A 68,536-nucleotide genomic window follows, 5' to 3' on the forward strand; every position below is an offset into this window, starting at 1 on the left:
TTAGAACATGATAAGATATGGGAAAGGTAGAATTTTACCTCTATGCTCTGAAGTTTTCTCAGTTGGTTGGGCCTAAGCTGGCATAAGGCAGAAGGCCAGGAGAAATGCATGCAAATTTATTTAATAAAAAATGTAGAGGCTGAGAAGGTGGCTCAGTGGTAGAGTGCTTGCCTCACATGCATGAGGTCCTGGGTTCGATTCCTCAGCACTACATAAGCAGAAAAAGCCAGAAGTGGCATTGTGGTTCAAGTGGTAGAATGTTAGCCTTGAGCTGAAGAGCTGAGGGTCAATGCCCAGGCCCAGAGTTCAAGCCCCACAACCAACAAAAATTAATAAATAGCTTGGAAAAGTGAAAACCTAAAGACACAGCTACATTCGGTACTTACATACTGAATGTAACAAAGAGTGGTAAAAAGTGTGACAATCTGAGAAATCAGAAGGAGCTGGACTGCAGTAGGTAGTTTATGCAGAGGACAAGCGTTAGTCTAACAAGGTTTGATTATACAACTTTCCTGTTCTCAACTTTCTATCCTTGATGATAACAATGATTCTTTCCTGCTAGTGTATCTTTCACATGAGAAGGCACCTTTCACATGAGAATTTCATCTCTGCTTTTAATAACGTAAGAAAGACCAGAGTCATCTTCTTGTGCCTGATGTTTTGAAGTAACTCAAAATAGTCATATCAGAGCAGCATATTTTTAACTTTAGAACAGAAGATAATTGTGTTACATAAATTTAGCATAGGACTTCTATCAAGAATCTATAAAGAACAACAAACTGATTATTTTGGAAAGCAGTCAATACCATAGAAAGTAAACAAAAGACTTGTGCCTTAAAAGAGGACACCTAGACAGCCAATAAGTACATGCAAAAGTGGGCAAAATCCTTATTAAAAAATTAATTAAAACTATCACAGGATATCACTACACCCCTAACGAAGGTAAAATTAAAAGGATTGATAATAACAAATACTAGCATGTATGAGATAATCAAAGTTCTTATGAATTGTTGGTAAAAAATATAATTTTAGACAACCACTAGTACCCACAATTCCACCTCTGATTTAGATCCCCAATAATAATGTAAAAATTCTTCATAGAAACCATATTCATGAACGGAAGACAATCCAACTTTTCATCAATAATATATAATATATATAATATAATTTAGGAAAAAAATATAATTTAGGGATATTCATTCAATAGAACATTACATAGTAATAAATAAAAACTAAGCTAGAGTCATAAACCACAATACAGATAAACATTCAGATATAATGATAAGGGAAAACAAACATAAAAGACTATATACAATATTGTTTTCAGAGTGAGTTTTAAATTGTCTTTTGTATGTTTTATATTTCAGGATCTTGTATTTGCTAGGCAGGTGCTCTACCACTTGAATTACATAGCCCAAACCCTTCTTTTATGTTTTTGTGTTTCAAATTGTCCACAATAAACTTGGGTAAGCTGTATAAAAATAAATAAATAAAATAAAATAAAAAGCATGATATGAAATAAACTGAAAACTAATTTTAAAAAAGACTATATAGAGCATGTTTCTATTTGTGTAAAATTTAAAAAGCAAACTAATTCTCCTACATAAGATAAAAGCATTTGGGAATCATTAGGGAAGTGTAAACAGTATTAGATACTGACAAAAAAATGTTCATGTGCTAATTTTTTACTGAAAATATGTCAATATTCTTAGGTGTGATAGTGATATTATCATTTATCTGAAACAATTGAGTATAGCAACACAATATATGCAAGTTATTTGTAAATACTTCTTGGAGCGTTTATGTGTTAGCCCTCCATCACTGCGATAAAAATGCCTGAGATCATCAACTGGAAAGATGTTTATTTGCATTCACAGTTTCAGAAGTTTCAATCCATGGTTGCTCAGCTCTGTGGTCTTTGGGCTGGTAACGAGGCAGAACATGGAAGTAGGGAGTCAATGGTGGAGGAAGTTCTCCTTCACAGTGCTGGGGAAGCAAAAGAAAGAAGAGACAGGACTAGTGTCCCAACATCCCCTTCTAGGGCCTACCGCCAATGGCCTAACTTCCACCCTGTGAGTCTCTCCTTCTAATGCCTTCACAGGCTGAGGAACAAGTCTCTAAGACATGAGCTCTTGGGAGACAGATCCAAACTAACATTCGATATTTTCATTTTCACAAAAAATAGGAATGGAATATGGTTTCATCATAAAAGACAGGATAAACGCTTCCTTTTGGAATATAGTTTTGATCAGAGCACCAAGGAAAACACTAATATTTTTGACTGTATTAAAATTAAGACTCCTTTATCAGGTCAGGTGCCAGTGGCTCATAGCTGTAATCTTAGCCACTAAGAAGGCTAACATAGTCCAGCTTTGAAGCCAACTTGGCCATACAAATCAGACAAACTCTTACCTCCAATAAGTTTTGGCTCAAATGCTAAAGAACCAACCTTGAGTGAAAAAAACTAAGGATCAGCAATAGGCACTAAGTTCAATCAAGTCCCAGTATAGACACACACACACACACACACACATCTTTCATCAAAAAAAAAAAAAGCAGTGAGAAATGATACAACCCAGAATGGGAGAAGATATTTACAATATTATGCATTTATGATAATTAATTGGTCTGTGCATTTATATGTTTTATGTATATCTCAGCATGTTTTTGTATTTTATAATAGTAAATTAAAAAGTCAAAGGATCAAATTGAGTCATAAAGACCAGGTGGATTTTACTCAGCCAGGAATGACTCTAAGGTTTTTATCATGCTTGTTAAATGGATCATTTAGCTGCAAGGAGGTATAACATTGTTGCCCATGGAAGCCATTTAAAAACAAACAAATATACAAACAATAAAACTAACAAGCAATCTTCTGCAAAATGATTGGGAAGAAGAGACAGACCCTGAGAAGAGGTAGGGGTGACAGCTGCTGAGCCCCTCCTGTTATGAAGCCAATTAATTTTCCTTGATTGGCATAAAAATTAATTTGCCAGGAATTATTCACGCTGGAGGGTTCTAATTATTCATCTTCATCACGATGCAAATAGAGTTTTAGCAGAGGGAAAGAGGGAGGGGGCAGAGGGAAAATGGTGGGGTGGGGTAGGCAGCTCTGCCAGGAAAGAGAAGCTGTGATGTGGAATGAAGATGCTGGAGAGGAAAACTCTGAGACCCAGCACTGGCAGGGAACCCTCAGGGCCTGCTTGCCTCCCCTGTGAACTGATTTCATCTGGGAAAAGATTGAGAGAGATGAGAAGCAACTCAGATGGCGTGATCATTGCATACCAGCTGTTTCCCAGAAAGCTCCTGAAGGTAGGGACAGAAAGGCATTCATAGCTGTGCACCCAGAGACTCTTGCTAGTGTTAATTCCAATGCTAGATAGCTGCTTAATGATTTGAAAGGATGTGCTCTACATGCCTGACATGCGTGTGCAAGACACATTTGATGCTTGGTTGCTGCAGTTGCCAAGTTTTGGTAATGCTAGTCACCTTCTATGAATAATAGAATCAATTAGCTATGCAACAATATTTGTTTCACAGCTACAGTGAGCCAAGCTTGTGTCAGGTGCCAGCAACACAGAGAGCAAAGCCAGCATGTATATCTCCTTGGAGCTTACTGTCTAGTGCTGAGACCACCACAGGCCATGAGAGTGGAAGATTTTCACAGAGACAAAAGAATCACAGCATTGTAGAGAGAAAGTGAAGATGCATGAAAATGCAAATAACCCACAGTAACCAGGGCACTCATCAGAAAAGAGAAAGGTGGCCGAGCACTTGTAGCTCAGGCCTATTATCATAGCTACTCAGGAGGCTGAGACCTGAAGGATTGTCTCCATTTTGAATTTTGCAAACTAGTTGGGGCTAGAGGTGGTACTCAAGTGGTAGGAAGCCAGCTCTGACTATATGAGGTTAATCCAAGTACAGGCTCACACACACAAAAAAAGATGAAAGGTGCTAGTGGCACTGGTGGCTCATGCCTGTGATCCTAGCTACTCAGGAGGCTGAGATCTGAGGATTGTGGTTCAAAGCCAGCTGGTTCAGGAAAGTCCAAGAGACTCTTATTGCCAATTCACCACAGAAAACCAGAAGTGGCACTGGGGCTTCAGTGGTTGACCACTTGCCTTGAGCTGAACAACTCAGGCACAGCACCCAGGCCCAGAGTTCAAGCCCCACCACTGACAAAAAAAAAAAGGGAAGGGTGGCAGATGAATAAAGGTGGGGGAGAGAATGAAGTCATACTATCCAACAAGTTAAGAAATATATCCTACAAGTTAAGAAAATTGAGGGGAAAGTAAGGGTTGGGAAAGATGGGAGAGAATGATGCAAGGGGTGATAGTGATTGAGAGGCATTGTACTCATAAACTAACATGTTGAATTCAAATTCCTTTGTACAACTACTTAAAAATAATAAAAAAATACATTTGAGTTAATAAAGATAAAACATTAAAGCAAAACTAAAGAGTTCAAAATGATTCTTTTGCATGTGAATATCCAGTTTGCTCAGGCCTGTGTGCTAAAGAGACTATGTTTCATCAAATGGTCTTAATACCTTGTCAAATATCATTTGACAGTGTATCTCTTTACATATTTTGCCTCTAGGATCTCTGTATGATTGCATTGCCAGATACATCGGCTTTAGTTCAGCACCATACTGCTTTAATGAGTGTAGTTATATAATACATTTTGAAACAAAGAACTGAGTTTTCTGATTCTGTCCTTCTTGTCAAGATTATTTAAGCTGTTTGGAATTCCCTTGAGAGCTCATTTCTTCAATATGAATTTTAAGATGGATTCCTTTTTTTTTTTCAAAAAGCCTTGGGATTTTGATAGGGACTGCATTGAATCTGTAGATCCCATTGATTTGTATTGAAATCTTTATACTATTAAGTCTTTCCATCCATACCTAGGCTTTTCCCCATTTATATATGTTCTTTAATTTCTTTCATTGGCATTTTCTAATTTTCAGTATACAAGTCTTTCCTCTTCTTGGTTAATTCCAATATTAATTAATTCCAAATTTAAGTTATGAAATATTTTCCTTAATTTCCTTTATTGATATTTCATTGTCAGTTTATAGAAATGCAGCTTTGCTACTTTGCTAACTTTGTCCATTATAATAGCTTTTGTGGAATCTTCAGCACTTTCTACATATAAAAATCTGTCAGTCCCTGAACAGGAAAGTCCATCTCCAATAAACCACCAGAAAACCACAAGTGGCACTGTGACTGAAGTGGTAGAGCGCTAGCCTTGAGATGAAAAGCTGAGGGACAGCACCCAGGCCCAGAGTTCAAGGCCCATGACTGACAAAAAAAAAAAAAAGAATCTGTTGGGTAATTTTACTTCTTCTCTTTCGATTTGGATGACTTTTATTTCTCTTTCTCACCTAATTAATCATTCTGGCTAGAACATAAAGAAGCACATTGAATAGAAGTGGCAAATGTGGGACATTTTTGCTTATTCATTATCTTAACTGAAAACTTTCAAACACTTACTGCAGAATATAATACTAGTTTTGGAGTTTTAAAATATTTATTCTGGTAAGACAGTTTCCTTCTACTTCTGGATTGTTATTTTTTCTTTTTTTTAATCATAAGAAGCTGGGGCTGGGAAAGTGGTTCAGTGGTAGAGCGCTTGCCTTGCATGCCTGAGGCCCTGGGTTCGATTCCTCAGTACCACATAAGCAAAAAGAAAAAAGCCAGAAGTGGCGCTGTGGCTCAAGTGGTAGAGTGCTAGCCTTGAGCTGAAGAGCTGAGGGACAGCGCCCAGGCCCAGCGTTCAGGCCCCACGACCGGACCACCCCCCCCCAAAAAAGAAAAAGAAATGTATCATAAGAAGCTGTTCAGTCATGTTAAGTGCTTTTTGTCTGCATTTTCCCTTCATGATGCTGACATGGTATATTATGTTGGTCAATTTTTATATATTGAACTACCCTTGTACTCCAGGCATAAATCCTACTTGGTCATGGTATATAATCCTTTTGATATGGTGCTGAGTTTAGTTTGCAAAAATGTTGTTAAGAACTTTTATATCAATGTTCCAAGGGTTAGTAGTGAGTAGTTTCCTTTGCTCAGAGTATCTTCATCTAGTTTTGAGATCTGGTCAATGTTAGCCTCATTAGTTAGAAAGTGTTCCTTCTTTTTCAATTTATTAGAGAAGTTTGAGAATGATTGACATTAGATCTTCATTAAATGTTGGATAAATTTCAGCAGTGGGACCATGAAGCCCACAGTCACAGCTTTTCTTAACCAGAATATTTTTTGTATTACTGATTCAATCTCCTTACTAATTGCAGGTTTTTTCAGGTTTTCTGTTTCTTTACAATTCAGCTGTGATATATTATTTACCATAGCCAAGATATGGAACCAACCCAGATGACCCTCAGTAGATGAATGGATCAAGAAAATGTGGTATTTTATATCTCCATCAGAAAGAATGACATTGCCCCGTTTGTTAGGAAATGGAAAGACTTGGAAAAAAATTATATTAAGTGAAGTAAGCCAGGCCCAAAGAAACATAGGTCCCATGATTTCCCTTATTTGCAATAAACTGGTATATGTCTGAGACAAGCATGATGTTAGGCTAAATGAACCCCAAGATAGGGACACAATTGGTTTTTTTCTTTCTTGCTATTGTTTCTAACACATTTATAAGATGATTTCTTTGTTGTTTTGTATGTCCCTCCCCCATGGTATAACCCCTGTTTTCACTAAATTTGATGTTGGTATAATTTGGAGAAAGGAAGGGAAAAAACAAATTGTTTAAATAGGGATACAGATTGACCCATTGCAACAATGAGATGTACAAGATGCTATTTCAAAAAACGAACTTTATAATTTAGGTGGGTTGGGCAGGGGAGTGTAGTTGTGGAGGTGGGAGGGAAGAGATGGTAGGGGAAAAACAAAGAAGGAGGAAACAATGCTTGATAAGAAATGTACTCGTTACCTTGCTCATGTAATTGTAACCCCTCTTTACAGTATCTTCACAATAAAAGCTTATTTAAAAATAAAAAAATTCAGCTGTGATGGGTTTTGTGTTTTCTGGAATCTGTACAATTATTCTATTATAATCTTGTCTATTTCTACATAATTAGTAACAAAGTCTCTACTTTCATTTCCCAACAGCAGATCCTAAAATCCTTGGACTCTGGAGTCACAAAATGTCTTTTGTAAGCTGACCAGCTTTTGGTTTCTGAGTAACTCGGGGATGGGGCTACTGATAAGAGTGATCCTGGCATGATTAGAGGATTAGAACTTTCAACTTCCAGGAAAGGGAGAAAAGTTTCTTTAATGGCCAATGATATAATCAGTCTTGTCTGTGTAAAGAAACCTTCATTAACAATTAAAAAAAAAAAGTTTGGTTGAGTTCCTAGATAGGGAAGTACCAGGAGATTCCTGGAGGGTAGCACACCAGGAAAAGGCCTAGAAGCTCTGCATCCCCTAAGCTCCCTCACCTCTGCTCATCTATTTCTTTTATAACATCCTCTGTAATAAACAAGTAAGTAAAATGGTTTGTGTTCACCTCTAGCAAGTACACAAGGAAAGGGTTATGGGATTCCCTGATCTGTACAAGTAAAATAACCTGGAGCTATAACTGGAGTCCTAGACCATAGGCCTGTCTCTAAGGGTTCCATATGTCAGGCCTCATACACCAAAAAATAAACCAAATAATGATAAAGGGTACAAAAAAAAAAGACCTTATCACTCCAGCATGCTAAGGGAAGAGGAAAAATAAGCACTTTAGCCCATCTTTGTATATAGACATGACATTTAGGATTTAATTCAATAAGAATTGGGCAGAGGTGGTAAAAATTACACATAAACATTTCTAGTCAAAACATGTCTTGATTGATCATTATCTCAGTTCTGGTTTTCTAAAGGGTGAAATGTTCTACAAAAGTTGTTATGAAGGGGAACAGTCAGATTCTCACTTCTGCTTCTGGGTGCAGCCTCATTATCATACATAATTGTGCTCATTCTGCAGATGGTCTGCCCTAGGAAGGTCTACTCACTCTTTCCTTGTGTACAGTTTTGGTCCCTTGTTGAAATGATGTTATTGCCATTAGAGTCTCATGCCTATAATCGTAGCTACTCAAGCAACTGAGATATGGGTATTACCTTTTGAAGCCAGCCCAGGCAGACAAAACCAAGAGACTCTTATCTCCAACCAACCAACAAAAAACCAGAAGTGTAGGTGTGGCTCAAGAGGTAAAGCACCAGCCTTGAGCATAAGAGGCCAAGTAAAAGCACAAGATCCCAAGCTTAAGCCTCAATATTGACACACAACATACATATATGTTTATGTAAATATTTATTGATCAGTTCTTTCTGGATTTCAAGGTGGTTACAAGGGAGACAAACTCAGAACAAAGAACATTTCACAATGGATGCAAGGAAGCCTAGCTTTTCTCTTGTTTTCAGTTAATTTGTGGACCCAAGTATGGAGTAGTGCTCTGTGGCAAAAGCAATTTCTAATTACCTATTTTAGGGTTGAAATAAGAGTAGATGTTTTGAAGGACTGAACCCTCAACCTGTGGGATCTGATCTGTCTCCATGAAGATAATATCAAATTTGAATTAAATTAGAGGATGTTCAGCTGACATCTGCTAAAGAAAATAGTATGTGAAAAAAATATACTCACCTGGTCACAAAAATATGCTATAGAGAAAAGTTTCTTTTCCTTCCAATTGCACATACAAAAAAAATTTTTTAGGACAGTCTTCTTAAATATCCCAGACTGACTTCAAATTCAAACTCTAATCCTATCATCTTTCAGAATACTGGCATGTCAGACATGCATCACCATGTTCATTCCTAGCCAATATTGTAGCATATCTCTCCTTTGCAGATGAGGCAAATGAGGGTTGGAAAGTTGTGATTCTTCCCAAAGTTATAGAACTACCAATGCAGTAGCGATGACTTGAAGACTGACTTACTATCAACCACTAACCTGTTCATAGAACACTTCAGGGTGCTACCAGCAACATGCAACTACTACCCAGGTTTAAGGTCAACTTCAAATCAAGATACTTTGAAAACAGGCCAAACTCTTATCAGAATCTGGGATCAAATTGCTCACTGATTTACCAAAAACCTAGGAAGCAGAAATTTGTGGAAGGAATTAAGTTTATTCATAGCCGATGGAAGAGTTTCTCATTCCAAACCTCTATTTTGTGGGGCCTTAAGGCACAGAGCTTTTATGGGAGGAAAGAGACAGTAGGGAGGAAGTTTATGTACTTGGGCAGGTTCTTCATCACCCAGAGGTGTCTTCTTTCCTGCTCTCTGCTGGGATCTTCACAATGGATTTGTCTTTGGCTTCAATGTAGTGGCTAACCAGACCTTGAGGAAGGGCTTCTCTTCCATTGAAGAAATATGGGGGAGGGGAGTTGCTGGAGACAACAAAGAAGTGATCGGATGCAAGGGACAATTTCAAATAATCCTATTTCAACACTGTCTCCCAGGTCAAACATCAATTTCAACCTAAGGCACCAATGGTACCAATGGCTCCTAGACTTTGCAAACCAGGGAAAGGTAAGAAACTGGCAGCTAGATGAGCCAATTTAGTTTTTTTGAAATCAAATGTTCCCATTGAGTTGGTCTCTTGTCTCCAAAGAGATAGATTTGTGACAATCAACAAGGAAAAATTATTTACCAGGGTGAGTATTCCAGTAGCCTGTTTAAGAGATATAGTTTTGAATTCCAACAACAAGACAGCTTTATAAAGAAGGGTCATATAAGGTGATCAAATGCTTGGAGACAACAGCAGAAGTTCAAATGGAACCAGAGATATAGCTGATCAGACCTAGTCTGTATTGGCTGAAGGATAGAAGAGGAAAAGAAGAGTCAAAATGATTGCTGAAATGATGCCCTTCACTGAGGGAAGGTTTTGGAGGGCCTCCAGCCATGCATTCCATTTTACATGTGGCACACTTGGGAGACTCCTGACAGAAGCCAGGTAGCAGCTATAAAGCTCAGGAAAAGGTCTGGGCTGGAGACAAAGAGAAATGCTTCTACCCACCCCCCATTGCCCCCCCCCGTCCCCCACCTAAGCTAGCTGCTCCTTAAGTTTAGATAGGGTGGGAGTGGGCGGGGTGGAAGGTCAATGTTCTAATAAACTCAACTTCAGCTGAAATTATCCTAAGAGGAAAATGAATTGAATACACCTAACCTTCCAAACATCACAGTGATATAAGTTAATAGTAAAAGCAAGCAGTCAGGTCCTTGGCAGAAAACAGGATTTCCACCCCTGTAGAATATGGGTTGTTTACCCTGATCACAAGGCTGACTGAGAGCTGTGGCTTGTTGCTGCTGCCCATTGTCTCTAGTGATCATACTTCAGTGTCACTAGCTAGAAAACATGAAATGTACAACTCAGCTGGTGCAGGTGGCTCACATCTGTAATCTTAGCTACTCAGGAGGCTAAGATCTGAGGATCACAGTTCGAAAATAGCCCAGACAGGAAAGTCCATGAGACTTTTATCTTCAATTAAACACCAAAAACACTAGAAGTAGAGCTGTAGTTCAAGTGGTAGAGTGCTAGCCTTGAGCCAAAGAAGGTCAGAAATAGTGCCCAGACCCAGCACGCACACACACACACACACACACACACACACAAATACATGACACAGTTTACATTTTACTGAATGGCATTGCCTCTGCATCTTCATAAAGTCAGAAATTCTAAATAAAAATCACTGCACATGGTCATCCTATTTTATAATATCTCTTAGTTGCAGGTCTGCTTAAGGCTACAGCTTCTAGTAGACTTCAGGTAAAGGTAGAGTTTGGCTCATCTTTTAATGAAAATACAGCTGATCCAGGGAATAGTCTCAAAATAATATCATTAAATATTCCATTACTTTCTTTGGGCTCAGACCAATTATCCATATACTATATACCATATACCATACACCACCAGCTCCTCCAGCCAACCAGACTCCTGTGCCCCTCATTCATCTCTTCAAAATTCCTGCAGTAAGTTTGCATCTTCAAAGTCCCTATTGAACCTGGGGACAGAGCACACTTTGGAGCATACATACACAGCATCTCTGGGTCATGCAAACACCTCCATTAGGGGCCTCTCATACTAGCCAGCTATGAGGTGAGGGGCTGGTGTTTACAGCATCAACTCGCTCCTCCTCATCAGTTGACCACCATATCCCATTTGACAGAAGTGTGTCAAGGTAGAAGGGCCTTGAGGAACTGAGGGTTTGTTATGGAAACAGAGAAGCCAAGACTCCAGAAGCCCCTCACTGGCCCCTGGCCTCAGACAATGAGGTACGTTGGTGTTGAGGCCTTGGCCTCCTCTAGCTCCAGTGACTACAGTCAGATCTACAATGCCTCTGGGGCTGACAAGAGCCTAGGTAGGGTTCAGTTGGTGCTGACACCATCTGCACTGGCCCCATAAGCACCCAGCTGACTCAGAGTGGAAATTCCAGGCATCTTAGGTGCAGGGTCAGCTGCTTTCCTGCCCTCTGGGCTACCTACCATGCCTCCTCCAACAAGGCCACAGTCTTATTCTCGTCCTCCTCCTCCTCCTGTCACTACAACATGGCATCAAAGTCTACATGCACTTGATGCTGGTTCAGGTCCTTCAGGTCCTGAAGAATCCCCAGCACCTCCATCTTCAATTCCTTTATGTGGTCCTCCTGCACCTTCATTCAGTTCTTCATCTTCCTTCTCCTTCTGAACATGCTACTCTTCTTCTTCCAGCTTATAATCATTAATTGATGCATCTACCCTCTAGTGACTCCCATTTTTATCAAGCAGTAGTCTCCATTGGAAGTTCTAAGTGCTTGGTGTCTCCAACAAAGAATTGGATGAAACTGGGGGTTTATGTGATGTTAGCAGATTTATAAAAGTGAAAGTTCACTTCACAGCATGGGAGCAGACCTGAGCAAGAGAGCTCCAATGCTGCTCTCATTTCAAAGAGAATTTTTCAGAATTTTTACTTGTACAGGCCATGAACCCTATAGAGTAGTCCTTGTTATCCAAAAGCATTGGCAAAAAAGAAAACTAAATCCCTATGAAAACAGATCTTAAAGCAGGAACTCAAATTCACACAAGAGAATGATGAGGAAAGCATCTACTTAGACTTCATTTTGAGAAATCTAAGTAAAAAGTTTTAATGTGTTATTTCATAATCCATCAAATAAAAGTTTGTTTGTTATAATAACCCCCTCAGGGTTTTATTTTGTTTTTCAGACTCTGCATTATGAAAACCCTCAGGCAGAACAGCAAAAAGAATATTAGCGTTAACTTCCAAAAAGCATCCAGAGTTGAAGTCTTTTTTTATCTTCTTTTAGCCTAAACTATGAAGCTTTTGAAAAACATTTATCTACATAAACACTATGCCATTTCACACCTAAGGACATTAACAGAAATTCCCTAATATCATCTAATACCTGGACCACATTTAAATTTCCCTCAATTATCACCAAAAATGACTTACTGTTTGTTCAAAGTGCCAATCAAGAACCACTTCTTGCATCTGTAGTGCAAGACACACATACCCAGTCATTTTAGTTTAGATATTGTACTACTGAAATGGTGAACTCTGGCTACATGTGGCCAGTGAAATTTATTTAGCCATTGAAGTTATTCAAAGTTTTATACTAAGAGCCTATTCAAAAGTTATCCTAAGAGTCAATAACTACTCAGGAGTTCAAAATTGGTTTGAGGGCAGCTTGAGCAAAGTTCAAAAGATTTTACTCAGTCATTTTTTAAGCTAGATGTGATATTACATAGTTGCCATCCTAGCTATAAGGAAATATAAACAGAAGGACCACAGCCCAGGCTTGCCTGAACACAAATGTGAAATTCTATTTGAAAAATAACAAAGCAAAAAGAAGATATGATTCAAGCAAGTATTTGCCCTGGATCAAAACCTCAGTGCCACAAACAAAACACAACATTCTTGGCAAAATAGTAATAGATAATACCACAAATATAGTTCTTTGGTCACGTTAACCATACCTGGTGCTTAATCATCTCACATATATGCTAGAACATTTTCAGCAATGCAAAAAATTCTAGGTACCCTCAGTCTAGCTTCTTGTTGTTTGTTTCTTCACTTGAGACACGGTTTTGCCCTGTAGTCTAAGGTGGCCTCTAACTCCAAATCCTATCTCCTCAGTACTGAGATTACACATATGAATGACCATGCTTAGGTCTGGCCTTTTAAAAAATATAACATGGTCTTGTTGTATATAGATGTTATGTAGAATGGCTCTGCCTCCTGGATTTGTCTAATTTTTACTTCATAGTATAGTTTAATTTATTCCTCTAGATCTTTACTTAGGAAGTTTTGACCTGTGTCAAAGAGCCCTAGTTTTTTCCTTATCCCTTCCTGTAATATTTTCAGGTTATCTGGCCTTACATTGAGGTCTTTGATCTATTTGGAACGGATTCTGATGCAGGATGATATATAAGAATCTAGCTTCAGTTTTCTGCATATGTGTAGACAATTCTACCAGCACCATTTGTTGAAGAGGCTGTCTTAGCGCCATCTTGTGTTTTTGGCTACCTTATCAAAGATTAGGTGGCTATAGGCCTGTGGGTTCATTTCTGGGTCTTCAATTCTATTCCATTTGTCCTTAGGCCTGTTCATGTGCCAGTACCAAGCTGGTTTTATAGCTACAGCTTTGTAACCAAGTTTGAAGATTGCTATCGATATTCCTCCAGCACTGTTAAGATATGGAATCAACCTGGATGCCCCTCAGTAGATGAATGGATCAAGAAAATATGGTCTATATATGACTGACGACATAAACTGCTTCAGCCACACAGGAAATACAATGCAACTATATGAAAAGAATTCTTACATACTGATATGAAGAAGAAATAAACAAGTGAAAAAGCAAGCAAACAAAGTACTGTTTACTATTTAGTACCTTTTACATAAGAAAGAGGGAGAAGCTGGACGCTGGTAGCTCATGTCTGTAATCCTAACTACTTAGGAGGCTGAGATCTGAGGACCACAGTTCAAAGCTAGCCAGGACAGGAAAGTCCTTAAGATTCTTATCTCCAATAAACCACTAGAAAACTGGAAGTGGCGCTGTGGCTCAAGCTGTAGAGCGCTCGCGCCTTGAGCTGAAGACCTCAGGGACAACGCCCAGGACCAGAGTTCAAACCCTAGGACCAACAAGTGAGAGAAAGAGAGAGAGAGAGATAAATATATGCTAGATAATCAATAGGAAAAGGCAGATAGTTCATCAGCTCTGTTATAACAAAATACCACAAACAGTAATTTAAACAATAGAAATTTGTTTCTCATATTAATGGGGGCTAGAGGTTCAAAATCCAAGAGTCAACCAATTCAGTTCCCTGATGAAAACTCAGTTTCCCTGGTATCTCTTCCTACAGCACAAATTCTTTCATGAGGGCCCCACTCTCAAGACATAATCTAAACTTAATACTCTCTCTAAAGCCTCATCTACAATACTATCCTGGGGAAGGTGATTTATAGTTTCTACATATAAATTTAGAGCCTGGATATACAATTCAATTCACAGCAGACAGAGAGATATTTGTGTGTATTATCTAAAGAAACAATGGAGGGATAAGCCAAAACCCAATTTCTTTTTTTATGGTTATCTATTGGGAGTAAAAAAAAAGAAAAAGGTTAAGGAGAACCTATGGATGCAAGACTTCTGTGGATAAAACTCGATAGACAGTATTCTGTGGGAGAATAATAAATGTTCCATGTTATTTAAAAACCCTAAGTCGCAAAAATTTGAAAGTAAACCAAGACAAATGAGCCTAACTGCAATATAACATGCGTAGCGTAACCACATAAAGAAAACAATTACATGAAGTGGATTTAAAATATAGCACTTGACTATGCCTCCCAAATGAGAGATACTCTGTGGAAAATAAAAAAGGAAAGAAAGCATAAACTGCACTCAGTAGTCACATTATTAGTATTGATATTTTTATTAAATGATTGTTTCCATCATTAGGACCCATAATTTTCAGCATAAAAATGACATAGTAGAAAATCAAAGTGTTTAAGTAAGAATCCTATAATCTTAAAAGTGAATTGCAAATACTGTGAATTCATTGAATTTTTCTCCTTAAATGATACCTGTGTCCAGCTAGGCACCAGTGGCTTATATCTGTAATCTTTGCTACTCAGGAGGCTTGGGTCTGAGGATTGCAGTTCGAAGCCATCCCAGGCAGGAAAATCTGTGAAGCTTTTATCTTCCAATTAACCAACAAAAAACTGGAAGTGAAGTTGTGGCTCAAGTGGAAGAACACTAGCTTTAAGGAAAAAAAAAAAGGCTCAAGGACAGTGCCTAAGCCCTGAGTGCAAGCCCCAGGACCAGCACCAACAAACAAAAACCCAAACCTGTATCCAGGCAGATGCTCCAGGCTCACACCTATCATCCTTGTACCATAAAAGGCTGAAATCTGAGAATCAAGGTTCAAAGCCAACCAGTGAGATTCTATCACCAATTAACCAGCAAAACAGCTAGAATGAAGATATTGTGATAAAGCACCAGCCATAAGCAAGTAAGCAGAATGTGAGGCCCTGAGTTCAAGCCCTGGTACTGGCATAAATATCAATATATGCATTCATACATATAATATGTGTGTACCAGCTCTGTCAATTGAAAAGACCTAGTAATCATGCCAGCAGAAGAAAGATGAGCAAGACTCTGCCGAAGCTGTGCTCTGAATATCATTTAGCCAGGAAACTGGAAGATCCAAACTTTAGGGCTAAAATGTACCAAATGAAATCAGATCCTGTTATTGCACCAGAAAGCAAAGGAGTGACAATGGCTGTGTCAGAAAATGATAGGGAAGACCACGGGGTTCCTCCTCTGTAGATGCTGCTTATAAGAAAATAATACTGGGTTGAGGAGAGGCAAGGTGATGCCTGGCCACTGTGGGTGAGCACAGGTGGGCAGAACCTGGTACTCAGGGAACAGAACCCAGCCAGCATGAAGGAACTGAATACCTCTTGACCCTCACCATCTCACCATCAAAGCCTCCCATGTTAGGAAGCAGCAGCAGAAAGTCCATGCATCCACCACAAAGAACAGTAGGTGGAACAGGAGACTCACTGAGAAAAACAGGTACCAGCTGTGCAGGAGCAAGCATGAGGCCACATGACTTAGCCTAAGCAAGTCCCAAGTGCAAGTGTGGATCAAGATCCATGCAACAGGAGTTACCACCAATGTAGTCAGCAGCCAGGAAGCCGGGTACACACTTCACATAGTCACAGCCTCTGCAGCTTCCAGGCTCCCCAGAGTCTCAGAGTTCTGCAGTTTTCCTCCTTGAGAATCTTCCCAGCAGCAGGAGAGCCCACCACTTGTGGGCCCAAAGCCCTGCCCAAGGCATCGAATCACTGCGCTTGAGTTGCCGCAACCTGAGCCTGGACTGAGACATTCTTTGCCTCATCTAATGACCTTACAAGGTTCTCTCTCTGACGCTTCTTTCCCATAAAGCCAGGCCTCAAACAAGGCCAACCTTTGTGCCTTGCGGGATGGACTTTCACTGAAGCTGGAGTGGACTTTCTCTGTTCAGCCCACAGGAGCTGGAGGATTTAGAGTTTGTGGATGCTGGCACAACTTTCTACAGGGCTCAGCAGGCTGTCTTTTGAACTCTCTGAGAGTTCCTGCTGGTCAGCATTCTTACTGTGAGACTTTTTTAACTTCTGCTGATTTGCTGGCACTGTGATTTCCTTGTTGAATATTCATTTCCCCAAATGAACATTCGAGGGGATATTGACAATTCTTATTGATTGGGTATTAGAGCTTGTCATGTGAATGCTCTGTTCATGTTTGCCCATTGTTTGATTTATTTGAACGATTCCTATATTACTTATTGGCAATTACTATGTTGCAAATGTTTCCCTACCTTAAGATTCCCTCTTTCTTGAGTGTTTGATTTTTATACTATCTCTTTCTTAAATCTCCTGGGGCGATGTACCAGTTTTAAAAGTGAACTTATTTTTTATTTTGCTCAATGCCTAACAGATTTGTGTGAAATTATACAAAATTATTTTAAAATTTTAAGAACATTAACAATGTAAGTGCTACTTTCTTTTTTGTTTTGATTTTTAATTTTATTGTCAAGGTGATGTACAAGGGTTACAGTTATATAAGTAAGGTAGCGAGTACGTTTCTTATTGAACTTGTGACCCCCTCCTTCATTTTTCTCCCACTTTCCCTCCCCCCACAAGTGCTACTTTCTAAGTAACTAGATTTAACAGACATAAAATGTACTGTCAAGTTGATATTGGCATTTATAAATACTGACTTTCAATATATTTACTTGCCCAGACACAAAATAAAAGTTTATAGATGATATAGGTGTGAAGTCTTCCATCTACTCTGTATAACACATTAATAAAAACAATAAAATGATATTTTAAAAGAAATATTTCACTATCATAAGGTTATGAAGAAACACCTCTTTTTTCTTAAAATATAGTTTTACCTTCTCAGGCCTTTGTTATATCTAGAATTGGTTATAAATGGTTTGAGGTAGCATTCTGATTATTATCTATCTAATTTTATTTTCTTTTACTTCTAATTATCAATTTGTTCAGAAGGTTTTTTTTTTGTTTCTTATTTTTTTATTGGTCATGGGTTTTGAACTCTGGGCCTGGGTGCTGTCCCTCAGCTCTTCAGCTTAAGGCTAGCACTCTACCATCTAAGCCACAGTGCCACTTCTGTTTTTATGTTTATGTGGTGTTGAGGAATGGAACCCAGGGCAAGCATTCATGCAAGGCAAACACTCTACCACTGAGCCACCTTCCCAGCCCAGTTTTTATTTATTTTTCCATAAATTAAGAGTAGGTTAATATATGAGTCTCTTTGCGCCAATATTCTATTGGTCTGTCAAATAACATGCCCTCTTAATTTCTATAGCTTTTAAATATTCTTAATCTTTGGCGACTCAAGTCCTCCCACCTTTTTCTGTTTAAATAATGGCTTAGCTTGGCCACTTGTATGTCATTCAGGTTTGAATATATTTGCCAAGTTACACTAAGAACCCTGTTGGAATTTTAACTGGGGTTGCATTTGCTCTCAAAAGGCATTTGAGAAATAGGGTATATTACCTACCACTCATATGCTTTTCAATCTACAAACATGTTTATCTCTTCATTTGTGTCTCTTAAATGTATCTCCATAAAATGTTATATTAAAAAAAAAAGCATGGGAGCCAAGTTGAAAGAGATTCTATTGCCCTGAGATGAACCAAACATTTAAATGCCTGAAATGAAATTCATCACAACAAGTATGTTTTAAAAAATGAGTTCATAATATTTTTAATCCCTCAGGCATCACTGAAATTTGTTAGGTCATCAACTTATTACTCTGAAATTTATAAATAAAAGGACAAAAATCAAAGATTTACTCTGTCTTCTCCTTTTGAACTATACTTCAAAGGAACCAAAGAATTGATAGAGCAAAATTTTATTGAAAATTTTTATAATGGAGTTCCTCCATTTCTCTCTACCTGAATCTGCTGATTGATCTTGTCATCACTCAAAGTAGAACAAATATAATGAGCCTCCCTGATGGGCCCAATAGAAAGCCACAGCACCATCTACAAAGGGTTCTTCCCTTAAAAATTGAACTAGATTTAATCAAATAAGAAAATATAGAAGACAGAACAAATTTCAAAAGCCCTCAAGGCAGCAATGAGACAAATCCATAATATAGGACAAAAAAAAACTACCTCTATCAGTGAATCAGTGGAATTTAATAAGAAAATCTTAATAACAAAACAAAAAGAATATGAGACATTTAAGATGCTCCCAAAACACAACATGTGGACTTATTTTTATTCTGATTCAGGAAAATCACCCCTAAAACATATTTTGATCATAAACTAGCTGATATTAAGGAATATAGGTTTTAATTTTAATAGGTATGATAGTATCTGATGTTTATGTTTTTAATGCTTATATTGGTTGGAGATGTGATCATCAACTTTCCATCACTGTGATGAAACACTTAAGACAATCATTAAAAAGAGGAAAATGGAACTGGACACAGTGGTTCACACTTGTAATCCTATCTACTCAGGAAGCAGAAATCGACAGTATAATAGTTTGAGGCCAGTTGAGGCAAAAACCTCACAAAACCCGGTCACAGCTGAAGAAAAATTAGGCACAGTGGTATTCAGCTGTCATCCTAACTACTGGGGAAGTACAAATGGCAGAATTATTGCCAAACCAGCAGGAGTATAATTGCAAGCTTTATTATTTTTTTTAATACCAAGGAAAAAATGGCGGAGTGGGGCTTAAGTGGTAGAAGGCCTTCCTAGCAAGTTCAAGGACCTCTGCTTTGGGCCTAGGGCAAGGCAAAACCTTCATAAAGGAAGCACTAGGTGTAGGAAATGGTTCCTCTCGACTGGGAAGCAAAAAAGATGGAAAGGAAAGCACCAGGGTCCCAATGTCTCCTTTAGGTACATACTCTCAGTAACCTAGGATGTCTTTGAAGACATTCCAGATTCAAACTATAGCTAAAGTACATACTTAGAGGTAAAATGACCTGCTGTCTGGGATTTACTTTACAACATGCCCATTTTGCTTTGTTTTGTTTTGTTTTGCTTTTAAAACTGAGAGAATGTATAAGTCCAGCAAAGATGACAACATTTTGATACCCAAGTTGAAAGATTGAGTAGGAGAGATTCTTCATTACCTTATCTTCTTTTGTTCCTGTCTATAATTTTCCTCCTGTTTGGTTAGTGGATAAATAAGAGTAGTTGCTTTTATCTGGATTCTATCCTGTGACGGATGCACTTCCTGCATCTTTCTGTCAGGAAAACAACGTGGGACAAAGAATGAAGATGATAGCTACCTTGTCAATGGAATTCTGGCTGTTGGCAGTGGACTCTCAGGAAAAACTCTGATTTCTACAGGGGCATATGTCTTTTGCTGGGTAGCTGGCTATCTGGCAACTCTCTGTAGAGGTGGAAATGAACTTATAGAGGGTTGATGATGATGTAGACTCTTTTTGTGCATAACACAAAAGGCATCCATACTAATACAGGTGAGTTGAATATGTAAAAGCTTCCTTGTTAAATTCTGTAATAGCAGATTACAGCTAGGCAGTAGGGTACCTGTAAGTCTAGGTACTCAGAGGCTGAGAACTTCTCTTTCAAAACTTGTTCAAATCAGCCTGGGCAGGAAGTCTGTGTGACACTTATCTCCAGTTAACCACCAAAAAGACAGAAGTAGAGCTATGGCTCAAGTGGTAAAACATCAGCCTTGAGAGAAATAGCTGAGTTTAAGTCCTCGTACCAGTACAGAGAGAGAGAGAGAGAGCACTAATTGCAATCTTTAGCACGCATTTCTATTTACACAAGAATCATGAGTATACCTCGTTGGAAATTACTCTGTAAGCCAGGCAATGGTGGCTCCCAGCCACTCCAGAGGCTGAGATCTGAGGATTTGGGTTTGAAGTCAGCCCAGGTAGGAAAGTCATGAGACTCTTATCTACAATAAACCACTCAAAAACTGGAAGTGACACTGTGGCTCAAAGTGGTAGACTGCCAGCCTTGAGCAATAGAGCCCAGGACCTGAATTTAAGCCCCACAACAGACAAAAAAGAACCAAAAAAGGAAATTACTCTGTGGCAGTGTTAGAGAGCCAGTCTCACACAAATGCACACTGGGGTCAAATGCCAGAGGAGCTAAACAACATTGCTGCCAAAGGTACGGCATGGCTAGAGGCAACACAATTCTTTCCTTGGCTCTCAGGATAAGTTCCAAACAAGAACAAAACCTCAACTTCAGCTTCTCTATTTAATTTCTCCAGTCTTATTTTTTTGGGTCCGGTCGTGGGGCCTGAACTCTGGGCCTGGGCATTGTCCTTCAGCTCTTCAGCTCAAGGCTAGCACTCTACCACTTGAGCCACAGCGCCACTTCCGGCTTTTTTCTTTTTGCTTATGTGGTGCTGAGGAATCGAACCCAGGGTCTCAGGCATGTAAGGCAAGCGCTCTACCACTGAGCCACCTTCCCAGCCCCAATTTCTCCAGTCTTTACTGGCTTTGTGTTTGTATTTCATTTAGGACTCTGGTGTTTTTCTCCACTCTTATCGACTATGACTGGGAATGTGGCTTTATGGTCTAACCATTTGGTAATCTCTGCAGAGTGATATCAGGCATCTTGTCCCTCATGAGTGAAAAGCAATAGACAACACATGTTGTTTATTTTCTTTCTTGTTTATCCATTTTGCACACAGGTAGACCTAGAAGATAGTGCCTGTTGAGAAGAGAGATGGCTCTTTCAGACTGAGACTGGAAAGTTTGTATTTCTGTGTACTTTCAGTATGTTACTAAAATCTATGTGTCTGAGATCCATGTATCTGTGAGTTTATAATGAGAATGACCTTGACCGCACTGTTTGAGAGTAGGAAACACATTTATGAATTAGATTACTTTTTTTATTCTAAATCAAAGATGCTGTATTCTATTAGCTTATTTTTTAAAGGCACTTAATAATATTCCTAGCCTTCTAATACTTCCAATGTGGTAGGCTTTTAAGGAAAAATTTTCATACAGATTCAACTAGAAATATTTTACAAATCCAAGTTCACATGATTAAGTGAATGTCTAGCAAGACAGATTAAATAAATAAACTTAAGGATATAAAAAAAAATAAAGCAAAGAGCTAGGCACTGGCTGTAGTCCTAGCTACTCACGAGGCTGAGATCTGAAGATTACAGTTCGAAGCCAGCCTGGGCAAAAAGTCTGTAAGATTTTTATCTCCAATAAACTACCCAAAAGCTGGGAGTGTAGTTGTGGCTCAAGTGGCACTATCCTTGAGCAAAAGGAAGCCCCAGGATAGTTCCCAGGCCCTGTGTTCAAACCAGAAAAAAGGAGGAAAGAAGAAAAAGAAAGGAAGATAAAGGAAGGAAGGGAAGAAGGGAGGGAAAGAGGGAAGGAAAGAGAGAGAGAGGTAACAGTTGTATAGTTCAAAGGAAGAATACATATTTAGGAAGGCCTGGATTCATTCCCCTGCACCAACACACACACACCAACACACACACACACACACACACACACACACACACACAAAGAAAAACTAAGGTTAGAAATGATGGATATGCCAATTACTCTTATCTATTATCACTCATTGTTTACGTTTGGAAATGTCACACCATACACCCATATATAGCTACAATTATGTGTCAAAAGAAGAAAATAAGGTTAACTCATAAAACAAGTATATTTTCTTTATTAGGATTGTTAACAAAAAAAGTATTTAATTCGTCATGAAGAGAATAGTCTGAACTTCCTAAATAATTTACTGATCAAAAAACTAATGTTACTCCTACTGAAGTAAGGAAACTGGGTCTATGCTTCCTCTAGATAACTGGCCCTTGATTTCCCCTGATTGTTTCCCTAGATGGTTTGCTTTTATTGAAGATTTCTGTTAGGTTTAGGCGCCCTCATTTGTTTGTTTTGCTTGTGTATAACACTTCTGTTAGGTTTAATTCCTCACACCTTAGGTGGTTTTGATCTAGATAAGCTTTGTGCTAGCTGCATTCACTGCTGCTGGCCTTTGAAACAAGAATCCACCAGCTGTCCTCTAGCTCGCCAATAAAGACTCACAATTCAGCCTCTTAAGGGGTGGTTTCTCTGTTTCTTGTGACTGAGTTCCCTTACAACACTACATGATTTTATGACTACGCTAACTTTAAAATTGCATTATTTTGAACTGAGTCATTATTCAAACAATTTGCTTTGTAGTATATCAAATTAAAGGCATTCCCAAGATCTTTTGGTAACTTAAAACCTTGGACTGATACAAAATGGAGCTAATAAATGATTATTACATACCTAGGTAAATGTTTAAACAAAATAGAATACAGATTGCTAAGCATAAATTTAAGTTTGTGTGGATTTGATGCTTTTTATTTTGGCAACACTATGGTTTAGTCAGAGATTCATGTTTGTTAGGCAGGTGCTCTACCACCAGCCCTTTTCTGTACAAGTTATTTTCATGATAGTGTCTCACCTCTGCCAGGCACAAACTGGATCAAGATCCTCTTATATTTTCCTTCCCACAGTAGCTGAGATGACAGACATGCACTACTACGCCCCACTTCTTTGCTTGAGATGAAGTTTCACTGACTTTTTCTCCCCAGGCTGGTCTGGACCTATGATTCTCTATCCAAGTCTCCCATGGAACTAAGATGACAGGCACATGCCACCACCCCCAGTTATCGGCTGAGGTAAGCCTTCAAATCTTTCTTTCCCACAGTCCTTCTGAGCTCAGGCTCCCATGTAGCTAGGATTAGAGGCATGAGACGAACACCCAGGTTTGCTGCTTATTTTTATGCCCTGTTTTTTATCTTTGGGTCAAGTTGATGGACATATTTGCATGTTCAGCTTCAGGAGTAAAGAGAGGTGTATTCCTGCACTTTTCTGCTCTACAGAAATGCCTGCATGAGCCAGGTGTCCTGCTGCCCACTTCCCTGGGTTTTGCTGAGAGAGAGAAGTTCATTCCTTTAGATAGATAAGGAAATGTAACTCATGTGTGTGTGTGTGTGCACGCACATGTGTGAAGAGGCAAGAATGGATGACCTTCGATAACAGTCATAAAGATTATTCTTCAAATCCATTGCTAAGACAGCAGATTGTCTATGTCCCACCAGAAAAATGTCTGGGCTCTTAAAAATCATCTTGCCTTCTATGTTTACTTCAGTATTTGTTATTGCTGAAAGAATGAGCAAGAAATGTGGTATATATATATATATATATATATATATATATACATACATACATACGTAATGGAATTTTCTATGCCTCCATCAGAAAGAATGGCATCACCCCATTTGTTAGGAAACGGAAAGACTTGGAAAACATTATAGTAAGTGAAGTAAGCCAGACCCAAAGAAATGTAGGTCCCATGGTTTCCCTTATTTGCAATAACTAGTATATGTCTGGGACAAGCAGAAAAGGTCAAAAGCTATGTACATATGACCAGATGATATTAAGCAAATGAACCCCAAGGTAGGAACACAAGTGGATTTTTCTTTCTTGCTATTGTTTCTAATGTATTTATAATGTACCATGTGATTTTTTTGTTGCTTTGTGTGTCCCTCCCCCACAGTATAACCCGTTTTTGCTGTATTTGATGCCAGTATAATTTGGGGAGGGGAAGGGAAAAAACAAAATGTTTAAATAGGGATAGAGGTTGACCCATTGTAATAATGAGATGTACAAGACACTATGTTGAAAAATGAACTTTACAATTTAGGTGGTGGTGGGGAGGGAGTGTAGTTGTGGAGGTGGGAGGGAAGGGATAGTAGGGGAAAAAAAAGGAGGAGGCAACAAGGCTTGATAAGAAATGTACTCATTACCTTGTTCATGTAGCTGTAATCCCTCTGTACAGTATTTTTACAATAAAAAACTTATTTTTTAAAAAAGAGTTGTTTTAGAGTGCCCCTGATAACCCTCAAAACCAACTACTCACATCTTCTCTGAAAACTCTTAATTTTTCCTACTGGAAGTCAGATCTTGAATCTAGTGACCATAAAATAAAGGTTTTTTTAATCTTTAAAACGTTTTTAGAAAATTGCTAGAAGCCTCTAGAAATTCACAAAGATTTGTTTATTCCATTATGGAACAAGAGAAACAAAAGAGATGTTTGATGTAATTATATTATTCTTTAATCAGCACTGTCTGGGAAGAGTTGTCACATCTAAAAGATGCTCAGCCTTCCCTAGGTTAAGACTGAATAAAGTGACCATCCCATAAATATTTCAAACATCGCACGCTGAATGGAAGGCTCTGGAGATGTACCCCATGCTTGGCTGTCTGTAAAGTTTTACCCTTAAGGAAACACTGATCAAAACTTATGAAATAGTTGCTTCTTGATAAAGAATTGTCCTCTTCTGTATTTTTGTATTATTGCTTGCTGTCATGAATTAGCCACAGATCTTATTCCTTAAGTTAGTTTAGTTCAGTCTGGGAATCTGTAAGATTTATCCTAAGCTACAACTGCATACCATATCCTCAGAAGAAAGGAGCAGGCCAAGAGCTCCTGAGAGGGACTTTGTAAGCTGTAAATGGGGACAAAGACTTGAACTGACAAAGACTTGCTGCAGACAAGTAGTCTGACTTGAGACAGAGTAACAGGGAACTCAGATCTTAGCCTCTCAGATCAGAGCAGAGCTTCCCAAAAGCAGCTACTGGCTGGGGTCCGGAGCATGGAGACTGATCAAAAGGATTGAATGCAAGCAATGCAATTTTAGCCCTAGTGTGAAGCAAAGATGTCTAGGTGTCTTATTAAAGCTTTTGTTTATAGATCTTGAAGGAAGCCTTTTCTCTTTTTCAGCCTGCAGTGTAGCAGATTTCACTTGTGCTATTTGAAAAGAAATATATTTTAGTGGTTTGAACTTCACTGACTTCTTAGATTCTAAACTTAATCACCTTCCATTCTCATTAACATAAAGTTATTTTCATAGACTTAAAAGGGAAATGCCTTCTTTTTTGCCGGTGCAAACTATGCAGTAAGGGCATATCCAGGAGTCCTAGCTGGGAATGATTCTCAACTGATAGCATATGACAAGCCACTTTATCTATAAAATTCATGTCACAAGGTCCTGCAGGGAGAATACTCTGGGCTCCTGACTTCAAGTCTCAGCTTCATAGTTTCTTACAGTCCAGGAACATTACCCACGTTGAGAACTTTTTGAGAAGAAAATCATCCAGAAGTATAAGTATGCAGTGAAACCCTGGGCTCAGATTCCTAGCAAATATCCAGGCTGAGGTGCTGAGGGTATAGCTCAGGAGTAGAGCACTTGGCTAGCATGTCTGGATGCCCAGCACCCAAATCAAGAACAAACACCCAAGCTGGGCTTCTTCACACAAACAGAACCAACTACCCCAGGACCTGAGAAGTTGCTGCTGTTCTCCAGATTAGATGGCCAATATGAACATTCTTGCTGCACCCACATGAACAACCCAGCCAAACCTAAGTGAACTCAGTGTTTGGTGGTCAATAGTAAATTTTGGAGATCATGATGATCCAGAGACAAAGTAGGAAGTATTGTTCAGAACAATTTCAAGAGGCTTTAAAGGGAAAGGGTTATATGGTGGGTGTATCCCAGTGTGGAGTAATCATTCTCTTTCTTCTCCCTCAGTTTATCCCCTGCCTTGGGCTTAGTGAGTCAGTCCGCATTAGGACAAGGCTGAGAAAATTATGCCATGCATTTGGCAATGTGGAGAAAGCAGAGAAAAAGCTCCACTTAAAGGCCCCTCGCATTCAAGGTGCCAATGGGCACAAACACAGGTGGGCAGTGAGAGTAGCTCACTGTGTGGGCAACACTGCCCTGAAACCACAGATATGGGTCATCAACTTACAATGAAGGTTGACCTTCCAGAAACTTCTCAGCCCATTCCATGACACTTCTCTGTGAAAACCATATCCTCTTAGCATACCAATGTAGGAACACATGAGCAGGGCACATGGGAAACACTGGGTAAATGCCTGGGGGTGATGATGATGATGGGGAGAAAATGCAGCTCTCAGTCAAGCAGGGATACAAAGCAGGGCATTTCCTCCCCAATTAGCCTAACTTCAAGGACCAGAATCCTTTTGAGGGTTGAGGGTGAAGCTCAAAGCCACTATCTGATATAGTCTCAAGTCTTGCAGATTATTTTTCCTAGATAATGTTTCTAATGAGAGCATATTAAAAGTTGAGCATGGTTGGCCCATGCCTGCAATCCTAGCTACTCAGGTGATCGAAGGATTCAAATCCAGCCTAAGAAAGTTTGTGAGAATCTTATCTCACAAGTCACCACCAAAGAGTCAGAGGCAAAGGCATGAATCAAGTGATAAAGAGTGCTAGCTTTGGGCAAATAAGCTAAGGGACAATGCCCAAGCCATGAGTTCATGCCCCAGTACTGGCACACAAAAAAGAAAGAAAATGTGTTTTTTCCATGCTGAAGTAACACTGAAGACTCATATTGGTGCCCTGACTGCATAACCCTGAATGGCCTGGTGCACACATATCCTCTGTCCAGAAGGAACAGAGCTGACCAGATATGGGCTCCAGACCCAGCTTCCCCAAGGAAAGAAACAGGCAGAAGGAAAAGAAAAAGGGAGGGAAGAGTTGCAGCTCCCAAAGCAGGTGAACAGTTCTCCGCTGCTTTAACTCCTATTACAACAGAAGGTCTGGGTGGCAGGACCAGCACCATCGGCCACCCACAGAGTAAGGCACGGCCAATAACAGGGCCTAAGTCTTGCTGCCTAATGCAAGGTTTGGATCCTAATATTTGTCTGTCTTGCCTGCCTGATTGAGACAGAGAAAACCTCCATCTACCTGGAAATCCATGCTGGTTCCAGACCCCACACAATGCCCTCAGCTTCCAGAAAGCTCCAGCTGCTGCTGGTGTCCTGGTAGGTCCCTGATGGAACTGTAGACTGGGGGTGCAACCATAGGAACTATAAGAAGAGAGCAGAGTGGGCCCCGCAGGCCCAATGTCCTTCCCCAGACAGACTTGGGCCGCTGCTAGAGTCCGGGGCAAAGCACTAAGTCCACACCAGCCCACTACTCAGATCCCTGGACCTCCCCAGGCCTCTCCTACTGTATAATCAAGTCCTGGCTCCTGACCACACACCCTCCCCCCCCAAACCCCATGTGTATTAAACTCACTTGGGGCAAGCCCAGGGGCCTTCTGGACCCAGAGCTGGCCTTTCAGAGATTTATCACCCAAGCACATCACTGGGCTCTAAGTGACGAGCCAAGTGACCATCGGGGCACAGGCTCTGGGTCAAGGTGTGGAGTCCATGGCCAGTTCTGCAGCACTGCCTAGGCCAAGGGACCTCAGGGAACAGATGCTGAATATAAAGCGTGGGATAACCTGGTCCCTACCCACTCACACCCAAGATCCCCCGAGGCAAAATAAACACACGAGCATCTTTCTGGATGGTTCTGTCAGGTTTTTGTTTGTTTTTCTTGTTTTGTTCGGAACACTAGGGTTTATTTTCAAACAGCACACAGATGTTCTGCGGGGCAGGGCCAGACGGGGATGGTACCCGGCCCGTCCACAGCAGCTGCCAGGAGAAGAGGACCTTTGCCCAGGTGGCATGGCCAAAGCTTCAGGCAAGCACAGCGGTGGCTTGGGGTCCCCCAGCCCGCCCCGCGGCCGGGCACACATGCGGGTGTGGGCGGGGACACCAGAACTCAACTAGGGGACACAGCAGCTTCAGGAACACTGGCGAATTCCACCGGACTAGCCGGGGCTGGGTTCTTTGGAAAAACAACCTAGTCTTTGAGAGAATACCACTTGGCTGCAGGTCTCTCCTCTCTCCGTTTCCCTTTGCATTTCAAAAGTTTAAAAACAAAAACAGAAGAAGAAAAAAAAAAAAACAGGGGGAGGGAGAAAAACAAAAAGAAGGAAAAAGAAACACACATTTTCCGGGAAAGGCGCTCTTCACACGCCCAGGTGGCTGCAAGAGCTCCGCTGTCACTGCACACGTTCCGTGAAGTTCTCAGGAAAGACACCTCGGCATTTCTCCAGCTCCTTGTGCTGGTTCCAGTCACTCTCTTTCACACCCATGAGCCAGCCTTCATCCTGGGGCAAGGAGAGCACGGAAGTCACAGTGGGCTGGAGGACAATGGCACTGCGGGAGCTGCTAGGTCTTGGACAGTCTACTTCTGGCTTTTCTTTTCCCTCCAGTCCACCTCCTCTAGTCAGCGCTCCTCAAGTGCACCAAGACCCTCACCACCTTGCAGAAGCCAGCCTGCCCAATCAGTGGATTCAGCCCTCTACCTGTGCAGCCTGGCAGCCTGCCTTCTGCATTGGTCTGAACAGATCTCTCAATCCCAGGCCCAGTGACTTCTCTCAAGTGAGCACCAAGTCCCTGTGGCTTTGTGGCTCATCCCTCCCCAAATCCCCAAGCCCTAGCTCAGGAACCCCATTCAAGATGGCTTCATCCTAGACCCAACTAGACGCATGCCCACCCTTGGTCACTCTGACCGTTCATTCACAATGACCTTTGAAAGCAACTAGGCCTCCACTGAACCCCAGTGGGCATTCGGTGCCTGAACAAGGCGGAGGGGAACCCAAACATCCATGTGGGTAGCATCAACACCCCACAAAAGGTCATGGGCACTTAGAGTGAGAACTCTGTCGAGTACCCTCAACCACAAGGGCAAAAACAGCAGGCCCAAGCTTAGTGGGACCACACTGAATGCCAGCCCAGGCCCAGCCAGGGGCTACCCTTAGAAGTGAACTACATAAAAAGGCCAGCAGCCAATATAGTCTGGGTGTGTGTGTAGTAAGGCCAGGCTGGGGCCACAAGTGGGAAACCCACAGTTCTGTGTGGACAGAGCAGGGCCAGGTAGAAAATGGCAGCTGGGCTGATGTGAGCCCAGCAAGAAGCTAACACTCAGCATCTTCTCTGTCCCCTGAAGACGAGACACCTGGGCAAGAAGGGCCCCATCCTTGGAGGTAGGCATATCTTGGGGCATAGGCAAGGAAAGCAGAAGACCATGTAGGAAACTGACAGAGCCCAAAGAAAGGAGAAAGCACAAAGGACACCAGGGCTGTAACAGAGGCCTCTAGTGGGAAAGAGAAAAAGGAAGACAGAGAGAAGAGAGGCCAGGATGAGAGTGAAAGAAAAGAGGAAGGAAGGAAAAGCAATTGATGGGCCAAGACACCGAAGCCTATGGATGATGGTAGATCTCTGCTGCCACCTGCTGGTCATCTTTACGAGTGCAGCCCAGATGTTGAGACCACACCCTACTCACCTGCTCCTCAGGATTCTGGAAAGGGATCACCAGCACCACATCACCAGCCTTGAGCTGCAGCTCATCTGTGTCAGTGGCCGTGTAGTCATGCTGAGCCTGCACCTACAGAAGTTGTGGGGAGCACATCAGGGACCCTGTGCCCCACTCCAACCTGCACAGGGTAAGAGGTCTTACAGTATTTCCTGGTATAGCATGGCTATGAGGGCTCATGGCCAGATGGGAAACTGAAAGGGTAGAGTAGGAACAGCACTGGCAAATCACAGGGTCCCCAGGCTCAGAATCCTCACTGTAAACAGTGGTGACTTCAACCCCCAAAGTGCCTAGGCCAGCGGCTGTAGGGTGAGCTAGCCTGGACTCACCTTGAACATGAAGCCTGGAGGCATATCTAGGCGCCCGGCCCCGCTGCTGCCCTCCACAGTGCCATTCACAGTTGCCGGGAAGGTCTCCACCACCACAGCCGGAAGAGAGCTCTGAGGACAGGGCACAAGTCAACTGTACAGGTGGCAGTGAAGGGAGGGCCAAGGTCATAGGAGAGGAAGGGGAGTATCTGTGCCTGGTGCAGATGAGCCTGCCCCAATCTCCAGGAGGGAGCCACTGCACCGGCAAGGAGCACAAGGGAGCCATAGGCAGGTACTGGACAGACGGCAGGTGGACAGACAGACAGCAAGGAAGAAAAGACAGGGCTTGGTCCCTGCTGTCTTACAGAGGCTGCTTCATTTGCCGCCGCTGCCGTCTCCCCGGGTTCCTGGGCTCCAGCCGCAGGGTGAGTCCCACCCGCCACCTCGGATGCATCTGCTGGCTGCAACATAAATGCCAGTAAGGGGTCAAGAACAGGATAGGGATGCTCGGGCCATGACACAGGAAACGGGCCACAAGAGTGCCAGTGGGAAGGCCAGGGACGTCGGCTTGGCTGGCCTGGGGGTACAGAGTTGACAAGCACCTCACACAATCCAGGAGCAAAGCAGACAGTCCAGCATAGGCCGTAGCTGGAGAAAGGTTGCTGGCAGACATAGGCATGCCATATAATGTTCAGAGAAACCCTAAAGAGGTCCCTGAGATGTCACCTCCCCCACTCTGCCTCATACACCCTGCCCTCTAAACTCCAAGAATTCACCATCCCTCCTCCTGTCCATCCTTCCAGCCCCTCCAGGTTGGCTGGGGTTTGCATCAGACACCTGCTCTCGCCCTATACACTCAGGGTGGTTCTGCCTAGCCGGAGCTAATGTCTTCTCCCCCAGGGACCCTAAATCATAGCAGTTACCATGGTACCTTCGCAAGGGTCCACAGCTGGGCTAACCTAATCCCAGTCCCCATCTTACTAGTCTCTACAAGAGAGAAAGTCTCTAGCTACAAAGTTACACTGAAGACTAAATGAGAAAATTCTGGAAAATGCCTGGCACAAATCAGTGCATGCTTCGCTTAGCTCACTCAGGGAGCCTGCACTGGGGGAGGGGAGCAGGAGAGGATGGATGTGACTATCCCCTGGCTCACTTGCCCTGGGCACTTCTAGTAACATTTGTACTGTGGCCTCCTGACTCGGCATCCACACTCTTGGACCCACAGTTGCCTGCCCGCTTCCTGCACCCTTCCTCTGGCTCTTCATCCTTGTGACACAGCCAGAGATGGGGACAAATCCAGATGGAGAGGCAAAGGGCAGAGGCACTTACTTGGGCAGGCCCCGGCTCGGCTGTCTGACTGGGCCACGCCACAGCAAAGGTGCCCTCGGCAACACTGGGCTCCTTGGAAGGCAGGCTGCCAGCCGGACTCTCTGCGGGCTAGTGACAGGCCACCAGGAGAGAGCAAGGGAGGAGTGGGGCCGGGTGGAAGAGAGATTGGGCAAGACAAGAGAAGACTGGCATGAATGGCCAGTGTTGGCAGGGAATCTGGAGGCCTGAGGTATATTTGATGAGCAATCAGTGGGGTCACCTCCTTCCTGATCCCTCATTCCTTTCATCACCGAGGAGAGACAGGCAGCTGAGATACCAACAGGCACTCTGCACCAGCCGAAATCCACTCATCACCCATGGCCCTGTGAGCTCATGCCCGCCTTGCTTTCTCAGGCTGCCCAGAGTATATAGCTCTCATGGAAAGTCTTGAGCTCCGCCCCTTCCCCCCCTCCCTGCCACACCCAGGGCTTCACAGGCACCTGTCTGGCCCACCCCCTACACCCCAAGAGCCAGACCAGGAATTCCAGGTCCACCAGCACAAGTTGCTGAGTACCTTCCCAGAAGTCCCTGAGTCTCTCTCTCATCCTAAGATGTTGGGCGATGGTAGCCCCTGGACTGCATGGCTGAACTTATACCTCTGCTCTTAGAAGGCTGGATCCCACCCTGCCTCTCCTGCCACTCAGGCAACTCTCCCTCCACACACTGCCAGACTGCTCTGTAACACCATCTTGTGCATCCTCCCACCCAAATCTCTCCCTCAGAGGCCCTCCTGCCTCACAGGCCTCTCAACCCAACAGAGGACTCTCCATCAATCCCAGGTGACGGGCTGGCTACCATCTACAGTTAAATACCTTTAGGCCCTGCAAACTGGGCCTGTCAAGCAGGACCCTAGTCTTTTTATTCTATTTTTTTTTTAATTTTTGCCAGTACTGGGTCTTGGACTTTTTCAATCAAGGCTAGCATTTTACCACTTATGGCCTTTGGCTGATTAAACTGAAGATAAGAATGAAACTGAAGATAAAGATCCTCAGATGTCAGCCTCCTGGATAGTAGGATTATCAACACTCAGCTTAGAACCCTAGTCTTGACAGACACCATAAAAGCAGCAGATCAACAGGAAATGAGGGCCCATGTGTGAGGGTGCCATGTGAGTGGATCACCTAGGTGGGGAGAAGGGCTGGGCATGCAGAAGAACCACCCCACGGGGCAGAGTGGGGAACTGAGCAAGCAGCTTACCTCCCAGAGGTCCCATGGAATAGACTGGGCAGCAGGCAGGGGAGAAGGACAGAGGCAGCACATGGGTTAAGGTTAGACAGGGCACCAGCAGTCCCACCACCATCCCCCCACGCCAGCCCCAGCAGGCCCAGGGCAGTATAGCCCAGTTCAGCTATGAGGTTTGCACATGGCCCAGCCCCTCAGGGACCATCAACAGACACTGGATCACAGAGGCCCAGAGAGGCAAGATCTGAGGTGACCAGAAGGGACAGAACACACTCAGTTTACCCTCTCCTGAGGGTCACTGGCTGGTCTGGGCCTGCTGTATTCTCTACACCTGAAAGAGTGATGAGGGTCGACAAGCAGGATACCAGATGAAGGACCATGAGTGGAATTGGGCCTGGTTTTGGCCTACAGGGCCAAGAGCACAGGGCAAATACAAGTGCAGGTCCCAGTCTTGAGGCTGGTGGACTATGGGCAGTGCTGGGCACAACCAACCTGACCAGAGGGTGTGGGTGCCTTCACAGGGCTGGCCACAGGAGGAAGGGGGTCAAAGTCGAGGTCCAGCAGGCTGGCCTGCTCCGAGAAAGGCCCTGGGGCCTCAAACTTGTTGGCAGCAGCAGCAGAGGAAGAAAGCAGTTAGTGACTGCAGTTAGGCTAGTACATAGCTTCAATTCACACAGAGGACACACATGGATGCACACCCCAGGCTCTGGCACACATGTGCACACGCGCGCACACACACACACACACACAGGACTACACACACACACACACACACACACACACACACACACACAGGACTACCCATGGCCACATACCCTAACACAGACAAGCACGACACGGAGTTCATCACGAGGACAGTAGGACATCACTGGCAGCATGCCTGCTGGGGGCAGCCACCCCACAAGGACTGGGCCAGCCTCCAGCCTTCTCCCACCTTTGTCAGTGGCTGTGTGGCCTTCCCCAACACATAGCCCCTCACAAGCCCCACTATCCTTTCCCTTGAAATCTAAGAGCAGTACCAGGCCACAGTCTGAGTGGGACATGACCACATTGGTCCATCAACCAGAAGACCCCAGGATCTTTTCATTGGCCTTTCCTGGGCTCCTCAGCCAGGTCACCTTGTGCTGACACCCATCCACCAGTCAGGACCAGCTGAGAAGCAGCCTATATAGCCTCAGGGCCTAATCTTAAAAGTGGGGACCCAGTGTCTGAGGGCTTCAGCACCACTGGGAGTACTTGGGTCACAACTGCAGCACCACCACTGCCCAGTGCAGCTACCCCAGGACTCTTGAAGGCTTCAGTGATCATAACCCAGCAGTGTGCACCAAGTAGGCAGAGCCTCCCAGACAATCATGGGAAGCTCTGGAGGGGGCAGCAATGACTGACTCAATAGGCAGAAGCTGGAGGGAGGCAAGGAAGCTTCTGCCTTCAACGAGGTAATGGCTGGGCTCAAGCCTCCATCTTGTATGTACTTGCCTTTTTTAGGGCCAGGGAGGACTCTGCCCAGATCCCAAAGAGGGTGTGACTCAGACTGTCCCTTTACAGCTTAGTATGAGGTGCTGGGAGGCCCAGCACCTGTGGGCCCAGCTAACAGCTTCCCAATTCCACCTGCTCTGGATGGGTACCCAGCACTGAAGGGAAGAGGGTGCCCTAGGCTCGTGTCCACCCAATGGTCTCCATCAAGAAGTATCCAAGGCCTAGGAGTATGGCCAGCAGCTCCCCAGAGATGAGAACACTGGGGACCAAAGGACCCATAGCAACAGGCCTTCCATTAGAGCCCAGGTTAAGTGGACACATTTTCCCAGAACCAGGGGGCTAAAGATTAAGCACTCAGAACCCTTAGAAGCCAACCCACCACTAAGTTCTCTCACCCACTGAAGGTGAGCATCTCTCCACACTCTACCTTCACAAAACCCTCCCTCGCTTCTCTGAACTTAGCCAAACCCAATAGCAGCACTAAGCTGCTGTAAAGGGTGCTCATCAGCCAGAGCCCAGACCATCTTCTGAAGGCCTCACCCCAGGCAAGGACCCCTCACCATGTAAGAGTGAGACTCCTTCCTCACAAGGACCAAAGCTACTCACCACAACCCAGCACAGAAGACTGTTGGCACCTTCGTGGGCACGGAAGACAAGCCCATCCCTGCCCCATGCAGCACCACCCAACATAAATGGCGTTCCCACCCTAAACAGCTCGCTGAGAATAGGCACAAGAGCAAAGCAAGCATGTGGTGATGTGAGGGACAAGCACAGATGGAGCCTGGATGGAGCAGTCTGTAGTCACAGAACCTTCACTAGTTAAACGGGAGCAATGACTCTACCACAGGGTATTTGAAAGCCAAGCAAAGTGGAGCAAGTACATGGCTCATTATTTGCTGATCACCTGCCCAGGTGCCCCAGAGGCACAGGTGATCCTGGGCAAGCAAGGCTCCATCCCCACCCATACTGCTTTTCCTGCACACCTCTGTGTCGCCCTCCCCTCAGGACTGCTGAGAGCCCTCGGCTCCTCAAGCCATTTTGTGTTTAAAGTTCCTATTTCCAATCCAAAGTCCTTCCATGAGGACTAGAAGCCCACCCACCCACCCTCTCCAAGCCCACCCCCACACATGCCCTCAGAGACCTTTCCAGGTCTCCAAGAGCAGAAGCCTGCTGGAGGAAGAGGCCACAGACTCCTGGGCAGGGTATCCAGGCAGAGCCCAGCAACCCCAGGGCACCTAGCCAAGTCCTCCACAGTCTGGGCTGGCCACCTCCACAGGAGGAAAGCTCTCAATGGGTCCCAGGAAACCGTGTCATCCCTGAGCTGATCTGACAGCGTGTGTACTCACCCTGATGCTAACAAGTGTTTTACCCCAAATGCTGTTCCCTCTGCTTGGCTCTCCTCTTAGCCATCTGTGAGCACGCATGATTTGCCTCTCTAGGAGTTGATGAGCAGCAGCTCACTGTTATCACCTGACCCCTCTATTATCCTCCTGGCCTATCACTGCTCCCTCAGGCTAAAGCTACACAACATCAACAGGGTAAACGGTCCTGAGCTCTCCATGGCATGAATCACATCATAAAGCCATCTGAAATCTAACTGTCACCCCTGGGTGGTATGGGGGACACCTTTCATCTCTGTCCCTGAATGTGGCCACAGTGCATGCTCAGAGATGGATGAACAATGATGAGGAAAGATCAATGGAAAATGAGAAGGCTGGATGGGTCAAGGAAGGAGGCTCAGGACAATGTCTCTGGCCAGATTCTTGACTCTTGAGACAAAAGCACAGGCCATGGGATGGATGAAGGCCATGCATGCTCTTAGAGAGCAAGAAGTGGGAGAAGACGAGGCCGCGGTGGCTGCGGCTGACCTGGGAGGGGGTGGTCACGCTGATCTCAGGGACAAACGCGTCATCAAACAGGCTGAGGATCTGCTCCTGCTTGACCTCCTTGGACGGGGTATGTTTGGGAGGCGGAGGGACAGGTGGGCCTTTCCGGAGCTGTGGGTTGGCAGGGCAAGAGGGCAGGGGGGAATACCGGAAGCACAGGAGATCACGGGGGTAGGGAGACAGACAAAGCATGGTTAGTCACACCCCAAGTCATGGCTCTACCCAAGCCGCTAAAGAAGAGGAGACAAAGAGTCACTGCCCCAGACAGACACTGAAAGCCACCCCCAGGAAGGAGACTGAAACAGGAAGTCCAGAGATGCTGTGCAGAAAAAAGAGGAGAGGAGACAGAGGGAAAGAGAAGAGAAAAAAAGGAAAAGCAAGGATGTCTCAAGGGCACACTAGGGGAGAGTCTGGCCCCACCCACCTAGGAGGTAACTCCTGGCTGACAGGCAGCCAGGACACCCCTCCCCCTGCCAATCTCTGCCCTCCCACAGGACCTCCCTCCACCACTCTGGGCCAGACTATTGGCTCATGAAACCAGGCCCCTGCCAGACATGTGAGGCCCTCAGGCAGGTCTCGCCTGGGCTCCCTCCCATGTGGAATGCAATGCTAACAGTCTGGCTGTATGAGGTGGTTTAGGGAGTAGAAGGCATTGGCTGGCACAAGGTCCAGCCTCTAAAAAGCATCCAGGCACAAAACTGTGCCCTCTGCCCTTCGCACTGGCATCCTCAAGCTAAAGGCCATCTCCACCTGGCTGCCAGTTCATAGGGAGTCTACTAGAGCTAGATGAGGCAGGGCAGGGTAGAGACAGAACCATCTGGAGACCCAAACCTAGCGCCCCACTCCTCATTGAGCCTTTCCTCCTGCTGTGCCTTTCAAGGTCCTGCACAGCCACCAGATGAGGGTCCTCCCTCAGCCCTTTCCAAAGAGAAAAGGAAGGCACGGACAGACTGGATACTCTGGGGGCCAAGGGCCCAGAGAATCTGTGGAGGGAGGAAAGGAAGACAGGGGAACTGTCAAGCAGCCAAGAGGCCAAAAAGAGAGAGGCCAGGAGGGCACAGCAGTGAAGGAAAGATGTAGGGGCATCTGGAGAGACACGGATACATATGCCCTCTGAGGCACACAAGGGCCACTGAGCCAGCTGGGCTGGGTGAAGCCCACAGAGACCCCTCGAGAGATGACAGAGGAGGCAGAGGAAGAGAAGGAACAAACCACAAAGACATCACGCCTACCTGAGATGGGGACTTGGGGATGGTGGCCCCAGGTGTGGCCCCACTGGCTGGCTCCGGCTCATGGTTCACTCTGATCTCAGGGGTGGCTGCAGGAGAACCATCTGGAGGAGGCGAAGGACTCTTGTTCCCTTTTGCAGGGGCGTTGTCACTGTGGAGGCAGGACAGGAAAAGCACCCCAATGTCAGGTCATGGCGTGAGAGGGGATAAACAAAGTTTGTGCAAATAGGATTGTGCACAGGTACCCAAGGATGCCTGTGGAACGTAATGGCTGTGCATGTATGAGCCCTGTGGATCCATGTAGGTATGTACATGTGCAAGCCTTGTGAACCCTAACACTGCCCATGCATATGTCCACATCATGTAATTACATACTTAGACGCGTTTACATGTGAGTATGTGTGAGCCCACAGACCTTTGTGTGAAGTTGTGTTTCTTTATGGGAAAGAGGTAGTAATAAAGGGCAGGACATGTACCTGCCTGGAGGCAGGGTCTCACTGAGCCCCATCCAAAGTCACAGGACTGAGAGCCACAGCAAGAACAAGCTAATACTCTACATTCTAGAGGCAAAGTAGGTCTCTACCACATCACTCACCAATCCCTCCACTTAGGACACTCCCCCAACCGCCTCACAGCCTTCTGGATGCCTCTCTATCCATCTCTACCCATTAGTGTAGATGGACCACAGCCCATCACCCAGCACCCTCAGGGTCTCCAGACTTTCACTCCCTAGTTCTCTCAGCCCAGTAACTATTTCTAACTATACACCCTGGGAACCATCAAAAAACCACAGGAGGCCCTGAGCAGGGTCAGGATGACCAAAGAGTTATGGCTTCACAGAGGAGGGATGGCAGGTGCCAGAGAAGAGGACAGGGTCCTCCTAGAAAATCACAGGGCCAAGGGTGTGCAGAGGATACAATTCTGCACTTACATAAGACAACTGTAGAACAGTGCCATCCAATAGCCACTAGCCTACAGTCTACTTCACTACAAGCTCAGCCTCTTAGTCACAGGGCCACATTCAAGTTCTCAAGAGTGGCCCTGGACACTGGTGGCTGACGCCTGTAATCCTAGCTACTTAGAAGGTTGGGATCTGAGGACTGCCATTCAAAGCCAGGCAGGGCAGGAAAATCTGTAAGATACTCGGCTCCAATTAACCACCAGAAACATGGAAGTGAAGCTGTGGCTCAAGGTGGTAGAGCAGTAGCCTTGAGGATAAAAGCTCAAGGACAGTAACCAGGCCCTGAGTCCAAACCCCACAGCAGACAGCTGGATAACAATATAGGTGGTACACAGATCTAGGAGGACAATAGGAACTGACAACATAGTAAGAGCTGGGCTTATTTAGAGTAGTGTGGCTCAAGCCTGAAATCCTAGCTACTCAGGAGGCTGAGATCTAAGGACTAGATATTCGATATTCAAAACCAGCCTGGGCAGGTGGTTTATCTCCAATTAATCACCAAAGAGCCAGAAGTGGAGCTGTGGCTCAAGTGTTACGGAATTAACCTTGAGCAAAAAAAAACTAAGAGAAAGTGCCCTAGCCCGAGTTCAAGCCCAAACACCAGCACCCACACACAAAAAGTAGATTAGTGTTTTATCAGAATAAGTTTGCCTCCCTAAGGAATACACTGCAACATAAAACATGAGTCACAGGTGATGCTTCAAACCTCGATGTACGACGTCCCCCTTTCTGGTTGTTCTAGGCTTCCTGACATGCTAACTTCTCCACCTGAAAGTCACTGGCCATCAGGTAACAACAGCCCAGAGCTGGCTACCAGTGTGCGCAGAATACTGTACTACACTGGAGCAGAACAGCAGATGCGTGCTCTGCACCTTCTCCTTCCTGGCAACCCTTCACTCCTCAGGCCCCTCCCACATACACACCACACAGCCTGTCCCAGAACGACTCCACACTCGTGCGGGGAGGAGAGGGGGTTAGGAGTTAGTGGGCCCTGGCAGCAGGGCACATGCATGGGCAGAGCAGGGCAGGGCGCTGAGGCCAGGGTGGCACTGCACTCTCTGCGGTACCTGTTCTTCTTTCTGCGCAGCCGGGAGAACAGTTTAGTTTTCTTTCTGTGGGGATGGATGGCATATGGGCATGGGGATGGCCAGGTAGAGGGTTGGGCCCTTCCTCTTCCTCTCTTCTGGGCAGAGGAGGGCAAAGGGCAAAAGCCACACAAGCCAGGGCTTGTGTGAAGCTGCTAGGTACAGACAGAGCCTGTGGGGCTCCAAGAGACTGAGGTATGGGACAGGCACCCTGCCTGCAGGCCAGACAGCCAGAAAGGGGCCAGGAATCAGGGGCCACCAGGGGAACCAGGCTGCCCTTTGGACCACCTTGGTGGGACTCAGGATGAGAAGCCTGCATTGCCTCCCTCGGACCCCTTTCCTGCAGGACCAGCTACACTGCCCTGGATGCCGCTCCCCTCACCCAGCCTGCTTATTTTCCTGTTCCTCCTCAGTGATCACAGACTCACCTTTGGCCTTATTCACTCCACCCTTCCCCTCTGCTGCCTCAGGGCACCTGCAGGCCCCTCGGCCACACTCATTATAATATTTTCAGGGGACACAGGAGCAACAATGTTCACTGAAATCCTTAGTCCTGGGCAGCATCTCAGTAGTCTCTCAAGCAAATGGCCATTGCTCCATTTACAAACACATAGAAACACCAGGCTTACAATGCTCTCTGCACGCTGATATGTACATGTGTCAATACCTCACATGCACTCACCACACAACCACACACTTACTTCCACTTCAAACACCACATACCCTGTACTCACACACACACACATATTTTCCCCTCATACACACATCTATATACTCACACACAAACACCCATATACATACCCTATTCATGTTTACACTCACCTCACACCCTCCACACACACCATACTCACTCACACACTCTCTCATACATGTAACACATATACTGACACACTCATCCATACACACGTTCCACATATTTCACACACACACATTCACACAACCCATACATGGTCACACTGACCCATATACACACATATACCTATATACTTAAACCCCTATCTACACATTCCTACAAGCATTCACTCCTCCACACACACCCTATCCATACATCGTCACACCCCCATACACAGACATCAGCATATGTGCTCATACACACACACTCACACCCCACACATACTCGGTCTCACAAACATTCCTATGCACATTCATATCCAGTCACTTGCACTCATTCTCATAAACTCACTCCAATTCTCCCTCCTCTCTCTCTCTCTTACACTCACACACACACACACACACACACACACACACACATACACACACACACACACAAAGAAAAGAAGGGAAAGCCTATGTTTCCTCTGGGTCTCAGCCAGAAGCAGAAGGCATGCCCCGCTCCTTGTGGTTTCCCCTCAGGAAATGGGAACCTCCTGGCAGCTGCTCCTGAGGGGTTGGGCAGGACAGAAGCCAGGGTTCAGTGCACATTCTGGAACTGGGGCCTACAGAGGAGAGGCAGAGTCTGCACCCAGCTCTGGAGAGTTCCTTCAAGCTCGCTGAAAGACTGCCCCTGCCAGGAACACTCAGCCCTGGCCGCACAGAGCTAAACTTCTCCTCCACCCAAACAGGAGGCACTGACTCAGGGACCTGCAGGTTCCCCCAAACAATCCTTCCTCCAGCAATACCACCTAGGAATGAGATTCCAGAAGACAAGTGACCTGATCTCCTCTGCCTCCTCTGAGTTGAAGGCCAATACAGGAAGATCCCCAGAGCTCTGGAGCCAACCCACAGGAAAGAGAAGACATGGCATAGTCCCACCCTGCCCACCTGCCATCACTCACGCACCTAGGCTGGGCCTTGACTGTGAAGGTGTTGCTCCCATGCTGCTTCTCCAGGCTGACCAGCACATCATTGAGGTTCTGGTTGAGCTGCAGGAAAATAGCAGTCAGGAAAGAGCTGGTGGGGGGCTCCAGGGCCACCAAGAAGCCATACCTTCCCCAAGATACCAGTTTCTTCCTTTCCCAACCCTGGCTTCATCACCACTGGGAGCTGGGACCAGCATGCCACACCCAGGCAGGCAAAAGCGGGGAAAGGACAGGGTTATCATGGCTAGGGCCATCTTTTCTTGCTACTCCTAAGGCTTTCTCAGCACACCACACATAGCTTGACCTGGTGGCACTTTTTCCTTAAAAATTGCATTTGCAGCTGAGCACAGTGGTTCATGCCTATAATCCTAACTATGCAGGAAGCAGAAATCTATCTTGGGCAGGAAAAGCTGAGACTCTTATCTCCAATTAACCACCTAGAAATTAGAAGTGGAGCTGTGGTTCAAAATGGTAGAGCAGTAGAGCACTAGCCTTGAGCACAAAAGCTCAGGGACAGCACGCAGGTCCTGAGTTAAAGCCCCACAACCAGGAAAAATAAAATTGTATTCACAAATTTACTGCTGATTCTAACTTTGCCAAGATGTCTTCAGACCATACAACAATTGCCAGAGATGTTACCCAAAGCACAGAAAAGGAGATTTTGCTTCTCATTACTGAGAATATTTTCTCTTTGTTTTGGCTACTCAGAACCTCTGTGCTGAATTTCCTCACAAATATACACAACTGTCTTGTAGGCATATATTTCCATAGACTGACTATACACAAAAATAACCCTCCCTAAAACATCTCTTTCTGTTTTTCCAACTTTTCATAAGTTTCCTGAACTCTTTGAAGGGAAGAGGGGAAAACAGGAAGAAGAGAAAAGCCCCTAAAAAGCAGGAAATCCTAGTTAGGGTCATATGTCAGGAAAGGCCCCAAGCTGGTGTTTCCTCCTCCACTTGGGACTCAGAATTCAATATCCTCTCCTTTCTCTAGGCCCAAGAGACAAAGTCAAAGCTACCTACTGCATGGATCAGGGCATTTCCAGTTGAAAAGTTAGAATGAAATGAAACTAACACAACATGGAAATGTAAGCTGATCAGATTATGGCAAAGTCTGACACAGGTCTGTTTCAATATCTTAAGAATACCAGGAGAATAAAATAAAATTGAAGCTGGGAACTAATGATTCATGCCTGTGATCTTAACTACTCCAAAAGCTAACACTGGGCATGGCTGGAGGCCAGCTGAGGCAGAAAAGTTCCAGAATCCCTATCATGAAAATAGCCAGCAAAACACAGAGCTGGAGAGTGGTTCAAGTGGTAGAGAATCAGCCTAACACATACCAGTCATTAAGTTCAAACCCCATTACAAACAGAGAGAGAAAGGGAGAAGAAAAGAGAGGGAGGGAAGGAAAAAGAGGTAGGGAGAGAGGGAGAGAAGGAAGGAGAGGGGAGAAATATAGGAGAGAGAGAGGGAAGGAAGGAAGGAAGGAAGGAGAGAGGGAGAAAAGGAGGGAGAAGATAGAATGAAGAAGACAGAAGGAAGGAAGAAAGGAAGTCAGACAGGAAGGAAGAAGGAAGGGAGGGTGGGAAGGAAGAAGGAAGGCAGACAGAGACAGAGACAGATAGAGAGTTCCAGTAATTTACTTGTATTCCTAGGGATTGGGGAAACACCATTTCTATGCCGAGCTCCCTTGCCAGGGTGACCTGAGAACATATTTACAGTCTGAAAGGAGCTGGGCCACACTTGCCAGCCCTTCCAGGCAAGAAGACTGAAGAGGGTGGAGGGCTGGATAGGGACTACCCACAGGTGGGTTGAGCTGGGCTCAACCCAGGCCCAGAGGAGGTGCTATGGTCACCAGTGTGCCCAAGGCCTGCAAGGAGATGGAGCTCAGCTGCGCCACCCACCCTCTGACAGCCACCCTCAGCCCCAGTGTCAGGACCTGCAGGCCCCAGACAGAGGGTTGCCTGGCCTACCTTACTCATTTCTTTGTGGAAGTTTTCCTCCAGGCCTGCTATGCTCTGGAACGTGTTGACATAGAAACCTACTCGGCTGCCAGAGGGAGAGATTTGATGAAAACCACATATGACCGCACACACACACACACACACACACACACACACTCTCCCTCTTCAGACACGCAGAGCCTGGGAAAGCAGACATATACACCACTGGGCACTCAGGGCTCTCGATGCCTCACCTGTTCCACAGGGATGGAAGCTCCTCCTGCAGGTCCACATTCATCTCCTCAAATACCTTCTGGGCTTTGATGAGCTCCTCCTCTGCCTGGGATGAGGAGCAGGCAGGAAGGGTCATAACCTAATCCTCTTTGAGCCCTGGTCCCAGCCAGCCCTAGCCAGGACCACTCCCAAAGCCCACCCCAACCTCATGCCTGAGGTACAGGAGTCAATCCCTAGCCTGGATCCCCACCCAGGATAGCTGGGCCTATGGGACCACTCTAGGAAGAAACAAGACCACCTGATAGGGCCTCAATGGGCCAGGAGAGAGGGCATAACAAGAGAGTTAGAGCTAAGGGGTCTGGAAAGCTAAGTAATACAGGTAGACCCTGGTGTCCAACAGGCGGGGCCCCACCCACTTCCACATGAATACTCCTGGGTAAGGTTTCAGCCCAGACACTCAACTCCACTGACCCATCTGAGGACTCTTGTTCTTTCCTAAGGAGTAACACCTACTCTGCCTCTGCCACCAGCCTCCTCTGGTCTCTGTGAAAGTCATATCCTCTGTGACCTGCCATGCCTAGAGGCAACAGCTCAGGCACTACTAGGGAAGCTTAAAGGGGCAGCAAGGTGTGGAAAGGAGTTGGTGGCCCTGTGCCCAGAACCCTCCCTGCATCTCAACACTGCTCATAGCTACCAGGTGGTGGCGCTAGGTCCCAATACCCAGCCAGAAGTGAAGGACGAATCACAAATACTCCAGTGCCAAAGGACTCTGTTGACTCTCTTCTGGGGAATGACTCAGGGCAATGACTCAAATTCAGGTCTGAGTCATAGCCCAGGAACGCAGAGGCCCACCCAGGAGAGAACTTCTCACCAGCCACTTCATTTTCTCAGCATCACATTCACGTTCTCCTGCTGGGACTGGACCCTCTCCTGGCAAGGTCACCAGCTGCCATAGCACACCACTTTGCCAATGTATATGATTTCCCTGTGCCCAGCCAACTCTTCCACCCAGCTTTGGGCACCAGCACCAACCAAGGTGAGCTGATAACCCCAGTACACCTGGCGATCTGTGGGTGGAGCTACAGGAGGGCAGCCTCAGCTTCAGACTAGTCACCTCCAGTTTACTTGTGCAAATAAACTGACTTTTTAAACTCTAATCAAATGTGAAAGTGGAGTAGAGACTGGCACCAATGGTTCACACAGGAGATCTTAGGATCACAGTTCAAGGCCAGCCCAGGAAGAAAAGTCCCTAAGAATCATCGCCAATAAATATCCTCCCCAACCCCTGCCTCCTGATCCCCCAACACAACCTAAAGCCATAAAAGGAGTCTCAAGTGGTAGAGCACCATCCTTGAGCTGAAAAAGCAAAGGGACAACACCCAAGCCCTAAGTTCAAGTCCCAGTACTGCCCCCCAAAATAATAATGATGAAATGGGAAAAATGTCTAAACATGCACACTTCTTCAAGGACTAGATCATCCTCCCTGGTCTTTCTCAGGGGTCCCAGGAGCACTGGAAAGAATGGGCGTGTAAAGCTTTCAAGATTCCAGAAATCAGGGCCTGCTGTTCCATTCCCTTTGAGTCACATTCTCTAAATTCTGTCTGTTTCAGAAAGAGTTGGTTGGCAGCTAAGTGGAAATGGGTGGGACATGAAGGAGGCCTTGCAGCTCCTAACTGCCTTACACACTAACACACTATGGAGCCAAGTAGAGACCCATCTGGATCTTCAGGCTGGGTTCAAAAGGCTGCTTCCAGTCTAGAGAGCACCAAGGAACTAACACAGAGGGTGCGTGGAGCCAACACAGCCCAAGGGCATGTAAAGTCTCCCCAAAGCCCAACAGCAGGGCAGCCCCAAAGCCCCAAGTGCCAGGCTCACAGTCACATAGTTTGGGTAGATCCAAAGTCTCTCCAGCTTTGAAACATGCATGGAGAAGAGGGAGATATATTCAAATAAAATGGGAACCAAGGAAAGATCAATTTGGTAGAAAGGCAACACATCTGCAGACCAATATTTGAAGATGTGCTCATACAGCCTCTGCCTTCCCTGCTGTGCTCGAGACTCCCAGCAAAACCTCTATGTCCACCCCGGGGGGCCCAAAAGCAGCAGGCAGGCTCCATCCCAGCCCTATAGCTCCCCTGGAGGCTTTTCCCACTCAATAAAAATGTTCCAGTTTGTCATACAACAAAATGAAGAATGCCTGGCTCAGAGTCAGTAGCCCCACCCCCTTCATCCCTCACGCTTGCTCCACCTCCCAAACTGACTCAGGCCTTTCCAAGACTCTCTCCACCCCACCCCCCACCCCCCACATCACCTCCATAGGCCCTAGTTAGCCAAGGTCAGCCTGACCCTAACCTCCAAAGACAGGATTTCCAAAGTCATCCCCCTAGTCCTGGCCTGAAAGAAGTCAAGCATAAGGTCAGGTAAGAAATCGGGCCTCAAGCCATGCTAAGCTGGAGCTCCCCTATCATAGCAATCGATATGTGGGTTGAAGATGATGAAAACATGAGGTAGCCCAGGAAAAATGGGACAGCAGCCCAGGAGAAATTTGACCTCCTAGGTCATGCGCAACTTCCCCACCAACCCTCCTCGCACAATGATGGATCCCAGAGACTCACTGGGTTAGGCTAACACTGACCTGAAACACAGAGAACATATCTTGTAGCCCACCTAGTGTTGGTACTGCCTCCAGCAGCCCCCAGCCACACGGCACCCCATTCCAAGGACAGGGAACTGAGAAGAGGGTAACTATCTTCAGGATCATAGATATCCGACATCTAAGGTCTAAGGTTTCTCCCCCAAATTCAGGATCCTAGCCAGACCAGAGAGCTCTCCTATGGTTCCCTTTAGAGTCACTTCTGGGACCCCAGTTCTGGATGTGCTCTGGTAGGGCCTAACCACATAGAGCCCCAGCCAGAGGCCAGGTTGACAACATAGAGCTTAAATCAAAAGTCCCATCTGCCACTCACCAGTTGCAGGACCCAGGGCCAGAGATGCCTCTCTAAGCAGTTTTGTCTCAATAGATTCAACATAACCTTAGGTTCTACAAGGTCTGAAGGACAGTGCAGGCTGGGAAGGGAGTCCTAATTCCATCTTAACACCTCCCACTACCCCTAGGAAACTTCAGGGAGGACATATGGCTGAAAGGCATTCTTGGTTCCAGGATCACTGGATGACAGAGCCAGTTCCCCGGTCCAGATCAACCATAGCCACTCAGTATGAATGTGCCCCAGTATATGGCCTCAGGTATCACCTAAAGTTGTAGCTGGCCCCACAAAAGCATCTGAAAGCCCTCCCTGCCCTCAACCCCTTGCCCAATGCAGCCCTCCAGCCACCAGCTAATCCTGCCACCCAATCCCAGAAAGACTGCTGAGCATAGGTGCCCAGCAAGAGTACAGGAAGACAGTCCAGAAGGCACCAGCACATGCAAGGTTAGAAGCCAAGTGTCACCTGATTTCGGAGCAGGTTAGTTTGAGCTACGAGATGCGCCTGCAGTTTGCCTTGACACCACTGGGGGGCGGCTTTCTCAAGCAGCGAGACAGGCTGGGGCAGGGAGGCCAATCAAGGCCAAGGAGAGTGGAGAGACAGGAGGGAGGTGGGAGAGAGAAACAGAGACACAGATATTAAACAACAAGCCCATTGCCTAAGGCACAGACATATATAGTCAGTCTCCTCCCAGACATCCCACCAGGGACCAGCCTTGGCAACAAGCAGAGGACGCCTAGGTCTGCAAGAAATAAGGGAAGCCCACCCAAGGGGCACGGAGAGCAGCATGAACTCCAACTGCAAAGACAAACGGTGAACGTTGTTAGCAGGGCAGAGGGGCTCAGCAAGCAAGATTCTGTCCATGAGGGGGTCCCTACCATGTGGCCCGGAGGCCAGCCTTCTGATCGGCCCACTAGCTTCCAGTGAGACAGGCTCAGATCCCATGACACTCAATGGAATGGCCTGGCACCATTCCCGGGAAACCCAAGCCAGGTCTATTCTCATTCTGGAAAGTAGCCTCAGAGAGAGACAGAGTGGGGTTGAGGACAGGGAGGGGCCCAGAGAACCCTCATCTTGGCACCCCTACCTTGGGACCTGGGACTAGCCACCCACTACCCCCAGGCACCAGCCTCGGCCCGGCCTCAGCAGACTTCCCAGCCCTGATCCTAGTGTTTACCTTGGCGATTTTGGCTTCATCCTTCTTTTTGGCTGTTTGAAGGGACTCGTAGTGATGCCGGGCACTGTCATAGTCCACCAGTTTACGCCCTCGCTTGGCAATGCGTGACTGCGGAGCAGACAGAGGAAGAGGGGTTCAATGGGGCCTGGTACCCAAGCTGAGCTACCCAGTCAGGCTGGACCCAGAGAAACATGAGGGGCCTGGAGCCCAGAATTCCATCAGAGGCATGTGAAGCCCTGGTATGGGAGCCTTCTTGGGGCAGGGAGCTCACCTTTCAGGTCACTTGCCCCTCTATGTCCTGCTTTCTTGCAACAGGACCTCATTTGTTAGGATCCACTAGCTGGTATTAGGTGGGTCAAGCCCATAATCCCCCAGTTTGCTTCACTGACGACCACAATACGTGCACAGGGCTCCAAGTACATACCCAGGCCCAGCAGAGGCAGCAGCTGGCTTCTAAACATGCAATTCCTCAGACGTCCAGATGGATAACAGGTGACATGCACAACTATATATACACACCCTCCCAAGCAAACACAACATAAGCACAGGCAACAACAGGGCCTGTCACACCCCCACACCTCTAACAATCAGTCACTACAGTTGCACACACACACACACACACACACACACACACACCTCTAACAATCAGTCACTACAGTTGCACGCACGCACACACACACACACACACACACACACACACACACACACACACCTCCGAAGCCCTCAGATCCAAAGGCTCAAAAAGGGCCCGTTTTTGGGAGTAGAGAGGCTGGCAGGCTAGCCAGAGTGGAAGCAGCCCTGGATAATGAGATGCCTGTCTAGTTGGATACTTACTACCCATCAGGCAATCACCTCTGCACCTGAGTCTGCCTGGTGCTGGGCCTCCAATTAATTCCCTCCTCTCCAGCTCTTGCCAAAAGCTACAAGAGCCCCTTACCTTGATGTCAGGGAACTGGCCCAGGTAGGTGTCCATGGTCAGTAGTGCCTGGTCCACCAGCTTCTGGTGGTAATCCATCCACAGCAAGTCATTGTTCTGAAATAGGAACAAGCATGTGTCACACACAGGGAGCCAGGTCTCATGGCCTCGGCTCTCCTCCCTAAGATTGTCATCTCAAAGCCCAGTGGATTCTCAAAGCCTCAGTTTCCCCATCTAAATAGAGTAGGGGCAAGAGCCCCTGACTAGTAGGCTCTCCTGTAGCTAAGTGAGGCTCAAGACCGATTCATGTAACATGGGAGACTTTGTGACTCATAGCCATAACACAGAGACAGCCATAATCCACTGTCTCACCCTTCAGCATGAGACTAGAAGGAGGAGCAAGAAAACTTGTCAGTGAGCACATGGCCTGTGAGTACTGGGAGACTGTCACAAAGCTGAGGCACTGGGGAGGGGCCAAGTGCTGAAGCCACAAGGGGCCCTCTGGGAGTCGCTATGACCATCTCCCTACACTCACCTCAGCAATCTTGTTTGCCTCATCCCTGCCAGGCCAGTCGGGCTCATACACTTCCTGCAGACACTCATTCAGCTTCTTGGAGGCCTCGTGCATGGCTGAGCGGCAGAGAAAAGGTATATGTCTTCCCCACCTTCACCCTGCCAGCATGGCCCCTTTGCAGTCTGCATCCACCAGTTCCTTGCACTGGCACCCCCTCTGTCTGCCCCATACCTTTGACCGAAGCCAGATAGGTCCGGAGGTCCTTCTGCAGCCGGGTGCCCTCAGTCTGCAGAGAAAGATTAGGACCAGATCAGGGCCTGAAGGGTCCCAGAACCTGACCCTTTCCTTCCTGTCATTCCTGAATGACAACTCCAGTTGCTCTCCTGACAGCAGTCACTGGCCAGCTGTCCTCCCCACAAGCTACCATGGAGCATGCCTCAGGGATTGTCCCTGAAACAGCTCTGGCTGAGCAGTACTGTGCTCTTAATACAGTTCCTCCTCAGGAGCCCTGAACCCCAGTTCATCAGTCATGTGCTCACACTGTGAAAATGGCCCTTTGTGCCCTTGATGATACCCCGGGGGTACAATGAATGCTGCACATGTGCACATCAGGTCAGACCTGTCCTCAGACAGCAGTGAACAAGTGACTGAGAGGCACCAGAGCATGACCAGATAGGTGCGTGACCACCAGGTACCTCACTCCCCAAGCTCAGGTGGTGGCCAGGAACAGAGGCCCAGGAAAGGAGGGACAGAAAGTTCTGCTGGACAGAGATGGTGGACCTCCCCAAAAAAGGCAACCTCCAGAAGGGAAAAGCATTAGTATTAGGGTAGGGGTGCTGTCCAGGACTCTAAGGACCTCTACCCAGGTGAGGGAAGGTGTAGGGCATGGGAGATCAGAAGACAAGGCTCAAAGAGGGAGTAGGTAAATAGTGGGGCCTCCTAAGCCAGAAAGTGGCCCTGGAAACCTGTTGAGGCTGTGGGCCAGGCCTCAAGTCCCAGTGCCCTTGATACCACAAAAACAGGCTACCTTCCAGTACAGTAAAACAAACAAGATACAAGGTCTGAGACTGTCAGCCAGGAGAAACAGCAGAGTCCAGAAGTCATGTGACGAGGGGGAAGCATGTAAATGGTTGGAAACAAGTAAGTGGTTTCTTTCTGAATCTTAGTGACTGTCAACTGGGGTGATGGACCCTGCCAGGCATAGCACATGCCCAGGAAGGTTCAGATGAAGGCCCAGTCCACAGAGCTTCAAACGCTACTCTCAGGAGAAGACCTCCACAAAGGGGTAAAGGGGAGTGGCTGGTCCTAGCCGTATCACATTAAGGCATCTTTGTGGTCTTCCTCACCAGCCACCAGCCCCAAGTCTCAGAAACAGAGTACCTGGAGGAAGGGTTAGGGAGATATGGGCCTAGCAGCTGGCTACAGTCCCATTCCATCCATCACCCCTGCTGAGCTCCAGCTGAAGGCAAGTCCCTATCTAAATAGGTCGTCTCTAGGGAAAGCAAGCAAGAATCAGCCACCCTCCTAACCTCACCTCTAAACACTTCAAAGTTCTCATTCCCTCCTCCCCAACAGACCCTCCATCCTCGACGGGGCCCGGATCTCTAAGTGGAATATCCAAAACTCTAGATGGGTACTGATTTCTCAACACTGCTATCTCCACCTGATGAGGGAGGAAACTGAGAGGACTGAGAACTATTTCAGAGACACACAGAGACCCAAAAAGCCAGGGACATCCTCCGGTCCCAGCAAGTGCAGTTTGCTGAATGGGTACCAGTGTACCCCACCCCCAGATCTAATGAGCTGTCTATTGTGACAAATGCTCCCACATTCCAGTGGGGACACCTGGCAGCTAGGGTTTCAGAACAGCGCATAAAGATATGTAATAAAAAGAATAAAGAAACACCTTCAGATACGCATACATACGAAATCAAACTGACTAAACTATGGTGTATGTAGGGGTGGATTCCAATGGTGTAACTCCTTTGAACACTTAACAGAAGGTTTAACAGAATTAATAATAGGAAGCTGAAACTTGTTTCTGTCTGAGGGGGATGGGGAGGGCCAGACAAATGGAGAGGAAGGGTGGGCAAATACAGTCACGACAATGGGATCAGGTAACTTGAGGGGATAGGTAAGGTTGGGACAGATGAGGCAAAATGACGGAAGGTCTGGTATTGATCAAGAACCATTGTACTCATAAATTAACATGCTGAATTGAAATCCTCATGTACAACTACTTAGGGAAAGTATATTTTAAGAGGAAGGAATACCTCCAAACTCAAAAAAATAATTAATAAGTTAAATGAAACATTTTCAGGTTTCCTAGTGGACACCTGTCCCTTGGAATGCTGAGGAACTGTCCTGGAACCCCCACCGATGCCTGCAGATGGAGTCCCTCACATAACATGGCTTTATGTTGCACATAACCCACATACTCATTCTACCCAATACTTGAAATTACATCTAGATTACTCAACACCTAATATAATGTGGAAATAGCTGCTACTTTGTGGTGTTTAAATTCGTAACTTTTTTTTTTTTTACAAATGCTTGTGTTGTTCTTCCCCTTGCTGCCATCCATCTTCAGTCTGTAACTTGTTGAGTTCTCAGAAATTCAAAGAAGGAAAGGTGAACCATTTAGTACACAACCCTAGTCAAATACAAGTCTATGAACACTTAATCTATCTAAGTAAGTCTTTGAATATCTAATCTGGAGGCTCCTGACTAAAGATTAAAAGAAGAAGAAAATGGTCCATCCAGGCACAGTCAGACTGAATTCAGCAGGGAATAGGAATCAGACTGTGCAAGGAAGGTACTCATGGGTGTGGAGGTGGGGGTGTGCATGTGCTAGTAAGGGAACCTGAACTCAGGACCTGAGTGCTGTCCCTTAGCTTTTTTTGCTATAGGCTGTAACTCTACCACTTGAGCCACAGCCCTACTTCCAGCTTTTTGCTGGCTAACTGGAGATAAGAGTCTCACAGTATTTTCTGTCAGGACTGGCTCTGAGCCGTGATCCTCATATCCCAGCCTACTGAGTAGCTACCACTACAGATATGAGCTACTGACACCCAACTTGAGAAGGGCACTCTTCTCTTTTTCAAGACTAGGACTTGAACTCTTGATCTGAACACTTTTGCTCTACCACCCAAGCCACACCTCCAGCTCCTTGAAAAGGGCATGCTTGACACAGTCCCTCTAGTCTAACAGTTAAATGCTTTGTTGGTTGAGATGCCATACTAGGGTATCAGCTGATGTCACAGAATCTCCCACACCCAGTTTCTCTCCCTGCCAAACCTCCCTCATTCTGACTACACTTCTAGCATGGTCTTCAGTTCCACCCACACAAAGAGTGCCCATGAAGTGGACTGTGCATTCACCCAGGCTGCAGGCCGTACCAGGGCCCCTTGTGCTTCCCAACAACACCAGGCACGTGGCATGCAGATGCTGGAGGGGCCACTCAGACAGAGCTCTGCCTGCCCTGTGGCCTGCTACAGCTGGGCCTCTAAGCCACACCCCCCAGCGTAGACACAGCCATTCTCTATCTAGGATAACATCCAGCAGCCCCTAAAGGGCAGCAGTGAGCCAGCTAGTACAGAACCCTGTGGCCACTTGAAAACTGTCCTATCAAAGTGGGATATTAAAGAAATGATTCTGTGGAAGCTCCCTGGATTCTAAGTTCACACTGCAGAGCCTGGCTGGGAGAGGAGATTCTGAGCCACTGCCCAACTTGGTCCTTGGTGGTCAGTGAGGGCCTGGTGTGATGTCAGAGAGGGCCAAGCTCAGACGCATCTCTACACCCTGTTGGACCGCCCTCAACATCAATCTCCACCTTCCTAGTGGGACTAGTTCTAGCACTGGCCCTTGCCCTTAAGCAGTCAAGGCCTGGAATTGGATCTTCACTCAGTAGTCAAGGTAAGCAGAGCCCCAGGTGGGCTTGGAAAAAAAAAGAGGGAAGCAGACCTACCCCACCCCCATTACCCTGGGATCCTGGGTGCTATAGGAGCCCTAGGAGCAAAAGCTTGGCCAATCTGGAAAACTAAGGTGGCTTTCAACAGACAGCATCAGATGCTCAGGCTCCCAACTTCTCTTTCTGGGGTGAAGGGCCAAATGGAGCCCAGGACCACTCCATGCAGAGGTAGAAGGCAAGGGTATCAGCGACCACTACCAAGTGGGCCCCAGAGAAGCCATGCACCTGGGTCATTGTGAGAGCCGGTGATAGCACGGTGACCTATCTCCTCTCCTAGGGTCACGGGAAGGAAGGGTTGGGTCTAATGGCTGAGTCAGGAAAGAAAATTTGTGATTTAAACTCTAGTGCCAAGACAAGGAACTCCCACATCTGTGCTTTCCTCACCTCCCTCAAATACCCCAGTTTGCTCTAGGGAGACCCTACCTCCCCACCCCATCTCAGGGGGTGCACTTTCTTGCCAGTGCAACCAGACAACCTGAAGACTGGGGTCACCTCCAGAAAGCAAATGCAGGAGCAAATTAAGGGACCCACAGTCTGTAAGCCCCAAACTAGAAAGTCCCTGTATATCTTGACTTGGCTGCCTCTGAAGACCTCCTTTCATCATCCAGAGATCTGTTAAGTGTAGAATAAGCCACTTCTGTGCCTGCATCTGAGCACAGTGGAGGGGGCTGATTCATCTCTTACCGAGGAGACCAAGGCAGCAGTAGGCCTAGAAAAATTGCTTAACCTCTTTGAGCCTCAAGTGCTACAACTATAAAAAATGAAGAAAATACCAGCACCCATTTCAAGGATCTATATGTAAAACACATGTCAGTGCCAGACCCGCAGTAAATACCCAAGTAACAGCAATTCTTAAAATGACTTTGGAGGTGTCCACAGCCTAAAGCTGTGTGCGAAATACACCCAGAGTGTCCAAGAGACAGTCAAAGAATGAGGCTTCCACTTTCTTTTTCCAGGTGAAGAAACTGAGGCAGTAGAAGCCTTCTGTGAGGGGACCTGCATGAGTCTTGAAACATCTTCCATTACTGGCCTGGAAGACAAGTAGCCATGATGATTCCCACTGCTGCCCAGCCAAGTATCTCGGGCAGATCAAGGAGGCTTGTCCCTACAGCCTCTCCCAGCATGCTCCCTAGCCCTCCTCTAATATACTCCCAACCTTCTGCCAGCTACTCCCCCGCCCTCTCCCAGCATGCTCTCCAGCCCTCTCCCAGCTGCTCTCCTGTCCTCTTCTGGTCTCTCTGGCCCTCCTCAATAGCTGGGGAACTACCAGGTTTTCTGAGTGAGATTCTTCTCCCTCGGCTCCACTCTAGCTGCAGAGACTTTCTTGGACCTCTTTAATGCTTTTCAAAGCCTCAGACATGGACAAAGGGAATCCAAAGGTCTGGGGACCCCAACCTAGGCCCATCCTGACATATTCCTAGCAGAGCTTAGACCCTGATCTCACCTCTCATGCCCATCCCTAGTGGCCTCCTTCTCTGCCCTGTCCCCATCTGTCACTCAATTGTGACTAGCCTGCAGATGCCATGGAGCCATGCTCTGTTCTCCCTCTCTACTGCTACCTTGGTCTCCACCTCCACTGTGCCCAAATGCATGCACAGAAGTGGCTTATTCTACACTTAACAGATCTCTGGATGGTGACAGGAGGTCTTCAGAGGTAGCCAAGTCAAGATATACAGGGACTTCCCTTCCTTGTATCTAACCACTGCCCCCAGACTGCTGACTACATAATGAAGCCACTTCCTGTCACCGACCCCCAAGTCTGTGAAACAGGCTTTTGTGTAGTCCTTTCTAGGTTTTAGGATCAGACAGTTTCTGAATCTACTTTGAAAGCTAGACACCTTGCAGGTCACCCACTTCTCCAAGCCTCAACAGCTTCACCTACAAAAGAGAACAATGACTGGGTGCTGGTGGCTCACACCTGTAATCCTAGCTATTTAGGAGGCTGAGAGCTGAGTATCATGGTTTGAAGCCAGCACAGGCAGGAATGTCTGTGAGAATTCTTATCTCCAATTAGCCAGCAAAAAAAGCCAGAAGTAGAGCTGTAGCTCACGTTGTAGAGCACAAAAGGACACTGCTCAGGCCCTGAGTTCAAGCCTCAGTACTGGCATGAACCATAAAAAAAAAAAAGGAGACAATGATATGGCCACCTTAAGAGTTGGTTGGAGGTGTCCACCTGCTATCTACAAAGTAGCCAAGGCCACCCTGAGGCTCCTCTTCAATGAGCTCAGCAGATGCTCAGCCTGCTCAGCCTTAACTCCAAACCCTGAAGATTGCACTCTCCTGGCAAGAAACCTCTGTGGCTTCCACTTTGCCTTGATATGCAAGCTTTTCCAGAGTGATCACATCTACTGCCTGCTGCCACCCAACCCTTCCCTCCCCCATTACTCCTTCCAAGTCTTTCCCAAGGCCCCTACTTATACCCTAACATGTGGTCCTGCCTCCAAGGAATCTTCTGCCATCTCACCAATCCAAGCTGATCCCCTCCTTTGAGCCTTCCTACTCCACAGTTTCTACCTAAAAACTACAAGTGCCCCAAGGCCAAGGGCCACCCACACTTACCAGCTGCTTGTTAAAGTTCTGGACACACTGTTCAAACTGCTCATCCTTCGTCTCATCTGCCTTCCCCAGTTTCTGTAGGACCTGACAAAGCAGAGAAAGAGTTACTTTGGAAAACAAAGTATTTCATAGAATCTCTGCAATAAAAGAGTCCTCAGTCCAACACCACACAGCAGGGTCTGGGGTGGCTGTGGATCCCACTGCCCTGCTCAGGGCACTGAACTAGCAGAAGACCTCCCAGCTGCTGTGATCCCCCAATCAAGAGAGTTCTGCCCTTGTGGATGAATTAACAAGCTCAGCCTAACACTGGATTCATCATCACAACAGACAGACAGACAGATAAGATAGTGCTTTGTTAACCATATCAGATTGGCCCTATGACACACCAAAATCTGTGAAATTTCTAGTCTCTTCCATAAAAATGCCTTAGTATTTGCATATAACCTACATATACCCTTCCATAGTCTTTAAATCATCTCCAAATTGCTTACAGTATACAGTACAGTATATGTTATTTACTTAACATAACTGCTAGCCTGAATTGTTTAGGGAATAATGACAAGGAAAATTCTGCATATAGAATAATGACAAGGAAAATTCAATACAGACACAACCACCATAGGCCTAAACCAGAGAGTACAATACTCTAGGAGTATTGAAGAGACTGGGGAGCTGTGAAATGGCGGGAGACAACAGTACAGTATGGTGCAGAGATTCTATGAAATACTCATTGAATAGCAAATTCAAGTTATGCTTTCTGGAACTTTCTGGAAATTTATTTTCCAAATGTTTTCAATCAAAGAATGGTTGAGTCTGTGCATGTGGAACCCAATGACACAGAGGACTGACTGTAAAAGCAAGTTTGGGCCTCTCTGGCCCCCACACACATTGTCTCTCACCACATGATACCTTTTGCCATGTTATGGCACACCAAGAAAACCCTCACCAGGTATAGCCCCTTCATCTTGGACTACTTAGCCTCTAGAACTGTAAGAAATCCATTTCTTTCCTGATATGGTCTGAAGAAGTATCTCCCAAAGTCCCATGCATCAAAGCTTTCGTACACATCCTGTGGCACTATTGGGAGTGGTAGAACCTGTAGGCAGTAGAAACTAAAGGAAGGAAATTAGGCCACTGGGGTTGTGACCTTTCTCTCTTTGCTCCTCTTACTCTCTTTGCTCCCTTTGCTCTCCCGATGTTAAAAAGGTGGACACATCTGCCAGGCTCCAGTAGCTTACAACTATAACCATAGCGACTCAGGAGGCTAAATCTTAACGATCGAGATCCTAGGCAACTTTGGCAGAAAAATCAGTATGACTCTTATCTCCAATTAACTAGCAAAAACCCAGGAGTGGAGGTGTGGCTCAAGTAGTAAAGAACCAGCTAGAAGCAAAAAAAGCTGAGAAAAAACTCAAGACCCTATGTTGGAGCCCCAGCTTTCTCTCTACCATGCTGTCCCTCCAGTGCTCCTCATTCCAGGCCTAGAAGCAATGGACCAATTAACCAAGAACTAAAACCACCTGATCTATGAGCCAAGTAAACCTTTCCTCTTATGAGTCTTCAGAGTTGATGATCTCAGGTATCACCAAGCCTGGGGTGTTCTCTCATACCAGCACAGAGCATGTGAAGACAGCAAGCCTGAGTTCATCAAACCTTCCCATCCTTGCCTAGGGCTTAAGCCTCAGTAAACAGCAGCAGCATCAAGACAGCAACAGCTCCAGTACCAGGAGATCAGAGACCTCCCTGCTGACCTCATACCATACCCCGAAGGCTCCATTCCCACTCTAGCAGCAGAAGACTAGGCTGAGCAGGAGAAGACCCAGGCAGGGGCATCCCTATATCCCTACATGACTCCACTGCCTGCGATGGGGCCCATGACCTCACAGAGATGCACAGAGCAAGACCAGAGCTGGCAGTAGCCATCCTAAACTAAGGAAAGCACAGAGGGCAGCCTGGTCCGGCCAGGATCATCAGGAGTCAGCTGATGGCCCTATGTGGTCTGTTAGGGGGTGACGGGGCCCAGCCAACCTCTTCCATAGGACCACTCCTTGGTCCTTACAACCTCACATGTACACATGTGCCCATGTGCATACATAGGAACCCATACTTATACCACATGCTCTACCCAACTGGAAATCTCACAGGTTCTCTGATGCCAGTTGGTCCTCTTCATCTGTGTGGGAGGAAGGTGGTAGAGAGAGATATACAAAGTCAGAAGACCTAGAAAAAGGTATGAGCTGGTCCGGGGACTAAGAGGAAGCCTGATCAGAGGGCTGGCCCAGCAGGTCTTCCATGATCTTGTGTCCCAGGCCTGCTCCCTTGTACCCAGAATACTCTAGGAAGGAGGGACTTTGAGAGGCTGAGGGGTCCGGGGGAGGGAGGAACCAGGCCAGGACTCCCATTCTAAGGAGCAACCAGCAGCTACCCATGCCCAACCACATATCCTCAGACATAGCCTCCCTTTAAAAACCACCCTTCCTAGAATGCCAATTTTGCATACCCAGAACCAAATTGGGACCCGGACTAGCACTGCCCTACCACACCTTCTCTTGCCCCCAGAGAAAACCAGTCACTCATAAGCATCTCTCACTAAGCACCTGCTCTGTGCCAGCCTTGGACATCTCTGCTGGAGACAGAGCCAGAGTGGAGACTGTACATAGCTGGGGCAGTCAGAGAAGACTTCCTGGGGGAGGTAGCAGCTCAGACAAAGGAGTACCCAAGGATGGGGCATAATAGGGAAATTTCAAATGGCTCAAGGCCATTGGAGGATGGAAGAGAAGGTATGTGGTGTGCAATACTGGTACAGGCAAGCACTGAGAAGCAGTAACAAGCGACTTCATGACTTCACACCTGCAATGAGAGCAGAGACAGGATATGCACTCCTGAGCCCTCACAGCTTCACACTGAGCTTCCCCAGGCACTGAGACTGTAGTCAACTACAGCATGCCCAAGTCTTGGGGAAGTCACCCCATTTCCGCCTCACCACATTCCCCAATCTCAGAAAGCTGGAACCAGGGCACACAGCTACACTCAAGGAGTGTTCAAGAAATCCCAGTGTGGCTTACAGAGGGCAAACCAAGTCAGAGACAGGGACTAAGAAAATACCCATCCACTTGTTCAAGGCCAGCTTCCTGTTTATACCACTTATGCTGAGATTCCGGCCATAACCTGGCTGCTGGGAGAGGCCTTCCTCACCATCCTGGCACTTTTGGTCCTATCTTGTCCCCTCCTGGCCCACAAATTCTGTTCAGCCACACTAGCACCTGTCCTCCATTATCCTGGAGTTGGGGCACAAGGTTGCTCTCTCTAGTTCCACTACAGCCCTCACCAAGAGACATACTCACATGCCTGCACAGGTACACACACACACACAACCCCCTGCATGCACCTGGGGTCTATCCATCCCATCCATTCAACACAAGTGAGTGGGTGCACCAGTGCTGAACTCAGACAGATGGATCATTGGAGGAAGTGGAAACCTGGGAGTCCAGGAAGGGCCTGGCACAGCAGAGGAAAGGAGATATTGTACAAATGAATTGTTTTTTATTCTTCTTGTTTCAGTACTATTATTTGAACTCAGGACTTTACACTTGCTAAGTAGATATTATGCTGCTGAACCATGCCTCCATCTCTTTTGGGCACCAGTTATACTGAGATAGGGCTTTACTTTTTTCCCCTGGGCCTGTGTCTTTAGAACTCAATCACATAATTTTATGTTTTCCACTGTAGCTGAGAGGTATGCATTAGTGTGCCTAGCTTATTCTATTGAGATGGAATCTCAGGAACTATTTTTTTCTAGGCTGTCCGGTGATCCTGTGTTCCTTCTGCTCTCAGTCTCTGAGAAGCTAAGAAATTAAGTGAGCCACCTAACTGGATGTCCAGACTCAATTGGGCTTTGAAGCATAAACAGGACTTGGATGAGAAAGACCCATGGCAGGCATGGGTAATACTCTGTCCAGGGTTACATGAGGGAGGAAGCCCCAGACTATCAGCAGCACTCAAAGTGATCACACAGTTAGTCACCCAAATCTCACTTTGTATTAGAGAAAGTGGAGCTTTGATGTGGGACTGACAATGGGTCTCAGGGTGTGTGAGCACAGAAGGCCCACACAGCACCCTGAGGGAGGCAGAAGCAGCCAAGCAGGAGCCAACAGTCTAGGCAGCCTTATCAGCCACTCAGTGTCACTCTTATCAGCTTCCTGTCCCCACATCCTCAGCCCAAGGCCAGAAGTGAGTGGGGCTTAAGTACCTGACAATGACTGCCCACTTGGCCGGCTCCAGAAGCTTTCTACAGCTGCAGATTCTCAAACACAGCAGTGTCTCGATGCCATGGCCAGCAGGGCCTCGGAGGGAGGGTTTTATGTGCACTGGAGACCCTCCCTGGCCTCCAATGTAGCCCTCACTGTAGAGGCACTGGGGTCAGCCTACTCCCCATTGGTAACCAGAGTCTACTGTCAACGCTAGAACCACAGGCAGAAAACTGCAAGCTTTTGCCACAGAGATAAGTCCCAAAGACACCATCACAAAGAGAAGGAAAGTCCCCCAGGCCAGGAATCTTCTATCTCTCCCATCCCTGCAAATTATTTCCTCCTCACCTCCAAGTGACAGATGGCGAGTGGGTCCAGATAAATCTGGACAGAGTCAGAGGTAACCCATCCAAGCTGGTAACCCCAGCCATGAGCTGGGGAGAATCAGAGGTCAGCCAGGAGAGCTCTGCACTGCCCCAACATCTGTATGTTTGGGATGAGCCTTGGATCATCACCACCACCACCACCACCACCACCCTGCCCCCAGCTGCTCCCCATCCCTCCAGCACACTCAGTTTAATTGCCACCTCTCACATGGAGATGAGCACTTTTTAGAAACCAAGACTAGTGAACAGAGCCAAGGAGGGAACTGCTTCCTACAGGGAAGCAGGGAAAAAGCTAGTCAAGGATACAGGCCAGGCAGAAAAGCTGAAAGTCCCTTTATCCATGAGGTACCCTTGTCCCACCTGCTTGCGGGAGCCAAAGATGAGCCCCCTCTACATCTCATCAATGTTCCCAGCATACACACACACACACACACACACACACGAGCCCCCTCTACATCTCATCAATGTTCCCAGCACACACACACACACACACACACACACACACACACACACACACACACACACACACACACACACACACACACACACACTTCCCTCCCTCCCAGGCACCCACCATTCCACTGCCAAGACCCCAGAAAAGACACTCGGCATTCACCTTTCTCATCTCCTCGGCGACCTTCCCAGTTGCAGCCTCAGAAAGAATGGTTGAAGGGAGGGAGCCCCGCCCACCAGCAGGGAGTTGCCCCCCACATTCTTCCTCCCAGCAGAGGCTGCGGTTGGGGGACCACAGCGACAGGATGCATGCTCTTGAGCCTTCATGCTCTTGAGCCCTCACAGTTTCAGAAAGAGGCTCCCAGGCACTGAGACGGACAGCAGGCAAGCAAAAGCTCCAGTCAGCTTTTCCCTGGGGCCTGATCTCAGGAAGACACCTCAGAGGGACGAGTGAGGAGGGGGGCTCAGAATCAGGCCAAAGTACTGGTGCCTCTAGATTTGGGGCTGGCTCTCACACCCTGGGGTTTTTCTATGTGGGTCCCTCCCACTTTTTTTTCCGGTCATGGGGCCTGAACTCTGGGCCTGGGCCCTGTCCCTCAGCTCTTCAGCTCAAGGCTAGCACTCTACCACTTGAGCCACAGCACCACTTCAGACTTTTTCTGCTGATGTGGTGCTGAGGATTCGAACCTAGGGCCTCATACATGCAAGGCAAGCACTCTACCACTGAGCCACCTTCCCAGCCCCCTTCCCACCTTTTGACCCTGCTCTCACATCCTTCATATTCCCACACATACACACCCCCACACACAGGGCTGGGGTCTGCACTGCTGGGAACTAACTCTTTTTTATTTAATTTTAACAACTTACTTGTTATTGTAGAGGTGATGCACAGAAGTATTACAATTACATGAATCAGGTAATGAGTATATTTCCTTTCATAGTGTCATACTGTCTTCTATTTCCTCATTCTCTCCCAGTCCCTCTCTCCTGTCTCCACCCACAAGTGATATAGTTCACTTTTATCAATGTCCAGTGAGCTCTACTGCTGCACTTTTTCACCCTTTTACCCTCAAGTTGTGTACCCTCCCCCTATCCCTTCCAAAGATGTACTCTTGAATACACCATAGAGAAGGTAAAGAAGACAGTCATCAAAAACTAAAAACTAAACAGGGGAAAGGGAGTAAGTCTCTTGTTTCCAAACCTTAGAGTTCATTTCAGCATGTACATTGTTTTATGTAAATATGAAGAGGCACTTAGACATTGCACCTTCATGTTTCTCTCCTAAGAATATCCTCTTTTGGTCTCACTGTATGTATCTAGAATCCTGTATAATTTATCATATCCCAGTACAATTTAAATCTAATTTCCATCTATCCAAAGAACAATGTGCTATGTGTCTGTCTGAACTTGGCTTACCTCACTTAACATGATTTGTTCTAGTTCCATCCATTCCCCTGCAAATGACATTATTTTATTCTTTCTAATGGCTGTGTAAAATTCCACTGTGTAGTGGTACTATATGGATCCACTCATCTATTGTGGGGCATCTGTGCTGTTTCCATATCTAGGCTATTGTGAATAGTGCAGCAATGAACATGGATATGCAGGTATCCTTATCATATCCTGGCTCATGATGTTCAGGGTAACTGCCCAGGTGTGGTATAGCTGGGTCAAGGAAAGGCCTGTTTCATTTTTTTAGGAACCTCCAGACTGCTGTCAAGAGTTGTACTAGTTTACATTCCCACCAACAGTGCAGTAAGGTTCCTTTCTCCCACATCTCCACCAACATTTTGCTGTTTGAATTCACAATGTTGGCCAATCTTACTGGGGCGAGTAGAATCTCAGAATTGTTTTGATTTGTATTTCTTTTGCTTTGGTTTTCATTGGCTTTAAGAAAGTCTAGGTTTTTTGTTGTTTCATGTTAATTTGGGGATTGTTTTCTCTATTTCAGTAAAGAATGTCATTGGGATTTTGTTGGGGATTGCAATGAATTTGTTTATCATTTTTGGCAGTATGTCTATTTTCACAATATTGATTCTATCTATCCATAAACATGAAAGGTCTTTCCATTTCCTAGTGTCCTCTTTGATTTCTTTCTTCAGATTTTCAGTTTTCACTATCAAGCTCTTTTATGTCTTTGGTTAGGTTCATTGCTAGGATTCTCATTTTTGTTTTCGGAGTTTTGTTTTGTTTTTGAGACTATTGCAAATGGAGTTTGTTGTCAGGATTTCCCTTTCTGCTTGTACACTGTTGGCATACAGAAAGGTATTGATTTTTGTGGGTTAATTTTGTATCCGGCTATTTTGCAAAAGTGGTTCATCAACTCTAGGAGCTGGAGATGGGGATGGAGTTGTCTGGGTCCTTTAGATATAAGATCATGTCATCTGCAAACAGGAATTGTTTGGTTTCTTCTTTCCCTATGTGAATTCTTTTCTTGTCCTTTTCTTGCCTTATTGCTCTGGCTAGGAATTCCAGAACTATATTGAAGAGGAGGGGAGAGAATGGACAACCTTGCCTTGTTCCTGATTTTAGGGAAAATGGTTTGTTTTTCCCTGTTCAGTATGATGTTGGCTGTTCATCTGTCAAATGTAGCTTTTATTTTAAGGAATGTTCCTTCTATTCCTAGCGTCTCCAAAGCTTTTAACATGAATAGATGCAGTATTTGATTGAAGGCTTTTTCTGCATCTATTAAGATGATCATGTGGTTTTTGTCTTTGGCTCTGTTGATGTGGTGAATTACATTTATGATCTACATATGTTAAACCAGGCTTGCATCTGTGAGATGAAGTCTATTTGGTCATAATGTATGATTTTTGAGGGGTTTTTTGTTTCTGGATTCTGTTGGATAGTATTTTATTGAACAGCTTTGGATCTGTGTTCATCAGATAAATTGGTCTGCAGTTCTTTTTTTGTTGGATCCTTACCTGGTTTGGGGATGAGTGTGATATTGGCTTCATAGAATGAGTTTGGAATTGCTCCCATTGCTTCATGGAAAAGCTTGAGGAGGATTGGTGTTACTTCATTTTAAAAGTCTTAGAGAATTCAGCAGTCAATCCATCTGGGCTTGGGCTTTTCCTTGTTGGAAGACTTCTGATTACTTCCTCAATCTCATTGAGTGTTATTGGCCCGTTTAACTGGTTTGTATCTTCTTGGTTCCACTTAGGCAGTTTATATATCTCTAGAAATTTGTCCATTTCTGCTAGGTTTTCCTTTCTTTGAGTACAGGTTTTGAAATTATTCCTTGATAGTCATTCGGATTTTCTTGGATGTTTGTTGTAATGTTTCCTGTGACATCTCTGATTTTATTGATTTGAATTTCATCTCTTCTTCGTCAGTCTCCCTAGTGGTCTGTCACTCTTATTAATTTTTTCTTTAAAAAAAACAAGCTTTTTCTTTCATCAATTTTACGAATAGATTTCCAAGTCTCTATTTCATTAATTTCTGCCCTAATTTTTGCTATCTCTCTCTGTCTAGTAGTTTAGTGTTTCATTTGTTCTTGTTTTTCTAGCAGTTTTAATTGCATTGTGAAGTTACTTTAGCTGTTTGTTTTCTTTATTTGTGCACTTAGAGCTATAAACATTCTCCTCAACACTGTTTTTGCTGTACCCCACAAGTTTTGTTGTGATGTTTTCATTGCCATTGAATTGTAAGAACTTTCTAATTTCTTCTGTAATTTCTTCTGTGACCTAAGTGTTATTCAGTAGTATGCTATTCAGTCTCCGTGTCTGTAATATGATTTGTTGTTGAGAACTCGTTTGATTCCACTGTGGTCAGATAGGATGTAAGGAGTTATCTCAATCCTCTTGTATTTGCTTAGGTTCTCTGTGTGTCCTATAATATGGTCAGTGTTGGAGAATATTCAGTGGGATGCTTCAGTCATTATTGGGTGGAAAACTATAGCTATCTGTTAAGTCCATTTGGGTTAAGTCCATATGGTATGATTTAATTCAGCGGTTTCTTTGCTTATGTTTTGTTTGATTGACCTGTCCTTTGGTGAGAGCAGAGTATTAAAATCTCCCACTACTACAGTGTTGGAGGTCTACCATGGAAACTTACTCTTAGGCAGAGTAGGCTTCTCTCCTGTCCCCCAACTTCTATGCTTTTCCCAGGAAGACAGAGTACAAGGCAGTCAGCTACAATACTTGCAGGGATAGTGCTAGAGATGCAGGACTCAAAGGCACAAAGGCCTGAGGGGAGGGCAAAGGTGGGATACTCAGACAGAAAAGGGGTATGAGGCCCTCTGACCTCAATGCTCTAGCTTGGAGCCCAAGGCTGGGTCTGCAGGAATAAAGAGATGCCAGAACAGGTCCCTAGGCACTGTTGCCAGGCCCCATAGCCTCCAAACTCCTCCCAGACACCTTTTCCTCTCCCATACAAGCTACTCTTCTCACTGGAATCTTCTCATCTGGCTATACTGGCCATGGAGACAGTGATTCTCTTCTCTGTCCCTGTGACATGCTCCAACACTTGAATGGCCTAGGCTGGTCCCCACACTACCCCTGAGCAGGTTTGAGGTATGAACCACCTCCAGGATACCAAGTAATATGTGCCAGGAGGCAGAGAAGTCGGAGAGGGGCTCAAAGCCACCACTCCCTACCACATTTCATAGGACCTTCTCAAATTCTTTCTAAAGAGACAGTTCTTTCCTACAGTTTGAACTCAAAGTAACGCTGTGCCTTTTGTGCTCAAGGCTAGTGCACTACCACTTGAGCCACAGCTCCACTTTCCACTTTTCTGGTGTTTAATTGGAGAGTCTCACAGACTTTCCTGCCCAGGCTGGCTTTGAACCATGAATCATCAGATCTCAGCCTCCTGAGTAGCTAGGATTACAGGCATAAGCCACAGGCACCTAGCTTCTTTTAAAAAGCTTAAAAGGCCATATCCTTGCTACTCAGGAAGCTGATATCTCAAAGCCAGCCAGGGAAAAGCCAAGACTCTTTATCTTGAATTAACCACTGAAAAGCTGACAGTGGAGGTATAGATCAAGTGGTAGAGTGCCGGTCTTAAGCAAAAAAGCCAAAGGAGAGTAAATGGCCCTGAATTCAAGCCCTAGCAACAGCACAAAAATAGCAGAGAGGGGCAGTGGTTGAAAGAATAGTATACCACGCAACCATCGCAGCCATCTTTCTTTTCCTGAGCTCCTCCTCAGAAGATTGCTACCAGTGAACCATATCTGTTGTACTCTGTCTATAAAAGTATCTTGGTCTCTATGTTAGTATATTTGCCCAAGCAATGCAAAGTGAGCTGGGGTGACAATTCACTTGAAAATACTTCCCCTCAACACTTCAGCTCAGTTCCTAAGGACAAGAGCATTCTCCTAAATATCTGAAATATCATAAACAGGTCCAATACTTTTAATATGTATTCAGCGTTACCTAATACACAGTATACATTCAGATAGTTCAGGCTATCCTCCAAATGTCCCTCATGTCTGAGTGGTTTGTATTTTTTTGTTTGTTTGATTGATGGCTTGTGCTGGGACTTGAACTCAGGGCCTGAACACTCAGTTTTGTTCAAGGCTGGCAGTCTATCACTTGAACCACTCCTCCACTTCCAACTTTTTGGCAGTTAATTAAAACTAAAGAGTCTCAGGCTGGGAAGATGGCTTAGTGGTAGAGTACTTGCCTCACATGCATGAGGCCCTGGGTTCAATTCCTCAGCACCACATACATAGAAATGGTGCTGTGGCTCATGTAGTACAGCACTACCCTTGAGCTGAAGAGCTGAGAGACAGTGCCTAGGCCCAGAGTTCAAGTCCCACAACTGACAACAACAACAACAAAAAAGACAAATAAATAAATAAATAAAGAGACTCTGCCTAGGCTGCTTTCAACTACCACTGTCCTCAGACCTCAGCCTCCTGAGTAGCTAGGATTATAAACATTTGCCACTAGCAGCCAGCTGGTTTGTTTTTGATGAGGGATCTAAATATGGTTTATACTTTGCTCCTCTTTGCCATGTTTCTTGAGTCCTGTAAACCAGAATATTAATACACACACACATACACACATACCCCCCACATTTATCATGTACTTTATTTCTTTCCATTATGATCTTATGTTTTTAAGATTGTTTTATTGGCATACATCAGTTATACATTCATAGTTGACATTTCCATATATGCAGGCAATGTATGGAAATACATACTGCATACCTTCTGCCAACTTCCTGATTTTGGCTAAAGTTTTTGTTATTGTTTGTGTCAGTCCTGGGGCTTGAACTCAAGGCCTGGGCCCTGTCACTGAGCTATTTTGCTGAAGGCTGAGTTCTACCACTTAAACCATTTCTGGCTTCTGTGGTACTTAATTGGAGATCTTTCCTGCCTGGGCAGGCGTAGAACCATGATCCTCTGATCTCAGCCTCCTGAGTAGGATTACTGGTGTGAACCACTGACAAATTTGACTGTTTTAAGAAGGAAAAAAACCAGTCCCTGGGGATATTACCACACATACTCTAATTATTCCTTTCCTGGCATCCACCTGAGGGTCCCTGTTTTGGCTTCAGTACTACAGTTACTGAATCCTTCCTAGGTATCAGCTCCCGGCTGATACCTAGTCTTCCTTGTGTTTGACAGAGAATCTAAGATAAAGGTGACTTTTCTCTTGTAACTAGTCATCAACAGGGTGATTGCTGCAGTGCATGTCCAAGGCTAACAGGCTTTTTGCCTGATACTCTGAGCATCATTAATACTTTGTTGCTCAACAAAAGGATTTCAGGCTCCATATCTACAGGATTACGATCCACTTCAAGTCCCCTACTGTGCCACATGCACTAGGTCTGTGCCAGACCCTACCGATGTTCAGCCTTTCCCATGTGTCTCTCATTCTGTTAACAGCCCTGGGGTCTGGTCTTTGCAGGGAGTGGGGGAAAGACACTATGAACATGAGCCTTTGTTTTGCAATCAATATGTTACTATCTATTCCCCTCATTCTTTTAGATGATCAAATGTTCCAAATAGGGCCAATGGAAGCCTCTGGACATGTCCCCATTAATCTTCCTGTCCTTACTTATTTTCCAGACAAGATGCCCCAGGCTCCCAGGCTCTGGAGCTCCACTCTGGAATCAGCCATTTCTTCTAGGAGTCCTGACCCCATTTAGCAGAGGTAGGGTAAGCTCATCACTTCTGAGGATTTGTATCTTGAATTTCAGAACTTTACCCTACCTTATAGATAAGAAAAGCTAGGCAAAGACACTAAAGGATTTGGGTACACTGCTAAAAAGAAATGGGTTCAGGATTCTGTGGTTTTATGATATCTATGACCAAGTGCTGGTCAGATATGTTTAAGACAGATGTGAGATACACAAACATACACACACACACACACACACACACACACACACGGGCCATGGCTATGCTGGGATGAGGCAGCAGCATCAGAAGACTGCCTTGGCCAGATCTAGATAGGGTTATAGATCCCTCTAGCTTTACCTCTTTGTCCTCATTTCAGGAATATACAAGGCTGCATCAGACCCACTTTGGGAAGGAGGAGTAAGGGGCACACGTAGAAAGGACCTGGGCCAGGGCCAGGACCAAGGAAGGAGCCTACTGCCTTCCCAGCTGTTACTGAGTGGCTCAGGGATATGTCTCAGGCCAGTGACTGCTCAAGGGGGCACCTTCCCCATATCCTACAGCCAAAGAAAGCTCTGTCTATCCCTCCTCAGAGCCCTGGAGTCACATAGGAAGTGTCAGCTGCTCTGCCCCTACAGAATGGCAATGATCAGTCCAAGACTCAAACTCTACTGGAATTAGGAATGGTTGGTAAGCAGACCTCAAGTAGCTGCTATACCCTGGTCAGCAAGTGGGGTGGCCATAAAGAAAGAGGGGGTCCAATGAGGTCCTGGTCTCCCTAAAGAGCTACAGGACCGTCAGCAAGAGCCAGACAGCAGTATCGCAGGAGACAAGAAGGTTCTGGAGAATGGCATTGCCCCATTTGTTAGGAAATGAAAAGACTTGGAAAAAATTATATTAAGTGAAGTAAGCCAGGCCCAAAGAAATATAAGTCCCATGATTTCCCTTATTTGCAATAACTAGTATATGTCTGAGTCAAGCAGAAAAGGTCAGATAAGTTGATGTTAGGTGAAATGAACCCTAAGATATGTAT

General features: G+C 45.7%; 1 protein-coding gene across 5 annotated transcripts; it reads right to left on the bottom strand.

Moving 5' to 3' along the window:
* Nucleotides 1-27,909: 27,909 nt before the first annotated feature.
* Nucleotides 27,910-60,662, bottom strand: Bin1 (bridging integrator 1). Of its 5 annotated transcripts, XM_013020700.1 has the most exons (18): nt 60,598-60,662; nt 55,352-55,432; nt 49,054-49,108; nt 48,844-48,938; nt 48,330-48,425; nt 47,393-47,500; nt 43,254-43,339; nt 43,030-43,105; nt 41,032-41,114; nt 37,210-37,357; nt 35,960-36,088; nt 33,108-33,215; nt 32,631-32,654; nt 31,395-31,502; nt 30,431-30,526; nt 30,087-30,197; nt 29,728-29,829; nt 27,910-28,549 (listed from the first exon to the last, which is right to left on the bottom strand). In XM_013020700.1, the coding sequence occupies exons 1-18, from the start codon at nt 60,604-60,606 to the stop codon at nt 28,442-28,444; spliced, it is 1,623 nt and encodes a 540-aa protein (XP_012876154.1). In that variant the 5' UTR covers nt 60,607-60,662; the 3' UTR covers nt 27,910-28,441. The 5 variants fall into 5 exon arrangements, with proteins under 5 accessions (XP_012876154.1, XP_012876151.1, XP_012876149.1 ...); XM_013020697.1 differs by lacking the exons at nt 32,631-32,654; nt 33,108-33,215; nt 35,960-36,088; XM_013020695.1 differs by lacking the exons at nt 31,395-31,502; nt 32,631-32,654; nt 33,108-33,215.
* Between the last annotated feature and the right edge of the window lie 7,874 nt (nt 60,663-68,536).

This window comes from Dipodomys ordii, unplaced genomic scaffold (assembly GCF_000151885.1).
Source record: "Dipodomys ordii isolate 6190 unplaced genomic scaffold, Dord_2.0 Scaffold52, whole genome shotgun sequence".
Lineage (NCBI taxonomy): Eukaryota > Metazoa > Chordata > Mammalia > Rodentia > Heteromyidae > Dipodomys > Dipodomys ordii.

Bases quoted from the DNA above. Each gene is read 5' to 3' on its own strand.
- Bin1 (XM_013020700.1), bottom strand. The intron at 30,527-31,394 runs GTAAGTGCCTCT...TTTATGTTGCAG, and splicing joins CCGAGCCGGGGCCTGCCCAA to CCAGCAGATGCATCCGAGGT. The intron at 29,830-30,086 runs GTGAGTCCAGGC...CAACTTCTGTAG, and splicing joins CTCCAGGCTTCATGTTCAAG to GTGCAGGCTCAGCATGACTA.